Genomic DNA, 72,089 nt, shown 5'->3' with positions numbered 1-72,089 from the left:
AACAACAGAACACAATGGAATAATCATTCCCTTAACTCGGTGATTTCCCTGCAGCAGAAAAAGGCTTTCTGGATTACATACAGAATAACCTTGGCACAGCTTCATATAAGTGCTGGGGCCTACTAAGGAAATGTTTGATATAATGCCAACAATGGGCAATAAAACTGAAGTAAATCAGATATTAAATGGGCAGGACACAGATTTATTTTAGTGCTGTACTGCACCTAGCACACTCTCATCACTACCAGAATGTATTTTTTAAAAAAAATTCTAAAAAAGTTAACCGTACTCATACTCCTTTTCCATCAGGATCTATTTTGCCTGCTTCTGATCTACTGTTTAAAAATATAAAAAAAACAAGTCCTTCATTACCAGTGATATAACAGAATACATTAATTATTGCTCTTACCTTATAATTCATTTTATGCAAAAGCGAGACAATGTATCTTTTGTTTTTAATCTTGAACATTCAATGATGGTTTCAATTAGAGTCTTTTTTTTATACACATATGGACTTCGGAGATTTATTTCCTACAAACAATTGTAATATTGTGTACTGTACGCATAGCAATCTGAACTCTGAGGGCCAGATTCAGCTCTGTTGCAGGTGAGCGTAAATCTAATTTGTTCTGATTCTGACATCCACACTACTGGGCCAGAGGACAGAGTGGGCTTAACTCTATGAAGTTAAAGCTCTGAAAATATCAGATCATTTAGGACAGATTTCTGTATAAAGAGAGAGATTACATTTCACATAATGATTTCTGTAGTGAGTCCAATACCTTGTATTTGTCAGAATTTGTGCAGAAAGGCATTCAGTCTTCATCTCGAGTATCAAAAAATGGACACTCACCTTCCCATTCCAACAGTACTTTTTTCAATGGGCACCAGTCATCACTACTGAAACGTATCCCTTAATTCTCATTTGAATGCATTTAATCTTGACTTTCAACACTACTGGCTTTTTTCTTTCAGAACAAGCAGAGGAGAGCAGTGGCTCCGTATTTTCTTCCCGTGAAGATACTGTAATGCTGTTAATCAATTTTCAGCTTCCTTGTCCTTAAGATAAGCAGATAATGCTCTAAATTTCTGTTCCTCTCTGTAAGACATTTGCCTCACTGAGTGATTCTGTGGCTCCTTCCTGCTCTTCCCTTTATTTTCATTTATTTTTAAAATTTATTTATTAGAAATGTTAGTAGATCTCTAGCTAACAAACCATGATGCTGTGGAGCAGGGCCAGTCCTGGATTTGGATTTCAAGCTATTTGTGATCAAACATATGAAGCCATATTGTAGGAAAGGCTAATTGCATTTCAATTTATTTCCATTACAGTCATTTTGTACTCTAAAGGGGCTGCAGAGAAAGCTGCAGTATTTTTGCACTGTTAAGTGAGAGAAGTGGAAATAGTTTTGAGAGAAAGGCTGAGACCACAGTGCACAAACAACAATGGATCTTTGTGTTACAAAGGTGTTGTTGAATGTTTTACTCCCCACAGACTGCTTGTGGAGTTGAGCCCATGGATCAAGCAGAGCACGGTCCTACGCACTATCAGAGGAAGCCAGCAAGATAAATGCCATTTTCCTTTTTTATTGGTCATGCTGGGCATGGCCTATTATCTTTAAGTGGACTGAGCAGTTACTGTAGAATAAAGAACAAGGATACTATCTCTACCCAAGCTTGTTGTAGTCTCTAGGGCAAAGACTGTGAGACACTGTTGATAAACCAAGCAATTGCAAAAGCTAATGTCGCTCCTCTGTAGACAAGACAGAAAAAGCAAATATTTAAAAAGTGGTAGTTCATAAATTATGATCATCCCCACCCCCATCAAAAATCCATTAACAAGGACATTTTTCAGGCAAGTAAACTTTGCCCTAGGAACACATGTTCAAGATTTTTTTTCAGACTTAACCTAAATCAAGGTCAGTGACCTTAATCCCTTCCATTGTGATTGCCTTGTGTGCTAGGAATGCAATAGGATAGAACAGGCTAATGAACGAAAAACTCATTGAGCTGCAACTTATATTCATTCATCTCAACCCATCCCATCCTGAAAAATCTACTTACTTACTTATGACCATCTACTCCAAATGTATCCCATATCCCATTCTATCACTGCTGGCAGTGCCCCCACTATCCCTGCCACCCAGCCCTGTGCTGGGAAGTAAACTGGCAGGACACCCTGCATTTCAGCTACTGCTTCGCTGCTTTCAACTCTTCCTCCATAATATATCAACTTTTCCAATTCAATCCTTTCTCTTAATTTGTATTGTTTATAACTTGTCCAGATACCTACCACTGTCTTCTTTCGCCTTCTGAGAGCAATGCCACACACCCCTCATCTTATCTGCCCAAAACACATGTGCCAAAGAATACTATCCAATTCTTCAATCTGACCAGCTCAGATTTCCTTCTCCAAGTAGTTCTCATCTACTCCTTCTCTAACATATAAAACTGAAAATGCTTTTTTGAGAAGGAAAATCCTTTTCCTTCCAAAGACCTGAAGACTTTTGTGTTGATCACATTTTTTGGGGGTGTGTGTGTTACAAAGAGTTACAAACTAAAATGAAAATGCTTCTGAGATGGCACAAGTGTAAGTTTCTAAAATTCACTACATCTTCTGGATGCCACTGCAATTCTGACGGCTCTTACACAGCAACAGGTAAAGATGACAGTTTTGTTGTGATTCTGAGGATGAATCCACCCATGCCAATGCAGAAAGGTGAAAGCCTTCTGCAACAGCCAGCCAACGATGGGTGAAGTGTAAAGGCAAGAAGCTTGGACTTTCCTCTGTTTCAGTGAATGGTGAGTTATGATCTGTCTTTGGGTAGTTTAACCAACATTCCCTTTCCTACTATCCCTACTGGACCTTTACAAACTGAGGAGGACTGGAAATTTCCCAAGTGTGTAATCTGAAAATACGAATTCACACTAATTTAAACTTCCCCTGAACATGCACCTATTAGAGGAATAAGTTCACTGAGGCCTGGGTGGTGCTTCTACACAAAAGGGCCAGAACAGCTCCGTACAGCAGGAGGTGTCCTCAGCTGCGGCTTAGGGAAGTTTGGACTTTTGCTCTTCCTGCCCTGTGACTTCCACGATCCAGGTGAATATCCAAGTACTTGAGTTATCCAGAGAGCTATTTTTCACAATATATAAATAAAGGCAAATCTTTAGGTTTTAGCCCAATATAGGTAAAAAAAAATGTAGTGCACCCTCCAAGTTTTTTTCATTAAGTTTTTTGTTTTAGACAGCTATAGCTGTGCTGTGACTTTGAAAGCCCTCTGAATAGACACAGCATCATCTGAGTGAGAAAATAAGAGTGAGGAGAATTCTTTTATGCTTAATCTTCATACAGCTTCATGTAAAATTTATGGCATCTTTCAGATTTTCTGTTGCAGATTTTTGAGTCATTAGGAGGATTTGCTACGAGATGTCTACATCGTGGACCAAGTGCTAGTGATGCTTCTCAGATGCAGGATACCTCTCAGGTTCTCCTCAGCTGCATTTCTCAGGTTTCCTAGCTACTCCCTCCTTTTTACAACAGCACTCTGCTAGCCATGTACTGACCCATGGCAAATTTAATCACAGGATTTTTACAATATTCGAGCCTCAGGATTACTTACAAACTTTGTATTAGCATACGCTTCAGTAAACCAATTTTAAAAACACTACTTAAGGAACGTCTTTATTCTCACATGGACACTCTGGCTTACATGCTTAACACAAAATACAGTTCTGCAAGTAAGCTACCATGAAGTCTTTCGGAACAAATAAATATGTTTTTTTCTTGTGTTGATAATGGGAGCAGCTCACTGCACTGAGCTGCCAAATGAGCAACCCAGAAGTACTGATTCATTTCCCAAGACAGCTTATCGTATTAGCAACAAAATGGTGAATCTGAAAGAAAATCTGGTCCAAAAGTCAGAGAGTCTCTCTCCTTAGTCTAGGGATACGAGTCAGAAGTAAGTATAGAAGTTGTAATGATATTTACATTTAGGAACCTGACCCTTTTAAGTCACCTTCGAAAGCTGAACACTTGACTGTTCATCTCCATTTTTTATTAGAGATCACAACTTTTTTGTTGCTAGTGCAAAATTCACTCTGTCAAATTACTGACAAGTGGCACTGAACTACAGAAGTGCTGTATTAATACAGATTATGGTGATTAATAAGATTATTAAGAATTGATTCAATGGTACTCCAATTTATAACTCAGAGAGAGATGACAAGGAACATAAAAAAGGCAGAACATAAGTTTTGCTCCTTCCAGCCAGTCTGCAGTTTACAAATGACAATGCTCAGGATTCCTACATGTGTTTTTTTTTGCTTTTGGGCATTTTTTCAAGAGTACCTCTATCTGAATTTTAAGAAATTTATGGTTTAAAAGTTATCAAGGCTTTATCACCTACAAGGGCAGAAGACCCTGGAAAACTCCAATGCAACTGCTTTTCAGTCCGTGACTCGGTTCTTTAGTGGTTTTTCAGTGTCATGGGTTTGGATACTCAAATTAAACCATACCAGTTTTTCTTGAGCAACAGCAAAAAAAAAAGTAGAACTGAGCCATTAAATGGTTCTCAGAGGCAAGAAATTTTCTGTACTATTCACACAGGCCTCAAATCAAAGAGATCTCAAAAGAGCCCAAGTTCGAAGAGCAAAATTCAGTAGGTCTCTAGGACACCCGAGAGAAGAAGATTTCTGACCAAAAATACCTGTGCTTTTCTTGTTATCCCCCAATGTCTGTGATCTCTAACAGTTTTTCATGAGTAAAGGTGCTGTCACTAGTGTTTTCCTGCTCTAAACCACTGCAAAGAAGATTTGGGAGATGAGATTAACAGTTTTAATGAGTGAAGGTTGCGGCAAGGATATGGCCTGACTCTGTAGGACTCCATTCTACATTAATCATCCCTAATGAAATGTCACAGCATGATTTTGGAGATGGCTACACTGAAGAGGACCCTTCTAGAACAGGCAAGTGCTGCCTTTATCCAGTGGGAAAACATAGGCCATGAGTAGAGGGGATCATCCAGTGCATGAGATTCTAGCTGAACAGCTCAATTTATCAAAGTAATGCATGTTAAAATGTGTGATAAAAATAATTTACAGATAACCTGAAAGAACAAAAACAAATTATTCATCAAGAAACTTGCCACATCCTCAGTTTTCCGTTACACATTGAGCTTTCATAACCAGTTTCACAGGGTTTGTCATTTTAAAGTGTTTTTGTCTGCATTTATTTCTAAATTCTGTGGGTTATTTTATTACTCTGAGTGTCAGTCAAAACTAAGTTTCTCATATTATTCATATTATGGAGAAGAAATTGTGCAAGACCATTCTATCTCAAGCCCCCAAAAGCTCCAAATTCCATATAAATTTGAGGTTACTAATTCTAGGTCATAAAAGAGCATCGCAATGCAAATACTGTTTCCCAGCTCTGATAAGCACTATCATTTCAAGAAAGCCTCACTCAGAACGTTTTCCTGTTTGGTTTTTCACAGAAATTCATGTTTTACAGTCCATAACACAGGTGGTGGGAATTAAAAAAAAAAAAAAAAGAAAGAAAAAAGTGACACCAAACCTTGTTTTTTAAAGGGCAAGTGTGAAAAATGCATGCTAATAAGGGCATTTATCATCAAAAGCACTGTAACTCCTAGAGGTTATCCAAGCGGACCCTTGAGAGTTCAAAGAAACAGGGAGATTATTAATATTATGGTGCTTCCAGCTAAAACGACTGAAATGATTACTCAAGGATTAAGTAGAAAGCCATTTGAATAGATACCTCTGTATATTTTGGGCAATAAATGTTAAAAACACAGTTCTGCAGAAACATTACAGTATAAGGCAAACATCTTAAAAGGTAGATGTCAAACACAGTTTCGTAGCTCGACTCAAAGAGCACGTATTTCACCTCTCTATTTACTCTTTGTTAGAGCCGTGCCACTAACTCATCAGATAAACAAGCTGATCAGTTGGCTTCACCCCACCACGCAGTGTCAGTTTTTAGCAGGTGTGCCTGAAGGACTCTTCCTTTCTGCTCTTCGAATCATTTTGTAGACACTAATGAGCATCCCTCTTCAGCTTTAATTATTGGTCCCTGACAAGTCAACATAATAGGAATCAGCTTAACCAAGCATACTCCCCAGTGACATGTTCAATTACTCAGGTTGTACTTCTCTGCAAGAGGTCTGAGGGGTTGCTAATTTAACATTGTCAAAAAAATAAACAGAGGTATTGGTTACAGTTTATCTTTTGACCCTTATGTCACCAAATCTAGCAAGATACCTCCTCCTGGAATGGAGCAGAAGATTAAATACTTAACAATTACTGTTCTGGTTTTACTTTTAAAATAAAATTAATTAATACCTGCAAAGTAAATTCAGTCAAGCAATGTTTTATGAAGAGATACTGACACTTTGCTAACAAGTGTTTGTTGTTGCCTTATTATACTTATAAAGTCATTTGGATTTCAGTTTTAAAAACTACAATTAAGTGGTAGTGTTTATTCGTTGATATTTACTGTGAAAATAAAACACAAGGATTAGTTAATTTCTATTTTTGGCAGTCAGGGACAGCTATTTTCCATAACCAGAAACATAAGCGTAAGAAATGTGACTAGAAAGCCTGTAATTTACAAAGCTGTTAATAAGAATTTAAATGGCTTTTTGGGGGGAAGGGGGGGGCGGGGAGGGGGAAGTGAAGACAGAAACAGAGGCAAGAATGATCTCTACACTTTTTAAAAAATAATTTCAGACTAAACTATTAATTTTTTCCATATAAAACACCATTACCTCAGGATCTAACCTCATGGCTGATCCCTCACAGTTGATCAAAGGACCTAGAACCTTGCCAATAATGTCAAACTCAAGCACTGAATTTCTAGTGACCTGAAGAGGTTTGTTTATCAGCCATGTGGCCAATAAAGTGAAATTTTACTGCAAAAGTGACTATACTGTCATTCTGCACACCTCCTAAACTCCCACAAATATAAAAATAAGTGAGCTGTTCTTCTAAGTTTTGCTTGAATACTTAACAAAAAAAGGTTAAAATTTTAGTATAGCATTATAAAATATTTCCAAAGGATAAAAATATTCAAAAACTCAAATTCATTGGGAAGTCAAGAAAGGATATACATATGCCCTTCCTAAAGATAAACGTACATGTTTTGTAAATTTTTATTGCTATTTTTATTTCAAAAAGTTAAGAAAGCAGCACGTTCCAAGCAAATAGGCAACCAGCTTCAGGGAAACACTGGCAAAGAAAGTAAGCTGAATCCCCACTTGAGTTTCAGGGAAGAGAGTCAGTACGATTTTGTGTTGTCTCCTTTCTGAATACATTTCACAAAAAAAAAAAATCTGAATTTTGCAGTGTTCAAACACTGACACAAACGTATCATATGTTCTCACTATAACAGCGACTGTCCCTCCCATCTGACTGTGCTATTTACCAAACACATGTTAAAGCTTAATGCATGTGACAATTAAGCAGGCATTCATTTTGCAGTATCTCTGGACCACAGCTAAGAATTCCGTTTAAACCTGGACAAAGGACTTGGAACATGGGAACTTTATGTACAAACCTTGGCTTAGGTGGAAGCAAGACCATACCTCATATTGCTTATTGTTTCACAACTATATATTCAACCTCTTCTAACTTTTTCATCATCTTCCATGTTTGTTCCACTGTTCTTAAACAAAATCACATTTTTATGTGGCTTCATTTTTCTGTTTAGAAATATCTTTCTCAGTAGAACCAAAATTCCATTCAACTCATGATCAGTAGTATCTTCTTCTTTTTTAACAGACCGTGACTAGTACAGTTACCAAAATTAAACTTGATTTTACTTAGACTGAAAACACCATAAGCAGAGCTATTAATTGTAAAGGTTGGGTTTTGCGAAGATGCATCACTAGAAGAAGCTGAGTATCTGGCTCAGTTTCTGGAACTCCTACTTTGTTCCCAGCAATAGCATGGTTCTGGGCAAAAGATGAACATACACTGTGATGAACATACACAACAGCACGGTATAAATTCAGACAACGGTTCTCATCTCTAGAATTTCTTCACAGATAAAAATACAAAAAAAACCCCAGCAGATTATAGGGATGTAGAAATAAAGACTTTACCGCTATTAATAATTCGTATCAAGCCCAAAGTACCCTTGATAGACAGTAGAGATAAAAGTCTCTGCAGGATGCACAACATGCCCAACAAAGCCATAGCACAGTTATATCAGTGTCTAACAACACAGAGCGAGAGTTCTGCAAACAAGCACCATATGGAAGAACAGAAATCTGTATTTAACCTAAAGGTCTCTAATTGCCTGGGTTTTAAATGAAAAGATCTCGGCATCACAGAAATGATTCTTCTGTTGCCGAGCTTCAGAAATCTAACCCTAGGCTCCCTTCCTTGCCAGTGGGAAGAGGCAATTCATAACCTAAATATTCTCTGTCATCTCACAGAACCAGGCGCTCTCTCTTGATTATTCATGTGCTTTGGCACAGACTGGCTGGATTGAGGATACACTGTCTAACATGCAGGAGACATGCTAGATCCTTCCATTAGGCAAGGAAATCTTTCCACATTAAGCAATCAGGCACGTTCCCAGCTAACTAACACTCTAGAAATATTTGGGTAAAATTATTTGAATCCTCAGTTAGTTTTGTTGTTGAGGTTTTTTTAATCTTTAGATTAGGTAGAGCAACTTTTTATCCTTTCTCTTTTATTTTTTTAAAGGTAAAATTAAAGGTTCTTCTACCAGTTTGGAGATCGCAGAAGATACAAAAGCAGAGCAGAAAGTACACAGCATGTAGGTTGCTTAGGTACTGACACATTACGAAGGAGACTCTTGGTAAGTTTTATTTATCATCATAAAGAAAACTTCTACAAATAACTGTCAAGAGTGAGAAGCCTAATCCACAATGACTTAGTCATACTTTCAAATTAAAGGTAGGACACCACAGAGAAAGCATTAAAAGGAATCACTCTCCTGGTATGTTTTCAGCCTTGGACGAAAAACAACACACCTTTCCAACTTCCAGGACAGGCCGCCATGTCTGTAATGATTAGCAATTTTTCTTAATTCTGCAGTGAGAACAAGGCTAACTAATTGTAACAAAAAAACAAACAAACAAAACACTCTAGGCTAAGATTGCTACTTTTATAGCAGTGGTGGAAAAATAATCTTTCATAATATACTCACTCTTAATCAACTGAATAAGAGGCATATATGTCATGGCATCAGCTTGTCAAAAGCCTCTTGCTGCTGAAGATGCTACACCAGGAAGGTTAATTCTCCCGACAAACTAGACAGACTGGTTTCCTATTTCTTTTGGTGACTTTTATAAGGCTGAAGCAGGTTCTTTAAAGCTGCTGCACTGTGACCTTTTACTTTCAGCAGCTGTCTCTGCAAAAGAGCCTCAGACAAACAGTTCAGAACCAGGGCATGACATGGAAACAAGACTTCACAGCCTTGGGCTAATGTGGCTCAGCACAGGATAAACATTTTTTTGTCTATCTTTCAGGGTTTATCTCTTTTATGATTCATGTTGAGTAATTGTTTCCACATCCCTTTCTGTCATGAGAGACAGGGAACATGCTCGTTGCAGAGAAGAGGTTTACATGGAAGTTAGAGAGAAGAGGACACATTCTAGAACTCCTGCTGCTGAGCCTTTCGTTGCATTGGATTTGTTCTCCCTTTCACCCGGCACCTCATGTTTAGCCAACAGTCCAAGTTGGTAGTAGACTGCAGAAAGAATAGCCTATATGAGGGCTCTGAAATATGCCATATAGCTGCTGGCAGCAATAAATGAGAGTTATAATTGATATATCTCATTCCAGTGTATATAAGCAAAATCGCATACTGATAAGATAACATCTAAAGAAAATGGCTGAATACAATGTCGTTCTTCATTCAGCAGATTGCAATCTCATTTCACTTTTGTTATTTAACATGAAACATAACCTTAGCTTGAGAAAAGAGGAATTTAAAATCTTCCCTTCAGAAGTTCTACCAAGAACAAGAGCATTACACTTACATCACATGAAAACACAACAAAAAGTACAGTTCAGAAAGCCAGGGTACCAATAGGATCTTATTTACATGTTTTACTGTTTTATTATGTATTTACATTATGTACCTTGATTAAATCTTATCTCTTGATTCTGTTATCATAATATGCCAGTTAAAGAAACAAACAATCTCCACCCCCAAATGCTGGGGGGGGGCAGGGGGGGAGAACACAAAGCCACAAGAAAAGCGTACCAGCAGCATAAACCACTCCTACTGGAAGTACAAGTTCTTCTGGTTCATTAGCCAATATGAAGCTCAGTAGCAAAGGCAGATTTGGTGATATGCAACAATGCTTTTTGTCAGCATGTGAAAGTCAATCACATACCATTTACTGGAGACAGCCAAAACAAAACATTGCTCAGAGAGAGCGGGGTGCTCCAGGTGCAGTCAGGGAGGCAACACGTGAGGCTGATGGTACAGGGCACATGCAACCTCGCTGCAGGTCCAGTTCAGCCGATGGTGAAGTCCCCAGTGTCATCCCCCACCTACTGACCTCTCCAAAACTCTTTTGCTTCCCTACTCAAGCCACAGCACAGCGTTCAGGGCACTCGTGTTCACACGCAGTCTGGTAGAAATGGGGATGCTAAATATGAATATGTTTCAGATTGGGAAGGAGAAGCATTAGGTCCTTTGGAGAGGAAATGACAGAGGATAGCAACTACCAATATGCAGTTTTCCGTTTATGCAGGTATGATCGCTCTACAGAAATAAAAAAGCCATGACAAGTTGGAAACCTGTAGTAACACTCCTGCTTGCAGTGATTTCTGGAAGAAAAGCAAATCAACTTAGATAAATTGTCACAAGTTACCTGCCCATCAGATTACATGTCCAAACTCAAAATCCAATGTAACACAACATAAATTCAATTATCTAACAATATGTAGTTTGATCCTCCCAAAACACTACCGAGAAGAGAATCTAAAATAATCTATGAAAGAAATGGATGATGAGGGGAAGGCAATGAGAATAATTATTTTTACTCAATCTTTTTTTATAAAGCATTCACTATATCTAGAGATGAGGAGATATCCTGACATTTCAATGAAAAAAAATTGAGAAGAGGAAGCTTTCAAAGCAGCCTGACAGCTGTTCTGCAATGCACGCTCAAGCACTGTGCCCAGATAGGTAATAGCTGTTTGCATGCAATTACTGATTAACCCATACAATATTTCACATGACATTTACTCAGCTGAGGTGATTTTGGAGCAAGTAGTAGAGAATGAATAAAGCTCAAGGGATATAAGAGTCATAGGTTAAAACTCTTACTCCACGTGAAAGTGCTTCTCTGTATATACTTTTTATCTTTTTTCTCATATTTTCAATCTTTTTCTATGTTATAGAATTTGTAACATATGACATTTAGACAATAATTAATTTTTCAACTAAGTCCAGCAGGTTTTGGTTACCGAGTTATCCATGCCTAAACTGATGCAATGCAGATGTACAAGTCAGTCCCTTTAATACCTACTTCATTAACAAAAAGCTCTTCAGTGTGAAAGTTAAGAACGCGCCCACACACAACTATCTAATAAACTATCAAGGATTTTCAGAGCTTTCATATGAACGTGGAAATACTATCAGATGTGTTAGGCATGACTTCTTTCCTTGCTACAGTTCTTTTTTATATGAGCATGGGAGTACATGGCATGATCAGTCTAATGAAAGACAGGAAGAAACTATTCTATATCAAAGAGTAGTAAGAAGAAAACAAACAAAGTAAGTACATATGGAAATCAAGAGCAGTCATGGCAAATTCTTCTGCTCACAATAGCCAGAAGTACCCTACTTTCTTACATTCCTAAAAAAAAAAAAAAACCAAAGACCTAGAGAACTGCCTCATTAAAAATAACTGTTTCTTTCTCCTGTTTACCAGCTATTCTTTTTTTTTGGCCTTTTAACAATTTCATAATGCTTCACACTTACATTGCGACTAATCTTGTAGGAAGGAACTACTTAAATCAGCTTAGACTTCCTTTCTTTTTATAGCTAATCTGGTCAAATGATATAAAGAGAAAATCTGACACGATGTAAAACTCTTGAGCATGACTGAGTATACATGGAGTTAAGCAGCTTGCCTATGGAAGGTTCACGGAGAAGATAGCACCATCCATTAGCGTATACTAAAAAGGCTCCTCTTCCTTCTGCTAATATGCACCAAATCAAGAATACAAATAAAATAAGGTGGGTCTGTTCCTGTAACTACATGTACCTGTTAATGGATAAGTTACGAAACAAACTAAGAAAGGCCACTTTTGTTGGTTGAAACGGGAAAAAACAACTAATGGTTGAAGTTCATTAGAATTTTCAGTGACTATCTGAAAGGAAGCACTACAAAGCTTATTATATTATTTCAGTAATATGTCACCTTCAGTAAATCTACACTGTTAAGAGTCACATGTTTATGGAAAAATCTTTTTTAAAAAAATCAATATATTTCTACGGTGCATGTATGCCTTCAGAAGGAGACTTGTTCCTACGTAGAAATGCAGCTGAGAATCTGTCCCCAGGAGATATGGAATGATCCCCTTTAAACAATTTTAATCTCTAACAAAAAACTAAAAAATAACACACATTTAAAGGAGACGGAAATGGAGCACATAAGGCGAGGAAAGTGCTCAGAGTGATGATAGGCTGACAGACTGCAACATCCATCTTCACCTTGAGGGACGTGTAAAGAAAAATTAGAGTGTGTACACTCAATATGTTTCTGGAGTTGATCCCTCTGCAAATGTCATGCTCAATTGCAGTAGGTATTTATACACATTAGTGGCAAGGCACCGCAATGAGCAAGCACTGTACAAGTTATTATGCTGTATTGTGCTATGTTCTTCGTTATCCTACACAGCTTTAGAAATCGTGAATACTGTCCGTGACAAACCAGCTGGATAGACATGCACAGAGCCCAATTCAGTGAGAGTCTCACAATCTGCAAGTAAGAGAAAAGTGTTCTGTTCATTAAAAGAAGAGGCTGGAATTTCCATAAAAAGTGGATTAAGGTTATCAAAATTAGTGGCTTCTTTTGTTTAGGAACACAGAGGACTTAATCAGCCATCCCTGAAAGTCCTACAACATTATTACAATCTCATCTTTTACTTGTGAATAATAAAATTTGACAAAATGATAAAAAACTATAGAGCACTTGAGAAAACAGTATTTTATCAAGTTCAATCTTTCTTTTTGGATGAGAAGAATGGAACTGCAAGGAAAAGAAAAGCAGCAGTGTAATATACTTGCAAACTACGTAACTGTCACAATTTTGATATGTGTTTTCACGGTGTTGAGATACTAAGATGGAAAGTCCTGTTAGAAATGCGTGATCATTTGAATTTTACTATTCGCAGATAGTAAAAGAAAAAAATAAAGTATAACATTAAGGATGTATTTACATACTACAGAATCCATCAAACTCAAACAGATGCATTAAGACACAGGTGGATCCTTGACATGAATATACTGCATTGAAACACTGGCATCAAATGCTTAAGATTAGTTACAGTACGGTTAGTAAATGGAACAAATCCAACCTGCATGTCAGAAGACACATCATTCCATGGACACATATTATATGAGCATCATTTTAAAGTAACTAAATTATTAAATGCTAAATGCACTACCCACTGGCAATTCCAGCTTCCCACCACAATTTCTTAATCCAAATAACATTAACAATAAACATCAAATTACATTCATTCTAGGGTCAATGAATTAAACTTATGTACACTTGTTTACACTAATAAATAATTTTTCATCGTTTTGTAATCTACATTACATCACTTTGTAACAGTTTTGAGAAAATACTTAAATCTATAATTATTGCAGTTACTTGGTGTGACCTTATGAAAATGGGTATATTGTCTTCCTTCCTTCCTTCCTTCCTTTTCCCACCCTTAAACTGATGCTGAAGTTCTCAGATACACATTTCTTCTTGTGGCAACGGAATTGCAAGGGTCTTTGTATTATTAATAACAGTAACAACAGAAAAAAAATTTGGAATGCTTATATAGTGATAAAAAAGGGATTTTCTAGATTAATTTTGCAGAGACAATACCTCAGTTCAATCCTCTGTGGTATGGACACCCACCATGCAGAGCAAATCCTGGCTTGCAGCTCTGTCAAACAGTCTCTCAAGGAACGCTATCAAGCCATTGTTAGGAGTGAAGAAATCTAGTTATTTCAAACTACTAAAAGCACTGATTTAAAAAATTTGAACACTAGGATTATGGTTTGCTTCACCTGGATCAAAAATTAATTTAAAGTAAGTTCATCAAGTCCCTTGATTTCTGTAAGTCGTGATAGAAATCAATAACAGAGCCTGACAGATTTACTCTTAGGACTGTTCTTTCAATATGAGTAAATGCAATGTGAATGCTCGAAGTCAAGGTCAGCTAATACTGTGCACTCTGAAAACATACCGAAACCTAAGCTTCAAGGAGACAGACAGGGTAAAGGAAGGAGGAATGCCATCAATTTAAATACTCGGTGGATATGTACAGCACAGTCATTCTGAAGAGCACCAAGCTGTCCTTCCTTTGCCTACCTGTTCAGGATCCTCAAAGTGAACTTCTTACAGAGAGACAGTATCACAGTTGCACAGCTCATCCTTCCCTTAGCAAGTATTAATACTTGCACCCATTCATGAATGAGGTGGGACAGGTGCACCAGACAGAATCTGCTGGAGTTGTCACTCCTCTGTTTGCTTTGGTAATCTGTTTACTTGTTTTGAAGAAAAGAACGAATGGTTTAGGTGGGTGAAATATTTAACTTTAAAAGTCTGGGTGCTTACAGCAAACACAACAATCTAGGAAGGTGCACCAAGAAACTCTAGTCAGTTCAGACTCTTGTTACACTCTGCCTATGAAATAGTGAAAATAAACTGTCTTCTGAACAGTATGGAACAAAACAAAAAAAAATAAAGACAAAAATAACCCCTCCTATTCCTAGGAAAAACCCACCCAGAAGACTTGGCTGACATAAGAAGGCCAGCGAGCATTTCCTTCGCAGACGGCATAAACCGCAATGGAACATGAAAGAAACTTGTCTCTAATATACTCCCTAAAGCTCACCACCAGACCCAACATTAAGGTAACCGTAAGTGACCAACCCAATGATTTTGCACAGTTGCAATGTAACATCTACAGGATGTTGACAATATTGCACTATTTATCTTTAGTCACAGCGCTGAGTTGTTCTTTGGGCTCAAAATAGAAAACATTGCAGATACTGAACAAGGTTCGACTGAGGTTTTAAATGCCGTCATGCCACGATGAATTCCATGGTCTGCGGCATTGCCTTACAATCCAGCTCACAGGGGAACAAATCCCTGGTTGGGACATCATAAATATCACAGTTTAAAAAAAAACCCCAGCTTTAAAATTCTGTACTAACATTAGGCAGCACTGGAATTAACCACACTCCTAATTTTAGACAATGTTCTGCAGCCTTCAGTTGAGCTGTGTCTTACGTCAAAGGAATTCCCATCCAATGTACAACAAAGTTACCAGGGGTCAGAGTGGCAAACCTAAGCCTTCCACTCCAACCATCTTCCTTCTCCCTCTTGACAATCCTCAGGCGAACCCTAACACTGCCCCATGCTGAAAACTAAGAGCAGCAACGTTCTGGCGTGACAGCTCTCAATAGCCAAGCTGTCACCACACCAGTCACTGGGGTTAATTAGCAGCTCTTCTTTGGACTGTTGATGTACTGGAGTTCAGCAGTCATGGCTGGCTTGTTAACGGTTATGAAATCTCAAGCTGCTAACACAAAAAGATTCATTGCAAGGGTGATGAAGAAATGTAAGTCACACATCAGTGTTTTTTCTTTCCTCATTCCTCTCCTTTTTTTTAAATAAAGTAGAACCTTTTGTAAATTAGCATGCCTTATTGTATACATTTTATGCACTCTAAGTTCATGTTTATTGTAGGTGTTTTATAGTAATGGTATTTCTGGACTTACACAGCAGCTTCACTTCAAGACTACAAAATTAAGTGCAAAAATTGTGTTATTTTAACAATAATATAATGGGAGGGAATCTGTAATTGTTGTAAATGATCTGGTTGGTACGTTTTTTTCTGTTGAAAAGCCTCATCTGAAAATGTTTCAAGCCACTACACATATGGGAGAGGTATTGATGTGTGTATGATGATGTTTTAACATCACAATCTCACAACAGGAGATATTTATTAGATAAAGGAACTGATATATATGGCAACAGTGATCTGCTCAAGGACAGGAAAGAACAGGACCCAGAAGATCTACTGAAGAAGCCCTTTCCTAGTGCTTAACAGTACTCTCCCTAAAACTGCCTGGATAATAGCGCTAGTAGCCACAACTCCACCAGGGATTAACAGCTCATTCCAAGCAGATTTCCAAAGCACATGCTTATGTCCACACTGGCAGCTTGCATCCAGGAAGAAACGCTCTTAGCTTTGGAAAGGTGGTCAAGTTGGACAGAAAAATACTACATTGTCAGTTTCATGAGTAAATAAGAGAATATACACCTGCAATCTTGCTGCTGTGGTTAGCAAAGGTTTTGAATTATTGGATCTACTGCAAACAAGCAGGCAACATCTACTTATTTTTCTTCAGAACCATGATAGTTTCAATGAAAATTTTTGCTATTGTTTGAAGAGCTACATACTCTAACTTGGAGTAGTATCTAACCTAGTCGGGGCTGTGACTGCATGATTGGGTGCAAATGAAGAAATGGCGGGGAGGGGGGCTAAGAAAAAAAGAAAGGTAGGTGTTAAGGCATTTTTGCATTATCAAGAATTAATTAGGCAATGTAAAAAGTTGAGAAGTTAAAAAAATCCCAGCAACTGGGGAGGGAAAGAACCTAAGATGTAGGCAACAATGAAAGCCCACTCCCTACACAGAAACAGAACAAGGAAAACAAACAGGGGTCTTCAAGAAGGGAAGTAGAACTAATACAGTCAGTGGTGAAAGAGCTATATAAAAGGCAAATATACCAAATATACCAGCATCAGATAATAGAATGGCAATTAGCCAAAGTTTAAAGACAAAAGTCTCAGAAGAAAAGGAAAAGGATTTAAAAAACATATATTATCTTTGCTTCCCAGCCTTCTTGCAACCAGGGAATTAACCCTGCAACAAGATCCCGACGGCTGGATACAGTTCAGTGGGGCTATTCACATCTCACGGGTAAGCGGAGTTGGGGTCTGAGCTAATAAATTATGCAAGCGAGAGGAACAGTGTCACTTGCAGCAGCTAGTCTACACCCATGAGGAATTTAGAGCAAATATGATCAAGATGACTGTGCACCTCATGGGGGGAGGCTGACAACACAACTCTGCAACTGTATTTCACATCCAATTCTATTTACCATTTTAGAAATGCCAGGCAGTTAAGGACCACCACGTTACCAAGCAAGAAGCCTACAAGGGGCAAAGGAAAATTTTAACTTTGTCACTTTCTGGTTTTGACTGCCAAATCATAATGCTTAAATGCTCCCTCACTGTAAGGATATTACTATTTTTTAAACGATGATGATACTGATAACCATTATGAAAAATTATATCTCAAAAGCCTGGAGCAACACACTAGATTTCAAGATTATTTCATCCTTAGAAGCTGTTTAACAAAATGTAAAGTGGTATTGAAAGCATTGTAACTATATTTTTACTGGAATTCACCAAGATAAGCACTTTGGTGTTTAATGTATAATCAAAGCACAGAAAGGAAAGATGAAAACATACATAAAGCCAGTCCTCATGGATCAGCATCAACTCACTTCAGGTTCTTCAGGAACGTAAGACAACTGACAGACTGTGCTCTGATTTCTCTGTTTTACTCACTGGCTCAAATTCAGATTTTACCTCTCTGTCAAGTCTCTTGCAGGTAATTAGCAGTAAAGAAATAGTGGACTTCAAAGTCTGTGTTTATTATTGTTTTATTCTAACTAAACATAATACTTGGGAAAAACTGAGGCCTTCCCCTCTTCCTTGTAGCACTTTTTCCTCCTTCCTGTCCCCTTCCCTCCCACCAAAACCTTCAAGCCAGAGTTTCTGAAGTCAGTAGACCCATTAAATAAATCACAGCAAGCCTCTGTGTAATATTTCCCTTCTGAAGAATTTCATTTGTCCTGCCTGCTTAGCTGGAGAGGCAGCTTTTTGTCCCTCATTGCAGATCCTGCATTGCTTCTTGGCTTTGTGAAGCCAAAGTCCCCATTCCCATTAAGCAATATCGCTGCCATTTACTGTCATACTCTGACAAAACGGGTGACTTGTCAAAACGTATTCCAGCAGCCTCCCACCTCAAACCCAAAGTGTTTATGTGAACCTCTGTGGATCTGCTTCCCATGAATGAAAGAGTTAACCAAAAGACCTCAGCTAATGCCTAATTGCAATTAATGTTAAGGTTTCTAACAGAAACAGAGGAGTACAGATGCTGAATTTAAATCTATTTGGGAGCAACCTACTTTTACACAATATGGAAGAATGGCAAAGAGATTTCAATGGGCTTTTCATGTATAAGGCCCGGAGGTAATATGATAATGCATTGTTTCCATTTCCAAAGGATGTAACTTTCTTTTTAAAAAAAAGAAAGGTAAAGAAGGGAGGAGATGTTCCTTATAAAAAGGGAGCATTACATACCTTTTCTGCCTTCCTATGACACCGCTGACATCAACAGCGAAGGCATGACTACAGTGCTAGTGTTTTGGTGTGGTTTTTTTCCTTCTCCATTAGTTTTATAAGACTGGCTAGCATTTACATGAAAGATTGTTGATCACCTAAGGCAAATAGCATGATCAAATAGATGAAATTAAAAGCAACCAGCCTCGACAAGCAAGACACAGAAGGCGGATTCTATGAATGACATACTCACTGCTCTACCTGCAGACTGTAAATCATCACGGGCTCGCTTGACAGTGCCAGACATAGGCAGATCAGCACTAAAACACCGTGAGTCCAAACACTAGGGTTTTTTTCCCGAACAATTAGCCTCTTGGAAGTGGAGAGTGAGGGTGGGTTTTTTGCATCATTCCCCCCACCCCCATCCCCCTCTTTCATATTCAAACACTTGGGGCAAGGCAATTTGACACTGGTTTCTGTAACAAACCTGGTCAGGCAGGATTTCTCACACACCCTGCACAAAAGGCTAACCTCTCACAAAGTACTTATTGGAGATTTATGTCAAGGTTGAGTGAACTGCGGCCAGGGAACTGAGCGCAAAACACTGTGTGAAAGGCTCTGGTGCTAATCACTAAACCAGTGGGTTATCTGGTGAGGAATTGGGGAGGGGAGGAAATAACAAATAAACACAAAATACTCTCTGTGGTGTATCATTTCCAATATTCAGTTACAATATTACCAGAGGGGAAAAAAAAGTGACTCAGTTGCAATTGAAAATTCTTCGAATTATCAAAATATTGAAAGAGCTATATGAAAAAAAAAAAGAAGCTTCACTTCAAACGAAGGTATGCTAGTCAGTGCTAGCATTAGTTTCCTTATTTCCTTTTTTTCCCCCCAACATTTATTTCATATTTCCAATGATATAATAAGGGATGACTACGTGATGCTGTAACTCGGACAGGGATCTTAGTTGTTGCTGCTGGAAATATCTTCCTGAGAGAATCCAGTGTTGGATTTATACACAACTGGCAGAGGTGAACTCTATTAGACAAGCAACCAGAGTAAAGTGACTAATGAGTACTGACAGACCTTGTCCAGGCTGCAATAGCAGGACCTTGTTAGAACATATTAACTAACTTGTTCTGTCCATCTAGTACAGACAAGCCATGCTGCTGTGTCTACGTTAATGCATTAAGAGTATACAGTACATATTGCTTTGGGTTCACTGTATTTGAAAAACTAGATAACCTTTTCTATCACTTCTATCTTTATGGTCTAGGTTAGATGCGCTTTTTACGTTTCAAACAGTATATTACAAAATTTGTTCAGCTGAAATGAATTCCAAGGGGAACTCAGATATTCCCCAGACCTGCTCTTCCATCATTATCTGTCCAAAACTGAGTTTATATTCATCTGAAAGTCCCTTTTTCTCATCTTAATAGTAGAATACATTTAGATGTTTAAGAGGGTAAGAAGGAATGATCCAAACACTAGTCTTAACTGCTGCAAGGTCCTAAAGTAAAGCTATACCGACATGTTCACCTTAGAATTTTGGCCAGCTGTGCACAAGCCACTTTCAGCCTGAAGGGTCAAGGCAGTCAGACCTTTCAGACCCAGCAGAGCCCTGTTGTTCCCTCTGCAGTTTTACAGTGGATAGGAAGGTAATTTTTATTTCCTCCACTGTGATAGCACTGTTGCGCTAAATTTGACCGACTATTTGTTTTGCAAATGGTTTAACATGTTGCTGAAATTGCCATTATTTCATAAAAGTGTGTTTAATAGACATCGTATAGGCAATTAATCGATCAGTTGCTTGAGTAATTTTATTCCACCAAATCTATACTCACACCACAATACAGAGGCAACCTGCGACTGCGTAGCAGTTTTCCAGCTTATGTAAACTTCAGGAGGGAAAGGTAACAACTAACTGAGTTAAGTATTAGTCAACAAGTTTAAAATAAAAATAATAATCACATATTATTTAAGAAACCAAAGTTACCATTTTGTAACTGCTATTATGAAGATGGAAATGTTAAGAAAGACTTTCTTCATATTGCTGCAAGAATCCCCGCTGCTGAGCATTTACTGCTGTTCTGTGAAATTGGGGTGGAGAAATTCCCTACTGCAATAAAAATGTCCATAAACCCATAAACAAGAGACACATCAGCTCCTTTAAAGAAAAAAAAAATATATATCATTAGGACAGCCTTTCATCCTCCGTGTGTCTGAAGGCCTTAAGGCACCCTTTGCTGCCTAAATATAATCAGCAAGTTATCACATTAGTACCCTCAACAAGTTTTAAAATGACATATGACCTTTAAAAAATATTTTTTTGTGGAAGAGTATTTGTTAGTTGTGTTGAGAAACACAGAAGAACAAATTGCAAGGGAAAGTATTACACATTATTCAGTGGTGAAGAGGTTAAATCAACTTTAAAAAAAGCAGTAAATCATGCAATTCAACAATAAAACAATTTTGAAACATCCACAAACTACCATCTGACCATATGCAGAATATTCAACAACGATGAAGTCTTATTTGAAATGGTGATCGTCCTCAGTGTGATTAGGTCTTTTTCAGTATAATGAGGGTTCTGTTTCTTTACTTGTTTGGGGTTTTTTTGTTTTATGGACTTCTTATGACCATGAACCAATCCTTAATGCCTCTATACTTCCCATGCGCAGCTCTGCATGCATAACATGGCTCAGCACTCCTCACAATATCCTTGACAGCTTTCCTTTGCAAAAACCATGCCTGTTTACTAATGCCTGGTGCAGGATGAAGACAAAATTTGTAAGCACCTCAAAATACAGGTGGCTTTGCTTGTTTTGTCCTAGAACGACTGGCACTTGGGAGCTCGATAAGCTTGGAGATCTCTGAACAGAAAGCAGTGTAGAAAGGTTTTATACACTTGGAACAAAAGATTTAGGAAATAGTCAGTAATGGACGTTATGGGCTGGCTTCCTCTTAGATCATCTTCAGGTAAGCTTTGGCATTTTACAGAATTGCCTCACTTAAATACACTTCATATTTGCATATCAGAGTGTAAAACGATTTAGAGCAACATGGACTTGTGTACTTCAATTAACTTACCTGCCTGCAGGATTCTTTACAATAGAATTCCGCCAAATGTACACACAGAAAGTTACAGAGGGTAATTAGTATCACCCAACTTCAGTCACCTAACTTTCAGGCCTAAATTAAGTAAATGATCTACTCAGGCTTCCTAAATTGTCAAGGTAAAGAGAAATGACTTGAGAAGGCAGGTATGCCTCTGCTTCGATTTGCATTCTGGAAGTACCTCTCTCCATTTATCCACTGTAGAAGGAGCCTACGAAAACTACCCTTCTTAGTTAAGCATCTCATTTAGGTTCCTATTAGGTGATACAAAGATTCCTGTATCCTCGGTGCCTCTAGCTCAAGATTTTTGCTCATTCTTGCCTCCACTTTGAGACAGCTACTGTATGAAAGAAAGGTTACTGAATCATACGAATCCAGTGATGGAGCTTTTTTTCTTTCTCTTTGAAGAAATCTGTTATTTTTCAAGTTACACACCCTTATCACTTAATTGTGAGTGATTAATAAATAAGACTCCACAAGCCTGGTTTCACATCTCCAAGTTACAGCATGTACCATACATACAGTTTCCAGAAATTAATCTCATGTATCCCAGGAACTGCAAAGTGTAGCTCATCTCAATGAGGTCATGAAAAAGATACAGAGGGGCTGAATGTAAATGGAGAAACCATGTATAAGCCTTACCCTATTGACAGTGGTAGGGGAAGAGAAGATCAAAGACATAGCTTAGCAAATCAGTGAAAGGCCTTTAAAAGTCAAATACATTGCTCCATGCACAATCCAGATGCTTCCTTTCTTGCTTATTCTAAGCAAGTACAATTTGCACGGCCCTTGTGTGTAAGAGAATGATTTTCACATGTACATAAGCCCATTAACTTTTCCTTTCTACCTTACTCCCTTTTTCTGCTTCACAAACATACTTTCATTCCCTCTGATTTTGGTTTTATCTTGCAAAGCCACCAGTTTAGCATGTCTTTAAATATACTTCCAGAGGGACTATCCCTTTGCTCTATGAAATGACTAGTACTGAAAATACAGCTTTCATTTTCAATGGCCTTACTCTATTCCCTTTTTTTAAAAGTCTCACTGCAGACGTTTAGACACATAGATTAAACTGGAAAAATGTAACTATTAATAAATAAACCTGTAATTATTCCATGAGATAATGTTATAAGTTTTAGCTAAACCTCCTCCTTGCCTTCGTGATTAAAGCCACATTAGTATTTCCCATTAACTGACAAATTACATTTTGGAGACAGAAGAGTCATTAACTGCAGATATGCCAAAGTTTCGCTTCCTACCTGCAGCGATAAGGCTGCCATTCAGACAAAGCAGAAGCCGGCACTCCTCTTATTTTTATCACCTCTTGTAATTGCCGTTTAGTGGTATATGTGTCTAGGCTTTCTTCATAGTTACTGGAGATGAAGCCAATATAATGAATGGCCAAAAAAACATACAGTTCTCTGACTATACAGAAATATTTTTTTGGATGAGGTAACTCGCTTTTTGTACTTCACCACTGTGTTGTTTAAATTTGCATTGGCTCCAAGAATGCTAGACAGGTAACTCAGGCACAGACAACCCCATCACAATTAGATGAGACAAGTCCCACCCTGAAAGTCCATGGGATGGAGTACCTTCAAGGAGTTTTTTATACACCTATGAACTAGGGAACATTTCCTAGTGCAGGAGACACAGTTAAAACCAAAACTCTCATTTATTTTCACTGAAATCAGGTCCAGGTCAAATGGAGTAATAAAATAATATGGGGTAACAGGCCCAGAGAGAAACTACTGTTTTCCGACCTGCTGACTCTGGAACGACACCAGCTTGGCACAAGGGAAGAAAGGGAGAGCTTTTCTGACGGATTTCACTGTGAGAGTGATTGAAAATGACAAAATTAATGCCTTATTTCAGTTTTAGGGCCACAAATTTATTCTGCTTTTGTATTCAATTAAAATTTCCTATGTCTGAAGGCAAGTTGCTGGATTTCTGAACACCACAACAGATTTCACATTCTGAACTTGTACATTATTAGCCTTTTGAATTCATACTCCAGCTTAAATTTTTATGTATGTCAAGCACAAGATGTTAGGCACATTCTATGCAGTTCTTCCTCTGCATGCACATGGCTTTCACCTTTTAACTGGGAACCTGCCACCTGTAGCAAAAGCCCTATGCTCTAAATTCAATTTATAATTCCCGGGCCATGTTCAGCTTCCTTAGAGGACTCCATCTGTTTTGAAGCCGTGATACGTTTTTTTTTCCTGTTGCTATCATTATATTCTTTCCCCAAGCAACTTCATAAACTCTCTTCATTTCTCCTTTCTATCCCTTTTGTAGTCATAATGCCACACAGTCCTCCAAGTTATCAAATGATAGCAATGTTGGCTGGAAAAAGTCAAATTTAACACAGAAAAATAATGAAAAAGGCATCCATTTTCCTTGCCACCTACAAAGCCAAATCAAACGTGTGTCTTAACCTAATATTTCAAGAAGAATAGGACTAAATTTTCATTGGTTTTTTGTACAGCTTTGCATTGGCACAATTTCAGCCATTTGCACTTCCAGTGTTATGAAGGGAAGGTAACTCAAATCATTCACCAATTTCTCCTAGAAAAGGACGTGAGGCAGGGTGACAAGAGAGTGAGATAGCTATGCTGGTCATAGGAGAGTTCTCCAGAAAATACTAACAGACTAGAAAAGGCATACATTTTAACTTCCCTTTTGGAAAGAAACATCATGTATTTTTAATATGTTTCCATCACACTTACACATTAAAAAGTCTCTATAAAAAAATAATGGTATCAAGTGGTTAAATAGATGCAGGTTTTCAAGTCACCAAGTTTGCGTATGACATCATTTTAATAACACAGATTTACAAAGCATATTTATAGTTTTCATCCATTATTTAAACAGTTCAGAAAGAAGGAATGGTAGGCCAAAATGTCCCAACAACTCATTAGCAGCTACTGAAAACAGCCCTCACTTTACAACCGTGGTATGATAGCATTTTGTCTCCAGGATTCATTTAAACAATGCTGAACAGGATGATCAATGATAAGGTTATAGTGGAGAAAGAATAAACCTCTCCAATTCCCTTTCCGTAGTTGCTGTGTTTCTACGAGCTGCATCAGTGTCTCTGCAGCCTCTTAACTGAACTACGTAAATTCGCACATATAAATAAGGCATATGCTATATATATAGACAGACAAGGGGTTTTATATAACACATGGGTATATTCGGGGAATATATAGAGCTGGGAATACCACACTTTGCACAGTACAAAGAGAAACCTCAAGACTAAGAGGAACTGGTCAGGCTGACATACCCTTTCTGACATTTCACAAAGGGCAAACACAACCGTTAAGTTTCTCTTTCTCCACCTAGAGAGATATTATAAATATATCTGTGAAGGCACGGACTAATCTCTTACATACACCCCTGATTCAGCCCATCTCCTTTCTCCTTTGACACTGACTATAGACTTCTTAGTCATTTCAGTAAGTTTACATTTTTTCTCAGTTATTTCTAACAAACCACAGTTACATGGCAGGGAGATGAAAGGTTGAGCAAGATTCTCAGGGCTCATGAGTACAGTCCCTAACAAGACACAGCTGATCTACAGACAGACAGACAAAGATATCAACCATGTGCTGAAAATAAACAGTTGCAGTCAATTCTCTCATGACGGAGAAAGGGGGAATAGCACGTTGGCAATGTTTGAGCTGCGAGAACGACGCTGCCACTTCCCTGGACCCGTGTTAGCCCAGTGGTGGGAGTATGTGTTTATACAGTGCCAGTTCTCATGTCTATCTGCCGTTCTCACCATCCTGACCTGACATGGATGGGTTTGAGACCATTTGTTCATGTCAGAAATGTGATGGCATCACTGTAAGTTAATTCAGTCTGCAAAAGAGCAGCTTTGATAGACAAGAGATATGTGTATAACAGACAAGATTTCAGCTACTTTTTATGAAATTTTCTGCTTCTAAGCTACCTCATACCCAATGTTTCCAAAGCATTTTGCTAATATTCATAATACTCAATGTTCTTTGCAAGCTATTATATAATAAAAATATGCATCAACAGAAGCACAAAAGAGATTTGCATTTGTCCCAAATCACGCAACCAAAGAGAAGGAGTCTTGGCTCCTCCTATCCCATCGACCAAACCCTCAGCTCCTTCCAAGGCAGTTACCAAGCTACATAATAGACTTAGAAACATAAACTTGTGAAGAGACATTAAATACCCTGAGGTGAATATGCCTATCAACAGCAAGTTTACCAGTTTCTGGTAGGTAACGTCAGACTAAATCTCTGATATCCTCCTGATTACTGTGAAGCCGTATTTGCTTGGCAGTAATTTGACTCCACATACTCAAACAGAACGCTGTCAATGCCTGCATTTCATCAATTGCAATACGTGTTTCAAAGCATTATAAATATGGGAATTGTCAGATACAGCATGAAAAACTTTAAAAGGATAAAATTACTCTGGACTATATTTCCTAGTGTATGCTGTAAATACTAACATCTACCAGCAGGAAAATAGAGATTCCTGATGTTTTCAATGAAATAAAACCGGAACAAGAACCAATAAGCCCACTGGATGCAGAGTAGATCTAGACTCATTGTGCTGGAACATGGCATAGAAAGTGCAAGGACAGACTGAGCATATCAGATGCAGTGTAAGACATAAAAACCAGAGGGGAAGCATGTGGCAAACCATATAGTAATGATACTACTAGTGGCAGTACTTGTTGTAGCTTAATGCCTTCCAGAAGCCACCACAGGAACAGTGCGTTTATCTAAGCTTTTACTTCTTCGTTACTATCTGAATTTTCCTACTTTTGAAGACTTCTTGCAGTCACAGATAGCAGTTCCTATCTGTACATCTGCAACAAACGTCCGTCTGTTAAAATGTTGCTACTGTTGCAGTAGCTTTCTGCATAGTGTAAATTCCAAATGTAAAATGGTAATTAACTCTACATTATGGAAAACTTGCTATTTATGTAAGTGTTTAGCTTTTTTCAAATGAAACCATACATAACCGCACTCACAAAAGAGAATGCATATCTGCATTGTTCACAGGCTTTGCAGGTCACTACAAGAAACAGCAATTTCCAGAAAAACAAAGATATTTACAAAACAGAAAACATTATATTGGACAACTAGTGATTTTCCATATTACTTTCATTTCAAGCACATAGAGAAATTCTTTACATCCTACACTTCTGGCACATCAATAATCCAGTTGCTGCAGAAAAAAAAAGAAACATGGGCTTATCTCATTTAAAAGAAAATCAACAGTTCAGTCACAATTTTTATGAAGACATGACTCATGTTTAAAAACACAGCTCGTGAATATTTTTAGCACTATCTGTTCCAAACAGATCACTAAAATCAATAAAAAATAAAATATTCATTAATATGAAAAAATGGAGAATTAGGGTTGAAATGTATATTTATTATTATTTAACTAACCAAAGTTGCACATATTTGAGCATTGATTGAAAATATGTTTTATTCGCTATGGAAAGCCCTATGTCTACTGAGAAATACTGCATTTTGTACTTACTATGTCACTTTTATACAGGCCAACCATATCCCCAGATGAAATAGGTATTGCCAGCACAGCTAGGCCCTGGCAAAGATTTGGGGGACAACCTCTGGACCAGCACAAAACTTCAGGGCTGGTGAAAGAAGATTCTTACAAGGGGAAAAAAAAAAAACAAACACACAAAAATCAGAAAGCTCAAGTATCCATTTTCCCCTAAACAGAAAACTTTTAGCAGGTTTGTTTGTTTGTTTGTTTTTATGTTGGGAATAGTATTGATTTTCCTGGCCTCTATCTATCTTTCAGGAGGAAAGGGGAAATTTTGACGAAAAAGAAAACATAAGTTTAATTAACTCTTGTTAGTAACATTTAAGGTTTTTTCTCTTTTCTGAGCAAAAGAATATGCTTATTCCTGTTTCACACAATAAGAACAATTTATTTTTTCAGATTTAAAGCAGGCTATTTTCTAACTACATTATTTATAGATTCAAATGACTATGGATATTTCATAAACAAAAAAATCATAATTACCAGATTGAAAACAGATGCAGGTCAATACAATGTAACACTTTACAAAACAATCAATAAAAATGTCAATATAAACAACTACTAAAGGCACCATATGACATTCCAATGGGAGGAAAAAAAATTCTTCATTTTCTACTTAGATGCCTTGCTTCCTTTATCAGCAGATGGCAAGCAACTTACTAGCTCAATCCATATGTCTGTATCTGATAGACAGTGTTTTACAAGTCTGAAATTAGTTTGAAACATTTTGATGTTGGCCAGACTACAGAGGAAAACAGGATAACTTTGTCTATTAATGAAAAGTTGGTTTTGTCATAACAAATACTTCCACAAGCTACTACCCATCCAGACTCATTCAGTCGCTAATGGAATTTGTACCCAAAGACATAATCTATGTTTAACAGACTAACAATTTGTAGTTTCATCCATTCTGCTCTTTAGCTGTGCTCCAACATGTCTCTTTCCACCAGCTGAGGTTTACTTAGTGGTGCTGATGAAAGCAAGGAAGGCCATGAGAATATTTTGGGTAGGAAGGATATCAGATCACGAGGGCCACGGATGTGCATGCTAATAGGCATTCGGGAGAGAACCTGCCAGCACAAAGCCCGTGCAGACCAGGACCCTGGCTCCAACCGAGGCAAAGTGCAGATGCCGAGAAGAAGATTTAGACAATTTTGCTTAATCTCTGCCAATCAGGAAGCCTCTGTGCAGAGAATGTCTATTTTAAAAAGGCGGATCAGAAAGCCTAGACGGTTCTTAGAACTGAATGAATGGCTTGGTGTTTTTTTCTTTCAAAAGAAAGCTCCAAATTTGGAGAATATCAATGACTTTGACTACAGAAAACTGCGAGTTCCACAAAGGGCTGACAGGGGAGAGAGGCAAACCAAGCTAAAGAAGACAAATACAGAGATGTTACAGTGAAGCTGCACTGCAGCCTGGCCAAACAAAGAGGGAAGGAGATCGGCACTGATGAAGACAGAGGACAGCAGGGGTCTGGATGCACCCACAGCCAAGGAGCTCAGCCTGCAGCTCCCCAGGCACTGGGAGCCCTACGGTGTTGGCAGCTGGACAGAGGTTCCTGTTAACTTCCCAGCGCTTACAAAATTTAACTTCTTTGACAAGGATCCACAGAACCAGCTCAGATAAAATATTTCTCAACTCAGTGTTTTTAAGAGTGTTCTTTCCTTACAACAGTGATGTACGTGGGGGCTGGTGCCCAAAATGGCTGATGCTTCACTTCTTAGGTATCACTAAGAAAGCCTTCAAACACCTTTAGCAAAGATCTTAGGCTTCACCTCAGAACAAGATCAGCCTAGAGCTCGACACCAATGACAACTTGGGGCACTCAAGTCAAATGAAACATCTCTCCTGAGAAAAACACGGTTTGGTCATGAGGTTTGACTAAAACTGAATCTTATGTGAGAAGTCACCTAGCTGAACATTATACCAAGAAACTGAGGGACCAAATTCAGCAAACATTAACTATTCTCTGGATTTCTGTGGAAGTGCCTACATAAAACCTGCTCTGACAGTTGTTATGGATAACCATTGCAAAGACCTCTACCCCTCAACCCTTTCGTTGGCTATTAGAAGGCAAAGGCAAATTGATTAAGTGATGATTAAGTTTGCAGTCTTAAAGGCATGAAAAGATCTATTTAGAAATCCATCTAGATTTAAAACTTCTGCTAAGCAGAACGTAATTTTCAGTAATTGAAAAATCAGTAAAGTAACATACTCTTTGTTCAGATGATTAATATTAGTCTTACAAGCCATTTGGCTAAATAACTATAAAAATTCTGAGTTCGGTGGAAAAGCCTCTTCATTTTGAACTGAAAAAAAAAAATCTCACTTTTTAAATTTCATTCCAATTTTTAAACCTAATTTAAAATTAGTAAACAAACCAGCAAAACACACGTATGCACACAAACACATGTAGGTGCCAAGCTGTTTACAAGCCTTGAAGCCTAGAAGATTTTAATCACATTTTCCATTAACTTTCCCCACCCCTCAAACACTGCATAAGGTAGGGTTTACGAGACTTTTAAACAAAAGGAAATATTTAAGTTTCTAGCATAGCGCAGTCAAATATAAAGCATTTCAGTAATACACTAACAGGTACTGTGCTACTGTCAATGGAGAGCTTTACAGATGTTTGTCTTCCTTATCAGCTGCAGGGAGGAATGCCAAAACGATCGCTAGAGCCGAGTCCATTAACTGAATTGTGAAGAAAATGCTTTTCTCAAGAAACAGGCTGACTAAGCTTATTCGGCACAATACAAACTTTTGAACAGATCTGGAAAACATCCACTTTGGGTTGGAAGAGGAATTGCCACGAATTGTTGAAAAAATATGGAGTATAACTCAGTATTTTCTCTTCTAACTCAAAAGCGTAATCCCATGAACATTAAAGCAGTTACTATCAGAAAAAACTCATAAATATGTAAAGATGTTATTCTCCGTAAGTCTTATAAAGGGGATAATAGTGGTATATTAAGTTTTGCTTTGATTTGAAAGTTTTCACCTTGTGGTGTCTGCCTTACAGCCTTCAGTCATGTACAGACTAGAGCAGCAGGAGCTTTGAAGTGCCCAACTTCCAGTGAAGTTTCTAACATTTTTTTTAATAAGTTTGAAGACGTCTGTGTGTGATTTACTGCAATTTAAGAACAAGCTCACAAATTCACCTTGACATTAAAAGGTAGAATTTCTTCAGGAAAGAATGGGAGAGTCATTTGAGCACACTATCACTGTCAGGGCATGGCGGGGAGAAAATACTCAGGCAATGTGATCAAGTCGAATTCAAAATACTGAGTATATAAACCATGATACTCAGAACTTTAGAACTTTAAGGGAAACAAGACAGTTTTGTATAGACTAGATTTTTTTTTTGCAACCAGTAAATATAGTTTAAGTGATTCACAGCCGATTTTTATAATTGCAGTGAAACAGCTGTGATCAAAACCTATTTGTAGCATCATAATAAATTTACCCCCACCTACTAAAATTAGTTCTAAGCATCCAAAATTCCCATTTGAACATCTGACTGAACAAAAAAGGCATTGCTCCATGCCAAAAACTGGAGGAAATAGCCCTAAAATATGCCATTTTCTCACCAGAAATTGTAGGCTCCCAGAATAACATGTGAATTAAAACTCATTCCAAGCTTGTTTGCATTGCTCCTCATTCCCATTCATAACAAATTCCTTGACAAATGTTTTGATTATTTCTCCTTTTTCCTTGCTTTTTTAAATTTAAACACCATTTTCAAACCACAGACAGTCTTGCAAGGAGAAATAGTCAATAGTACAACCCATCTGAAAATGGAGAGGGTGGAATTTTACTCTCAGCAAGTGCTGGAGGCAACTCACATGATTAAAGACTGCACTGTAAACCATCGTTAAAAGCTTCTTCCCATAAGCGAAAACGTGTAGTTTGCCACTATACACATCAGAGGCACATAAACCAAAACGAGGTCAAAATCAAACAAGAAATGCAAAGGCCTCGCTCCGAAATTCCTGCTTTCTCTTTTATTCTTTTTTTTTCCTTTTTTTTACTTCAGGCTGAAGGAAAAATAGAAAATTAAAGTTAAAATTCTAATCAGTTTCTTAAGTTTTTCTCTTTCAATTGTGTTCTTGCAAAAAAGTGATATCATCATGCCCAGAGAAGTTAACCAGGAATACTGATTCAGGACGCTGATGGATCAGGCTCTTCTTGCTACGACGATAGCGTTGCACAATACGGAGTTTAACACGTCTCTCTTCACTCGCCCCTTTTGAGACGGGAAACTGCCCTTATTCCCATGTTACAGACAGAATCGGGAGACTGAGGCCTAGAGTAGCCAAAAATTCATAGGCAGTTAGCCATCTAACTAGGACAAATATGATTCACCAGCCTGAGATTTGCAAGTCTCAGGCAGCACGGCGATACACAAGCTCAGCAAAGATTTCCAAGTCTGTTTTCAAGCTGCCTGCAAAGCGCTGCATAGCCTGGGCTGTCACCACACCATTTGTTTCAGAAACTTAATACCATGCATGGCGCAAAAAGAGAAAATATCCTTATTCCTCCTCCTGTCTTCACGTACAATTTATGTCCTATCTGATCTCTAAATAATGTAACATGCTATAGGGAACACATATATTTATAGATTTGTATTAACATACACATTATTATATCACTACAACAAATATTATAAGATTTCCTAAAAATATACATAACACTACTCAGAGAAACACTTAGAAAAACATCAACAGAACCATTTAGCTTCATTTTAAAAACAGGACTTCGTACAAGAAGTAAATTAATTATATTAGGCAGGAAATTGTTCACTAAATAGATTGTACTATATTAGAGATCTTAAAATCCAAGGTGGCCACATGCATATTCTGGGGAGTGCTAACATAACAAAAGATGTTCCAGAAAACCTTTTGCATATCTCACATATATAGATAAATATATTTCTGTCTCAGGACACATCTGTTCATGTAACAACTATTTTCCACAGTTTTCATTTTAACTGGGTATCTTAACCCCTAGATACCTCCATGGAAAAATCACAGAACATATGTGTGCACTGTTTATTCATAAATCTGTTTTTAAATCTTTACCATTTTCAATTTGTTCAGATGTGGATAGCATCTGGTTTCCTTCAAATCAATTATAATTACAATGCTCCCTTCTTAGTCCAATAAATTAAACATGTATTTGCTGTCTATCATAATATCCCTCCTCTTAAAGAGTGTATTTATTGTGTCTTTTAATTACCAAATACAAGTTGAGGGTTGTCTGAAATTCAATACAGAAAGCAGCTCTGCACTTCCAGATGTTAGAGGTATCTTCACATAGATTTTCACTGTTCAGCACCATAATACTTCAGGCAAAAACAGAATTATGTACAATCTTTGCCTGCATTCATCTATGAAATTCAATTTTCCATTGAAAATCTACAAGTTAGCAGCAAATTCTGCCCTCGGACAGGAATGTGTGTTTCCTATTGGATCCAGTTTGACAAAGATTATCCTTAGTTTCTAAATACAATTGAAGCTTCCATTTCACTTCAGGTATATAGTCTAATGCTAAGTACAGCTAGCAACACAGAACAATAATAGGGCTGTATAATGGTTACAGTTGCACTTTTCCAAACTTTAGAGAAGCTCAGCTAATTACTGAAATAAGCCACCGTGTGAGAAGCCGCATTTACTTACTCCCCAGTTTAAACAAGGCTTCCCATTGACAGTTCTCAGAATTGTTTAGACTGGAAGGAGCTGCTGCTGTGCTGTTTGCCTTTGCAGTACCCACAGCTGTGCTCCATACCCTGACGCTGCTTTAACCAAGTTGCATCCACTGCGAGTGCAATTTATATGGAAAATAAATAAATAAGTAAAACAGGAATGTATCTGAAGACAGCAAAACAAAAAAAAAAAAAAAAAGCTGCTTACCAGAATTGGTCACACCTAAAGAAATAATGTTTCCTCATTTAGTGTGTCCAGACTGGAGTAAGAGGGTACAAACATGGGCTGCAGCTCGGTAGTGCAGAGGGGCTAAGGTGGGAGGGAGCCCTCCAAGCCTCGCCCCACCCTACACCAAGGGCTTCTGTTCCGGCTGGGGGCCCCTCTGTGCCTGGGGGCTTGTCACCAGGCGCCGAGGATGCGCCCACCCTCACGCCGAAGTCAATGACCACCATCCCCCAACGGCCTCGAGCACCCAGGGGATGCTCGCCTGGCAGAGTCAAGCCCAGGAGCACGTGCGCTGCCCTTTCTTGCTCCCACCAATGCTGGGACACCAAATACCAGACCAGAAAGAGCAAAAAGAGAGGTTCTCCCACCCGAACTGGGAAGGGCAATATAAAACTAATTGCATCTGACACTGGTTGTCCATCTGTTTTGGCCACTTGGTCCAAGGCAAGAAAGCACTCTTTCGCTCCCGTCTTCATTACTGTCTCTCCCATCCAAACGAAGCAGCTTGTTTCAAATCAAGAATTATCTCAGCTCTCCCTGCTTGAATCATTGCTATTGATCATAGCAACTTCAATAAATCCTGCTGCTTACGCAGCAGCCTGGGGGCCCGTACCGATTTCCCCAGCCCTTTGTTCCACACACTGATTCACCTTTACATCAAGGATTTTGACGCAGCTGCTGCCCTTTTGCATTATTACCGCGCCCCACCCAAATAATGATTTTATCATTTAATTCTTGTCTAAACCGCATTTCGTAAAAAGGGAGAAGAAAAAAAAATAAATAAATAGCAAATATGCTGTGATGGGTGGGTAAACATGCATGAGGTGGGGTTGTCTCTCCACATGACAGACACACCCCACACAAAAACCAGAAACATGCCTTTAATTGGGCAGGTTAACATTTTTCTAAAAGTTGCTTTCTAGTCCTATCTGATCACTCTGTCAGGATGAGTAATGCAAAACATTCAATTTCTTGTGGGTTTGGTTCCAGTAGTTACTAAAAGCAGCCAAGTACATGTTTGTTTCTAAACTACTTGAAACCTTCAGAAAGTTATTTTAGCTCCGTTCGTGAGCCCTTCACCAGCACAGGGATTTTGCCCGCCTCGGTTCTGCGCTGGAAACCAGATGCTTCAAAACCATTTCTCTTCAAGTCCTAACTTTATTTTCTCATCTTCCTTGTTGGAGGAGTCTTGCCGTTTTCCAGGATGTAGTTATACTTAAAAAAGTAGCCCACTGCCTCCCCAGGCAGAGACTTGTGGAAACAGGTGCTTCTAAAAAAACCGACAGACTTTGGCAGCTCTCTGACCTGACAGAGCTCCGTGCATTAGTAAGACACAGTGCCTGCTGAGTTCCCCTCAGCTAATTAGAGGACCCGTATGGCAATGAATGGCCTTGACTATAAATACTTCCTGAAAGATCTCTAACAGAGTCAGAGGAAATGGGAAAAAAATGAGATGCAGCTACAGAGAAACTATTTCAGATGTTTCTTCTTTAAAAGGCTGCTTCTTCTTTCCCAAGGCAGCTGAGGGATGAGACCCAGCATCCAAGACCGCCATCAACTTAAATATAAGATGTATGATACAATTATACGCACTAAATTCAATTCTGTAGATATATTATTATGATGTTCCTAGTGAAAAGTGGTTGGAAGTGGGACATAATGCCAAAGTGCACAAAAACTTCTGTAATAGCCAGTGAAAAAGTCACATTTAAACCAAGATCCCACTTTGTGTGCTTGAACCTTCCAGAGCTGCTCCCTGTGCTCCTGCAAAAGGCAGCAGCAATAATTTTACCAATATCAGAGAGGCAGGTTTTACCTTAACGGTATGTTACTTTTCTGGCCAAGAACTGAATGATGACAAAAGTCCTTTGGCAATCGCAAAGGCCAGTTCAGCATTTCCACCGCTTTGTAGCTAGCTGGCTTCTAACCTCGCGGATGACAGGAGTCAGTACTTTATAAGAGAAGAAGTAACATTTCAACACTGGGGATTGTGTCTGATATTTACGACGCTGATATTAAATTCATTATATGTAAATTTACTACATACATGCCAATTGCTTATTTTAAAATTAGTTGTCAGTCAGCCACACAGGAGAATACAAAAAAACAGGGAGAGAGGCAAAAACTTTTTCTGATTTTCCATCTCTCCCAAATTTAAAACCACATAACCAGGTCTAGACAGAACACTATATGAAATATCAGAAGGGTAAATATCACAGACCAAAAGAAAATAATTCTTCTTAAAGCAAATGGAAACTTTCTGGAAATGCTGTGATTTCCTGCAGTGTGATAACAGTCTGATCGTCATGGTGTAAAATAACCTCAATTTAATAGATCTGATTTTTATGCTTTGCCCCATATAAAAAGCACACAGCAAAGGTTAACATAACCGCAGTTAGATATTTAACGTTACAGCCTGCAGTCTGCCTTTCATAAAAATCACCAGTACCTTTGGAACAATTTGACAATCTATCTCTGTATGCAAATTCACCCATTACATGAATTATGATTAACACAGAGGCACCTCCCTGTTGCCTTCAGGTCTCTGCAGCACCGCAGGACACACTGATCTGTGCCATTTTACATCTGCAGCAGCTAAACTACCACAGGGAGCAGCAGTGTTTACCAGTATCTTTAGGCGGGCTAACTAGGTCTGTGCATAGGCCTGGAGTTGCCAGTTTAGTGGAAAATTTCGTTCTGCAGTATCCACAGACACCAAAACAGGACACTTCATTTAAAATCAGTTTAGCAAAAAGTTCCTGCTGTCCAAGATCGGCGTTGTCAAAGCATTAAACAATCTGCCTGGCCTGGAGTCTGCTGGCTGCCAATGTGCTACCCAAAAAAAGGAACATTTTTGCATCTCAATAGACCTTCCAGTATCAACAAATCTTTAAACTATAAAATCAGCTACTCTAAGGAAGAGCAGAAATAATGTCTACATTGTACCACGCTGAGGTACATTCTTTGTAATTCCCATTTGCAAAACACACCGATCCACTGTAAGTACAGCTGCTGGAAACATTTTAATAAGAAAAATAAATGAAAGCTACTCACAGAAGTGTACCAAGCCCCTGAGAAAGATTCTGTTACATACACACAGCTTGGAAGCGCTCTCAGGGAAAAAGGTGCGTCCACTGCATATGTGCGTTTGCACACACACAGACAAGCCATCGCCACCGCACCATCCCCAGCTCCCGAAAGGTCACAGGCGATTCGCTCTTTTAGCTGCTAAAAAGGAAAGAAATCCTACCCTAATGACTTCCACAGATAATCTACTGCAGCACAGAGTCTGGGGAGGGAACATGTCCATCACGCATGGAAGGAATGCAGGAAAGCAGCATACAAATGGCTTACACAACACGTAAAGCTGAAAAACACTCCAAGTAATTTCCAAAAGTTTGTAATTATCCTGGAGGCGTTAGGGATTTCTGCGGGCGACTGTAGATTTTCACCCTTTCTCCAGTTGATCTGTATCATCTTTGATACTTTATTAAAATGCTAATCACTCCTAAACTCGGTATCTAGAAAACTCACTTGCAGTATTAACCTCAGTCTATACGAAGAAATAAGAAGAAACCATGATTTCCCCTTTCCCTTCCCCCAGCCATGAGAGAACTAAAAAATGAAAAGCACATGGTATTACTGCTACTGTCAAATCATTACAAATCATTTGTAATAAAGCAGAACCACTTTATAAATAGTGAATAGCCAGCAAAACCAAAGGGATGCATTAGATTTTTTTTTTTCAATCCATTTCTCACAGTGTTTATTCACTGAGTAATCCCAAATTTTTGGCTTCCTCTGTGTCAGCCTTTGGAGAAAAGAAATAAATGAAGGTGTCCACAGTGACTTTATTATAGTTTTTGTTTCCTAGTCACCAGTCATCCTGAGATACAGTATTTTGTATCAGCATTCATTATATGACACCAGACGTACGTACTGATTTAACGCTTTGCTTTAAAAAGGCCCAACTTTCAACACAGCCTCAGATATTTCTGCTAGCTACTTCACATCAGAAAAATAAATTTCTCCAAAAATGGATCATCATCAGAATTTTGCTTAACCATATGGAGGTGTTTAGTTGTTTGTTTTTTTTCTTTCAGAGGATTACAAAAATCAGAGGATTACAAAAATTAGCTTTTTCTAGAATGGAAAGGAAGGTACAACTTCTAATTCCGTTTTGGCATACAAATAATACATATGTATGAGAGAGAATACCAGACACTAAGCTCCCACTGGTCAAGCTGACCATCACTTTGTCTTCTTGCTTCCTGGTCTGCAGTACTGCAACCTATAACTCTGTCTACAGAAAACTAAATCAAGAGCAAAACAAAGGAGTTGTTAGGTTTCTATGATCTTTTTCACAGATCCAGGAGAATAGGGATTTAATATCACTCATGGAACCACATTCCACCTTCCACCATCTCCTATCTTTCAGATCACTCCTTACCTTCAAGAAGTTTGAATTATCATTATTTTCCTCTATCCATCAATAGTGATGAAATATGTATGATTAGGGACTGTATTCAGCAGTCCCTAATTCCCCCTTTCTTTTTTAAATATTTCAAACTTTAGGAGACAACTTGTCCAATTTTTAAAGGACAAAAGTGAAAATTAAAATATTGTAACTAAGGAAAAGACCCAGCCAAACAAGTTCATGACACAACAGAGTTCAGAGAACAAGGTAGCTAAAGGCATACACAAAAGTAATTCCTCTTTGAAGGATGTTAGTACAGTTTTACCAGTCTTTATAGACCTAATCCACTAATAAATCCTTTTAAAAACCTTACAAAAGAAAAGTTGGGTTGTACACATTTTAAAACGCAAGAAACTAATTTATATACATTGCTAATATACAAAAATAAGACCCTTTTTAAATCTTTTTTTTTTCTCAGAATACCATGGAAATTGCAGGCATTCTATATTTCCGAATATCCAGAAATGATCAAAATATTTCCAAAGTGATTAAAATACTGATTTGAATATATACATTAGTGCTTTTGTATTTGGGGGTTTTTTTGCTTAGTGCTTTTGTGTCTGAATTAACTTTTTAGAAGACCATAAGAAGCAGCCAGTGTACATTTTTCCCTTCTATAATCACCAGTGGCTAAAACCGATAATGGTTTGTTTTAAAGCTTACTAAGATTTTAGGCTCCAGCTACCAACCAAATTTAGACCAGTATGGAGCTGATTCTGTATATTACCACGCCCCTTTGCAGATTTTTGTTTAGTTGCTTTTCTTCATTCTTTAGTAGTCAAAAAATAAATGAAAATTATTTATATTCTGATAACCCACAATATAAAGGGCTCCTCTGGCCAGTATGTCTGTGCTCTGTTGAGAACTACTACAAGAATTGACTGTAGTCCCCCTAAACTGCATATAGGCTTTAAGTGACAGCCATATCATTTTATAATTAGAGTAACTGCAATATTTTTGAGACCACTGATTTCATTTAGAAAGAGCTTGTCAGACATATATGTAGGGACAGTTACACCTATATATACCCTTAGCATTTCTCTTGCTTTTTGTCTTTTTTATGACATGTTCACTCTTAAAGTAATGGCTGTTATAGTTATAAATGTTCTTATAAAAGACAATAAAGAAAAATAGCTGACCATCATTCTAAAGAAGTCTGTCTGTGGATTGACCACTCCTATAGCAAGTTTCCAGAAGTTCAGTTTGGCAGCAGCCACTGACAACATACAGTGATGACTCCAGAAGAAAAGCACTTATTTGTTTCCCTGTTCAGCTCATGAGATTTTGAGAGCTTTTCTAACCTTGGATTTCTCTACAGTGGGAAAAGCATGCCTTGACAGAACGGGATGTTCCTTATATATATGTCCTCTTGTTTAAAAAAAGAATACAAAAGGAATTATTTAGTGTGATAAATATTCTTTTCTTGTCACCCAAGCTCCTTCCTTTTTCTCTTTTTCTTTTGCTTCCAAGGCAACCAGACAAGTGTCAAAAATGATAGATAATTATGTTGCTTTACAAAAAGAAAGAGGTTAGTTTTTATTAATATTTAACTCAGGTTTCATATTCTTAGATATTTATAATGTGAAATCTTGCTTAAGTGTGAACTGTCACACCACCACAAAATTTAAGAGGTGATTAGTTGTTTTAGTGCAGCAGATGTGCAGCCTTCTGGGCTTCTAAACCTTCCTTCTTCAAATGCATCATCAACCTGCACAATTTGATTAAACAAAATTCAATCAGAGCTAAATAGCAAAAGCAGAAGCACTTACTTACTTACTACATCAATATATATATTGTTTTATGCAAACACTTTGGAACATATCCCTGCCAGTTCAGCTCTACAAGTCTGAGTCAAGTCTTTCCTCAATTTTTTTTTTCCTTCCCCCATGGATGAAAAAAACAAAACAATCACATTACTCTGGAACTGAAGAAATCATCTGCATGCCTAATTAAACACAGCATACATGTAATCATGAAAAGCGAGACAAAAAGAGAGTTTCCTACCCGTAGTAAGGACTGGGATTCGTCCTTCGCCTTGCTGTCGCCGGATCCAGAGTAGGTCTGGCTGAGCTGCCCGGCTTTCTCTGCCGCTCCGGCTGGGACACCCTGTAGGAAGCCCTTGCTCTCCACCGCCAAGCCGTAAATGGGCCGCGCAAGATGGGCAGCTTCTACGTTTGGACTATCCCTTAAAGGCTTTGGCTGCTCTTGGCCAACGGACACTGGGGTCAATAAGCCTAGACTGGTCTGTGTGTATGACGGGCTCCCCCTCAAAATGTCTGTTCCTCTCCAAGTCACGTTGCGAAGATCATCACTGGGACTGTCAGTCCAACCTTTCTCCTTGAGCACTTCCTTATCTTCTATCTTTTCCCTCTTCACTATGCTGTCAGATATGGGCTCCCCCATTTTGGGGTCGGGATTAATCAGACTGTAGACCTTGAGGTCAATTTTTGGCTCCTCCTTGATGGACGAAACGCCGTGACTGTCCTCCCCATTGGCTGTAGTGACGTCCATCTCCTGACAGTGCACAGTGTTGAAGTGCTCTAGTAGTGACTGAGTGTCAACAGCTGTGAAGCTGCACTGACGGCATTTGTAGCAGTTGTGTACTCTCCTGGAAGAAAACGAGAAGTGTATTAACGTGGGAGTCTCCCCTTGGCCTTCCCTCTCACAAGGGTTTTGCCTACCAAGATGAAGAAAATAAATTGAGCTTATAGTATGATTCCCTCTAAAGCAAGCAAGCAGGTTTACTTTGTTGTCTTCTACAATACAGGAAAAATCCTGCTGGTTTTTTCCCCCTATGCCTTGCAATGGCCTCCTATTGTCCATTCACACTCCGCATTCTAAACTTCATATAATTTTCACTGGGGTTTTATGTTTTTTTTCCTCTTCAGTTTGTTGCAATACACTTTTCACTGTAGTGTAGTAGAAACACTGAAGTAAAATACTTTTTTTTCAACCAAAATCAAATAGTTTGAAGAGGATAGTTTTCTTTGTGCAAAAAAAAAGAAATAAACCACTTTGGATAATACAGATCTACGCTAGAAAGTTAAGATGTTTTAAAAAATTCCTTTTGGTTGACAAAGATGATTTTCAATGGAGCTCTGGTAAACCTACAGGTAAGAATACACCAAAGGGCAGAAGGCTGCACACAACAGACAGTAGTTATTTATTCTCAGTGGACATTTTAACATAACTTTAAAAGATGTTGCTCTAAAGAAAAAGCAAAATAGTTGGCTCTGTCACTACAAGCTGCCTTTTCCTCTCAAACACAGAAATGCTTGGGTACGAGCTGTGGAGAAGTGTGGAATAACTCGCCTTCCTGTTTTTATTCTAAAAGCCTCCATAAAGTACCGCATTACCAAATTATGTAAAGCATATGTTGCTACATGAGAACAACATGTTGCCCGTTTGCTGTCTCTATCAGAGGAACTGTTTATGAGCTTCATAACGCCACTATGAATAATTGTTTATAGCACAGGAGTGGTCAGAGCCCTCTGTCAAGCTCCGGACCCTGCTGCGCCCGGCGTCGTACCAACGCGGAGTAAAATATCGTCCCTGCCCTTCATCCAAATGTACATAACTCGGCGAAAGCTTCTCCCTACAGACACACTCACACATCCACACCCCAGGCATTCCGAGTCACAACAGCGTCTTTCGCCAAGCTACAAAACGAGCCTTTTGCTCTCCACACAGGACAAAACTTGTATGAGAAATCTGTTACTGCCCTGACAACTCCAGTTGTTAGAATTAATTCTTTTGAGCCAGATCTTAGTCTCAGTGAAGTCAATGGCAAAACTCCCACTGACTTCAGCAAGAGCAGGATTTGGCTCTCCGTGCATCTGTAGAACTGGAATGATACACAAAATGTCCCTTTTAGAGTATGATAGTTTAGAAGGGACAACTTGCCAAACTTATTAAACCCCCTTGTCTTCCTTCTTTCCTTTTGTTGGAAAAACAAACCATATGTTATTTACATTGTCTGATTTTCTTGCAGTTGTGTCAGCACACAGACATGAGTACACATTCAGATTCAAGTTTTTTAGCCCTTGTGCAGTATCAGTTTTCTTTTTGTCATTTTCCATATTTATATTCATTTTAAGGGACTAGATGGGCTCGTTCAGTTACGGACAAAAGAGCGTCAGCTATTCTCCACATAGCCTTATGGCAACAAAATTTACTTGTGGAAGAGCAAGCTGTGCGTTAAAATCCTGTTCTGGCTGTGTTCCTTTTTCTTCGTTCTACAATTGCGTTTTATTAAAATCAGCTTGTCTCTCAATGCGACACTAATATATTCTCTCTTGCAACTTAATTCTTTTCTAAATCCAGCTTAATTCTCTTCTGAACCAAAAAAAATAAAAAAATAAAAAGAGTGCTACCTGATCAAAACCATTTTGTAAATACAAAAAGCCAAGTTATAAAGAGGGTCAGCCCTGCAAAGGTGGGATACCATCAGGGAAGGCCAAGTTAGACAGGGGCTAGTTATCTTAAAAGCCAAGTTAAACAAGACACCCATTTCGGGCTAATGGCTCAACCACATACACTCCCCATGTGAAAGTTTATCAATCCTTTGGGAGGCTACTTAGCCCTAAGTGTCTCTTGTTTAACTTGGCTATTTCAATAGCTTACCCCCTTTCCTAATTTGGCTCTCATCTACACATATCACACCTCCAAACAGCTGATTTTTTTCTGCCTAACTTGCCTTCCCCCCCCGTCCCCCCCTTCCACGCTGGCTGAATGTTTTTGATCAGAAGCAGTACACACCACAGGAGTGGTACCACACTTCTGAGGCCACAAATAAATGCTGAATATTAGGTGCAGTTGTAACTACATGGCTGAGGCCCAGCTTAAATCACCTTTATTACATTAAAGGTTTGTTCATTTAAATTATTTATAATTGATTCAAAGGAAGTCATACAAGCATTCCTTTGGTTTTTTGTAAGACTGCGATAGGCACTATGATGTGGAAAAGACAGAGACTGATTTAGGTAGATTGTAACTCAACAGGCTTCTTTTTGCAGGGCATAAACATATGCATTAAAAACACTTACTTACTTATACATATGCATTAAAAAGTGATCTCTGCCATCGACATTACAAATCCTCATATTTCGCAGAGGTTGGTCCTGTATATTACTCTATCCTCAAGCTCCAAAAAGTAAGCTAAAGTTTGGAACTGTCCAATATAAGTCACAGTCTCAAATAATACAATAATAACTATCATCAGCTATTAGAGAACTTTTGAAAGTTGGAAACTTATTCTTTCCCAGAACAAGGCATAAAAAGAGAACGTTTTCTTCTCTGTTTTCACCCCACCCTGACAGCAATCAAGGAAACAAGTTGGCAATGTTTGATTTCTTTTTATACCAGAATTAAAACCCACCCCATGTTTAGAAAGGCCCCAGTTACACCTAGATTAGTGCAGAAGGCTCCTCAAAGTTGAGCAATAAAATTTTAAAAATTCCAATCTGCGAAGTACACAACAAGCACTCCCGTTCATTATCTGAAAGATACACTTTAGAGCTAAACAACAGTTACACCATCAAAACTCCGAGTTCTTCAGATGCAATACAGGGTAGTGGTACACTGATGGCCAAAGGAGAGATGGCTGAGGCAAATTTCAGTACGGAAGAAAGCGGTGTAAATGAAAAAGGAAACAACGTTCTCCCCTTTGTAATTTTGCTTATACATCACTCACGCAAACTAACAGCAGATTCAAGCCATACACTGGCATTATCCTCAACGCGGCACTGGGATGGCAGTGTCATCCATCCATTGATGTCACTTAGCATTATGATTTTCACTACAAAATAAATCAAAGAACTGATTATTTGTAGACATTTATGGCCCAATCCCAAGATTAAATGTCAAGGAATCCAGGCCAAACTTTTGCTGCGCTGTTATGTTCTGACATCTTAAAATCCTATCATTATTTATTTGCACTGAAGTGTACTTCAGTTGGGTGCTATAAGGATTTTCCCTTGAAAAACCTTGACGTTTAAGAGATTAAATGGGTTTTTTTTCAATGGATTTAATGTTCTTTACTTGAGCTTTCTAATAGGCTGTGATACTCTTGACACTAGCCAGTTGTTAATTAAGTCTTGTTGACATACTTCTAACTAGTCTGAAGTATTACAAAACATCTTCTACAAAACAAGTAATTATTTTTTTTTTTCAATTACCTGAAGACATTCCTAGGCTCTAGGGCATAGAAAATATTCTGGATGAAGGTATGGTTGCCGTATCACTTCCACTTTTTTTGCATGTTTTGAATTTCATTACAAATATAATAATCATTAGTGTTTCTCATGAAGAAACAGGCTTATAAGTTTATGTTTGGGACGGGTGCTGCGCTCAGCCTTGTGGGGAGTGGAAAATATTCGGAAGGAAAGACAGTGAGGAAAGCAAGCGAGAAAATTCAGTGCAGGGTCACAAAGGGGAGGAGAACGGGTAGAGAGGAGAGCCAGACTGAGACGAAAGAAGAGCAAAAGCCATTGGCAAGAGCAAACAAGTTCTGAGCAGTGAATGACGGTGCCAAGAGGATGGAAAAGGTCCCTGCAGCTGCTTGTGTTGTTCAGAGAGTGAAGGCTCCTGCTCTGCCCAAAGGCCAGGAGCTCATGGGCCTCCAATTTACACTTTTACCCTCAGTTCGATTCTCTGGGGAGTGTCCCAAAGGCTTCACATTTCCATAAGCTGCACATCTAAGACCCTGCTCCAGCTCCTGTGGCCCGTGAGCGTGAGAGGCAAGCCCCACAGCCCTGTGCTAGACGTGCAGCCCAGGCACGAGCGCGAGTACTCCCTCTTTGCCTTTTACCCCTCTACTCCACTTACTCTTAAAAGGTAAGGAATTACTTAGTTTGAAATTAACTCGAACTTCATTTCAAAAGAGAACCCTACTGTCCATCCACATTTTCAAAATAATTTATTACAAAAATCAAGCCATCCCATTGCCTAAGCTTATATTTTCTTTGAGTCTATTTTCTTTTTGTATTTTGCAGTTGTTTAATGAATCACTATCCTATCTTTTGGTTTAGAGCAGTTTTCAGCATAGCATTTTTAATTACTACTTGCGCTGATCAAATGTTTTCTGTCAAATGTCTTTTTTGACAAATAAGGATTTACATTGAAAACTCTAACTTTGCAAAAAATGAAATAAAGCATCGTTTTCCAAAATCTTTTAGCAGAATTAAAAAAAAGAAGCCCACAAAACTACTGCAAAAGGCTTTTTTAATTTTTAAGAAAAAAAATAAAAAAAATAATTATTTTGGAGCAAGCAGAGAAATAATCTCTAGATGAACTGATCCAAGAAGCAAAACTTCCCCAAATACTTAGTATGATTTTTATCTAAATTACAGCTGTTGGCATCTTTTAGCTCATCAGAATACCAGACAGTTTTGAGGAAAAACTAAACTTCACAATGAACATGAAGAGTACCTGATTCCTCAGAGGTATAATGGAAAATAAGTAGTAGCAAAAGTAGTAGAAAATGGAGGCCAATAAACCTTCTGGGGATTTATTTGAGTAAGCACATTTTAGTGAGGCTTACATACAAGTAAACTCAAGTGCAGCATGATCCATTAACTTCAAATCTAACTGAACAGCTCTCAGATAATCATGTCAAGAAATACCGAATGAGCATTAAGTGCAAGTGTACGTTTCTGTAGACAGAAAACTTTTGCAAATTATAATACTGTTGCAAATACATGGCTGCAAAGGAATAATATTGGGAAATGAAATTTTTTTACCTAGCAGACATAGTGAAATTCTAGATGTAGAGCCAAAAGGAAACAAAACAAAAAAGAAAATAAACTAAGTATGCAGTTCAGGCATATGACTCAAACCTAAAAATAATAAAAAATGCTGATAAAAATGCATGAAGTGAAATACATAAGTAGCATCTAAAGCCAGCTCTGATTCTCAGAGATTATCAAGGGTAGACTTACAATACGTGAACAGCAGAAAACTTTCTGCCGTGACATTCACGCTTAGTATTATGGTTACCATTACAATCCGTTCAGTTCCTTATTACCTAAACGGAGAGGTCTTAGATATATATGCATGTACAGCATTTTAAGTATATCAGAAATATATAATGTGGCATAACGGCTTCACTGACATAAGCTCTGAAGAAGACCCAGACAAGACAGCTAGGATGGGAGCCGACTCCCCATCAGCATGTTTCTGCGTGCAACGTAGCTACCTAACACTGTTTTATAGATGTTCTGCTTTATAAAATCTGAACTATTCTTTATCTGTAGATCATAAAATACAAAAAGGGAAAGAAAATACATATCCAATATATGCACAATCCATATTAAAGAAAAGAAAAAAAGGCCTGATAATAGAAGCTATAGTATCCCAAGGCTCTTTTTCAATTTGTTTTAGTTTCATAGAGGGAAAGCTAGGTCATGCATAGAAAAGAAATAAAACCTGCTGGTGTTTGCTGTTACAGAGCACCTACCACAAACTGAACTAACTTCTGTGATTTCAAAGAAGATGCTCAATGAGGGGAAACAGCAGCAGTACACACAGAAAAGAAACAAAACTCAAATTAAAAAGGAGGTAGGGCAGGAGAAAGGGAAAGAAGTTGGTAGTTGTCGGGATGTTGCACTTCACTTGAATTACACGACATCCTCAGAGAACTCACTAATGCCATAGACTGAAGGTTTAACAATACATCGGCTGAGTGTCTTAAACAGAATAGCCTAATTTTAGACAACTCGAGATTTGAAGACTTAAGTGTACCTCTTGATTTTCCAAAGTGCAGCTCCCTGTGACAACTGCCAGAGCTGCAGGGTGCTGAGCCCTCTGAAGCAGAGGCTACCGCTACCTCGCCTGTGATTTAGCACTGAATTTTGAAAGTCATGGCTTTGCCTTTCCTTGGGAAAAAGGATTTTAACTAGGTGTGCTTGTTAAAACCTAAATTACCAGCTGCAGCAAAATAAAAGTGTTTTTTTCAGTCAAGGAGCCATTTCAATCTTCCAGTTATTTAACCACTAAAGAAAGATCTTGCCATGCCCCAGCGGCGGACAAAGTGCTGCCTATGGAGTTCTACAGCATGGCTCAAAGCTGCTATAATAATACTTGGAACTTAGATACCACTTTTCATCTTCAAAGCAGTTTACAAACATTAACTAATTAATCCGCACAACATCCCTCAGGCCCACTTGGATCAAAAATGGGGCACTGCATGCTGGGACCTGAATCCTCCGTGGGCCCTAGCTCCAAATTAAAGATGAGCAATCTGATCCTATTTTTTTTCTTTTTTTTTTTTTTGAAATAGACTCCTGATACATTGCCAATGCAGCCCTCTGTTGGGCAGCATTTGGATGCCCCCAGCTTTAATCTCTACTAAAGTATCATGCCCCAGTCTGCCTTTGTTAATTTTGGATGTCTTGGTATCTATTAAACGCGGCACAGTTTCTTGAGCTTTTAACAAAGCTTTAGCTTTGAAAACGCATCTTCTTTTGTCTTCATTCTAGCTGGCTTCCATGCAAAGATCTTTTAGATGAGATAGATACCGAGTTTTCCGTTGTTGTTGACGCATTAGCCTTAACTATTAACATATTCAGCATGATTTTCTAATATTTAACATCGCTTTTGCAGCAGCACATAACTGTTGCTCTTTACAAAGCCTAAGAGCCAGCTCCTCCTCTGATGTAAACTGGACTGCCAGTTTACAACAGCCCAGGAACTGACCCAAGAAATTTAGCAGGGAGTTGGCTGCCACTACAACATTGTGTCAGACTGAGTCAGGAGACTGGCTGCATCCACCTCCAAATAGGAACATTAGCATTTAAAATAAATAGAACGACACAGCAAACCAGCAACACGAAAATAAGCATCTGCAAAAGGATCTTAGGGGATGACATCAACAGACAAAAGAGTGCCTGCTCCCAGTGTGAAACCAACACCAAAACAGCAGTGGAATGCTCTTAAACTAATTATTGCGTTGCTGGACTTGGGGATGGAAAATACTACAAAAAGGTAGTACACTGAAGCACTGTTATGGAGCATGAAGGGATTCACAGACTATCTTGGAAAGTAAAGTCATTTGTGTTCCCCTACTGAACGAAGATGCCAGCTTTCTGGTAAAAAGCCTAAACTAAAATAGTACCTACGAGATTCTGGGTGGAAAATAGTTGACCAAACCTCAAAAATGCTGGAACCTCAGCATCTGCACACAAATCCAAATCTTCCTTTTCTTTGTGCAGGTTTAAATGCATAATTAAATCCACTGACTTAGCTGGTGGCATTCCAAAACAAAGTGCATGTTGGATTGGACTGTGGCTATAAAGATTTATATCTATACGCGTTCATATTTTGATTTCCAGCTTCCTCAAATGTTTGGGGAACTGTGACATTTAATTAAGGAACTAAGGGAGGGCTGTTTGCCTGGGTTCCTATCATTAATCATGTGAAACTTCACTGTACCTGTAGTGTCGGGAAATCTCTTCTTCCACCTGGGTGGTAAAGTCACATTTGGTACATGAGTGTTCTTTGTTCTCCTTGAGCGTCAGCGGCCCCTCTGGCCCTGGCAGGGTGTTTGTTTCTGGTTTGACATCAGACGCTTGGGCTTCGTGTGCATTCTCATAGTGGAGGAGGAGAACGTCCACGTCGGGAGTGGAGAATGAGCACTGATGGCACTGGTGTTTGACTCTAGAGCTTCCTGGCACCCCTGGAGACAGGTGCAAAAGCAAGAGAGCACAGTGGGAACAATTACTTTTTCTGCAAGCAAATGGGTAAGTAATTTCTCCAAGGTGCTTTTCTGGGCTGCAGAGGCCTCGGGGACAGAACTGACAGTGCTTAATGGTACATTTATGAATGTTGTGGAGCTGCTGATAGTGGCGGAGAAGTGGGCCCACCACTATTACATCTGGACCATGGCTCTTTGAGTACCTAAAATCACAGAACTGACAGTTGTAGCTTGTCACCATGCTGTCCTCTGCTCCTTTGCTAGCCAAGTCTTTCTTTTTTGCCACACTCGCACCCTTTTCTGTCTTTGTCACTAACTCCCCATCTGCATTTTTGGCTAGATCATTCTGGTTAATGACAGATCCCCTAGAAAGCTTATCATTCAGCTCTGGGTGAAGGCTTCCCGCCTGGCTTCCCCCATGCTGTTTGCTGTAATGTTCTAATAGTTTCAATGAGCTGGACGATTCACAGCTGAAACTGCAAAATTTACACCAGTAGTAACTGGTGGTATCGGTACCATTTTGTCTAGAGGAATCTATTGGCTTGATGGGCACCGAATATCCAACTGGTGTATCATCTCCTGCTTTTACAGTGATTCTGTCTTGCCACTTCCCCAAGTCTCCAGAATCACATGGTCGAAGAGTAGGACTGGATTTATTGGAGTTTTTCTCTGAAGTTTTACCAGAATCAGAGGAGGGAAGGGCTGCTTTCATTTTGTTTGGGTGAGTCTGTAAGAAGTGTTGCTCTAGTTCAGTGGAGGAGTTGCCCATGTAGGTGAAATTGCAGAATTTGCAGCGGAAGTACTTGGTGTTGCCTTGGCAATCTGGAGTTTTCCGCCCAATTCCAATAAAGGTTCCACCTAAAGTAACCTGTGAATAAAGAATAAGGTCATTTTACCTCAACTGTAGATTTACTCACATAGCAAGGAAGGAAAACAAAACTGTAAATAGAGAGCAATTACTTCATAAGCCTCTTTTATTAATCATCACTACCATTTTCATTTGTACTAATGCGGAAGATATCATACATACACCCTTATGTGTTTAGTATTTGTTGCTGAAGATTTTGAAATGTTTCACATAGCTGAATATATACTCTATATGAACAATAAATATATTTATTTGGGGAAATTGAGGCATGCCTATGCAGCATGATCTTAACTCAGTGTTCTCTGATAGGACTGTTCTTTCCTTTATTAAATCACGTCATAGAGAGATCCAATAACTAGTTCCCCTATCCCTGAACCCTTTGACAGGAGATTTTACTGGGAGTCTACACCAGGTGTAGAACAACAGAATGGGCCCTCAGTCTTTTTCTTTCAGTACACTTACATATTTTAATCATATTCATGCTTAACAGTCCAAGAGAACTGCTTTCTAAATATGAGCAAACAAGAAATAAATTTGAAATAACAAATACAGTTTGCTAGGTCAGAGTATGTCCAATTCTTATAAAGACCATTCCTACAGGAGTATCCAGTATCTGCCAGAACATCTTTTAATTCAGCCATAGTGGCTGATGTCTGAAATGAAAGGCAGTTTTCTCAAAAATTAGTCAGTGTAGACATTCTCCAAGGAAATCTTCTGTTCCTCTCACGCACAGAGCTCAATTTAGTCAAACAAGCATGGAAAAACTACAGTAGAAAAATGGCATGTGGCAAAGAAACCTACCACACCCAAGTCCATGACATCACTAATGAGAAAAAAAAAAAAAAGGTACGTCTACTTAACTCTTCTCATGATCTCTGAGCAAAATGGTCTGCAGGAAGGAAACAAGGCTTCCAGGGCTTATGTTACTAAACCCTATGTTCTCACAGCAGGCAGGCCTGCCCTTCCCAGGAGTGCACCACACCTGCCCGTGACATCAGGGGGAGATTTGTTGCTCCTGTACAACTGGTTTCAAGGCCAAAGAAAGAATCTCTTGACAACGTCGTCATTGCTCTACTTCTTTTCCTGAACAGCAAACAGTGTATAGCATCCAGAAGATAATTCTTCTTTACACCCGAAATCCACAGACATCTACTCCTTTCCCATCATCCGGTTTACACCACCACATCGACGACATGGGTGGAAGCTTCCTTGTGTCACCCAAGAGATGCCTTTTTTTTTTTTTTACATCCAAGAGATGCCTTACAGGGAATATAAAATTTCCATGCAGGATTTGATTTCCATTCTCCCAACTAGTAAGTGTATTACTACATTTCTGCAGGATGCAGTTCTAACGTATTAGGCAAATGGTGTAATTAATTTTCTCCTCCTCCTCAACAGCTGTGCCACAAAGAAACATGTGAACACTGCTCATTCAGTATCACACCATACGGAAAGACTCAGACATACAGAGAGCATGAAATGTAAACATTTTTAAATGCATATAATATAAATGTCTTTTGGCCATTTAGCTCAGAGAATGAGATGCTATCCTTTGTATCCCATCAGAATTGAACATGTACAGTAAGTCAATGAGTTGCTCAACCATGATACAATGAGCTGCGGCTACTCGGCCTCCAATTCTTTTCTTTTCTTTTTTTATAAAGAAATCACAACTCCCATGTGCTAGATAAAACTTTTTCTTAAGTAAACTGAAAATTGCTTTCTGTCTGTTTAGGAAACATATCTCATTAGGCAATGGTGAGCTGGGCAGCCAGATAGCTAGGTCTTTGCTGTTAATAACATTTCCACTTATACTGAGGCTTCAAGTTCCGGCATCAAGTTATTAATTTGGTTTTGAAGAGGTTCTCTGGAAGACAGAGGTTTTAACAGCTCTTCTGCATTGCAGAAGATATCTCGTTTTATTAACTTTATGGCGAGCAGGAACAGGAAACAAAGCCATGCCGAGCCTGATCCACTGACAACAGTGGGATCTGCGCCTACTCCACAGTATCTGGCACTTCAGATCTCCGTCTGCTGCATTATTTCAATGTTCAAAGTCTCAATGGTGTTGAAAGACAACTTAAGGAAAGCACTGATGGAATTATGGTAAACAGAAAATAACAGCAGCTCTCTGCATGATTACATAAGTTGCAAGGTGATCTGGTTTTGCTCATTTAATTAGATACTTATGTTTGTTCTATGCATGCACAGAAAACTAGCTAAAATGCTTTACCTTAAGTGGCTCTAACATGTAAATACACCCATTACTGTCAGCTTTCCATTCAGAGCCTACAGATAACAAACCTATTTTGCAGACACTCCGTAGACACCAGTTTGAAATTGTGAGTGACAAGAATCCCAGCTGCTGTTCATTGCTAATTACTTTTATTTCTGAACACAGGGAGAAATTTATTAGTACTAGCATTTTATACAATGGACTGTAAATCACACCAGTTCTGTAACTTGCACTAATCCTGCTTAGTGGCCTACACAGCAAATTTGTGTCCCCTGCTAATACATCCTTCTTTGCATCACAAGAGGATAAAATAGAAGTAAGTATTCTCACACTGTTTGTGTTAACCTCTTGCAATGAGACACACACACATAAAATCTTTACAGCACAAGAATATAATTGATTACCAATTACTGAGTTGGCATTTCCCTGACTAACCTGCCACAATTCAAAATAATTAATTCTATTAGGCATTGCACGTGAAATGCAATGCAGGGTCATCTTAATGTTATTACACTCAAAAGTTATTTTTCACACTTAACAAAAGCTACTGAAAACCTCCTTGGGGATCATCAGGTAAAGAGAACTGAAGAAACTAGCTTCCATGCAAAGAGATTCGAGAAGCACTTGAAATGACAGTATAAACTGAAGCTGTTTCAGCTTTCAGCTGGCCAAATTTGGAAGAAGCCTACACATTTGCAGAACTGTTTGGATTCGTGCACTCTGCTCAAGTCTTGGCTTGACTTTCAGATTTTTCAATTACATATCGTATCTCTATGTACAGGCACTAAACACCTTCACCAGGCATGTAAGTGTCCTTAACTTCCTGTTCTTTCTGACCTGCCCCAGAAAGAGGAAAAGTAAAGGGGAAAGAGGACAAAAGGGTATATTATATATATATTTATCTCCTAGATACTACATATATCCTAGAAATCAATAACTTCTGTGGCTATCAGAAGTGATAACCTCTTGCATTTATCCCCCTATTTCATTCTGATCCCAGCAAAATCTAGTCCCCTGCTTTCCCCCAGGGTTGTATTTTCTCAGGTAGACACTCCTCCCCATCAAAAAGAAGAAACTAAACAAAGGCAATGCTAAGATTCTGCAATTTTATTACAGTAGTGGAGTTCAAAATGCCAGCTGACACAACTAGTGGCAGTTGCACAGGCACAGCCCGCACTGGAAATGTAAGAGCACCTATAGATCAAGTTTCCTCAGTAAGCATAGAATAAAATTAATCTTCGTAATTCTCTTTTTAAAGAGAACCTAACATACATCTGTTTGGACTGTGGAAACCCATGGCTTAGTTCTTTCCTTCACTGTTGCTTGCTTCTGAGACCTTGGGATTATCACCTACTTGAGCAGCACGTCAATTATGGCAAGATAGTTGGCATTATTATGCTGTATAGAGGATGACAGCTATTAGAATGGCTTCTCCATTATTGTGCTTGAAATGGTTGCACAGATACTCTTCAAAAATTGCTCTTCAAAGCCATGTCTCAGTCCAGGATTAAAGTGAGTAAGACTCCCTGAAACTCATAACTCTTATCATTCAAATCATTCATTAATGGAGAAAAATATAAAAAAACAGAAGATTGGGAATTTACCACAAGGATTGAAGTTCATTTGTTAATACAGCTAAGTGATCTACTTGTACACCATGCACACTTCCAAAAACAGCCAGAAAGAGGAGAAAAGATAACACGATAAATGACAAAGTTTCAAGACGTACTTTCTAAAGCATGTTGGCAAGTACTTCAACAAAGCCATGTAATTGCACTATATGTTTCCAACAGATATCTCTATATTACCTTAATTAGACTGAAAACAATGATTTCATAGATTAGATGGACTTGTACAAGAAGTACTTTCAAGGGGTTTTTTTAAAGTATCTTTGATATCTAATCTGTCCTTGATCCAAATGCTCCCCTACTCTATTCTACCATCTCCTTTTCAATTCGAAATTTTATTATGCCATAGTTTACAAATCCTTACAGAAAACAGAAAAAAAAATTACAAAGGAAGACAATGTCTGCCAGCTCCTGTAATGATACATTTCTTGAAGAAAATTCTACCAGCAGAAACTAGTGGCCTATAACCAACTAAACACAAGGCTTACATGCAGAGGGTAAAGCTGTCTTTGACCTCTTGTTTCTTTTGCAACTACCGATTAGAAACTAGATCAACCACCTGCATTGGAACATCAAACATTAATAAATCTTTTTTTTTCATTACCCAAATTCATTACCCATTACATCTTTGGCTAATCAGGAGGTGAAAGGTTCCAGATCCCTTACCAATCTCCTGAGCCATCCAGTCTGCCTTTGCCAATTACTCTTAATCTTCTAATCCTAAAATATTTTCTAATGCTCTTGTTTATTCATTTGCTTTGTGCAACATAGCATCCAGAACATTTTAACCATCCTACATTTATTAAGTTTTTCATGTCGTGCAGGCCAGAACAGATTCCTGGCTTTCATGCATGTTTGTGTAACACCACCCAGTTCTCTAACCTCCACCATGGAGAACTCACTCCCTTTCGCTCACTCACTCTCTGCGTGGAAAAGAAGGAGATTCTTCAGAGTATGTTCTTAAAACTATCTACCGTACTGTGATTAATTTACAGGTAGACAGACTACCTCGCATAAGACTCCGGGCAAACTCCTAGCCTTCTGGGTTATTTGTACCTACCAAAACCGTAAAGCAAACTATTGGGTCACATTCATTCAAGATGAGTGTATTCTTCTCAAGATTTATTCTGCTGCCACTGAAGCCAGTATGGTTTTGACATTAGAATTTAAAAGGTATTTTTAAAACAAACACTGTGACAGAATAATAACTGGACTTTAATTAAGGTCAGGAGACCAGATGTACAAACCCAACAAAAGCAAGGAACACAGAATCGACTTTCATTTGCTAGCTAATGCTACTAGACTAGTATCTAGCACCTAAAAGAAGCACGATTCCTTCTATTCTCTCTCTCTGTTGATAAAATTACCAGACAGTTCCTTGGCTACTGTAAACTCATACAGCCTCACAGACTTTGAGGCAAACTTGCACTGACTCACACCCAAAGAAAACCTAGTTGCTTTCCTTTTTCAACAGCAACTTCAGTTTTTGAGCTCTCATAATTTCTGTGGGCTACCTTGGCAGTTTATATCTTTAAATATATCCATGACTATTACTAGTCTCACCAATTTTCTTCATTAACCTCCCTTCAAACAGTACCAGATATCGCTGGCATAAAGATGAGGAATATTAACACATAAACAACTTTGCCTTGAAGGCTGTGAATATACATCACGTCAGTTGTTTCAAAGAAACTGCCCATATGAACGCTTCAGTATGAGGTTAGACTACTTCTCACTAAAAGAAAGCTAAAATAGCTCATTTCTGTCACAGTGTATGTTCCCAAGCACTTGCTATTTAGCAGCTGACATGCGGTAAATCATTGCATATCATTCCATATAGTAAACTTGCTAATGTCTCCAAAGAAACGACATAAAGAACTTCTACTACATAACAATATATATCATTACTAACAAGCTATAGCCAATATAGAATTTAGATGCTTTTATGACCACAGGTGCTTTTTCACATAGTTATGTATGTCTGCAGAGATAGATATATATCTATATGAGGAAAAGAAGCACATGTATGTATACATACATAAGTACCTTCACATGAATGTATATATACATGTGTTTTATCACCACTCATTTCTCCACCGGCCAGCGTTCCTTTTCAATGCCTGTGGTTTAAAAGAGATGTCTGACTCCTGTGTTCATGAGGTGTGACTTTCTCACTGTGCAAAGCAGTCTCCAGGCCTGATCATGACCCAGAAATACAACTCAAGCAGTTACGCACACACACAAGAGCAACGTTCAAGATAGCTTGACAGCCTTCAGTTTAAGCACGGAAGTACTCAGGGAGCATCTGCAACACAGTCCACAGGTGAAATGGGCAAGTTCTGTTCTAGCACACCCTTCAACATACAGCACGGCACAATCTAGTCCAACAGATCAGGATACATCACATTCAGCAACAGCCAGTCAGTTTATTTAGATCCAATTCCTGTTTTATGAACAACTGAGCTGAAGTCAAAGGCCAGCAATATAAAATTTGGGTTCATCTGTCTAAGCATGTAAGGAAAATGAAATTCATTCACATAGATTTTTTCAGTTGGTTATGCCAATTAATTATGTATCTATGTCAACTTGTAGGAAGTCTACTTGATGATTAAGTTGTAGTTTAAGAAGGTTTGATTTGTTCCTAATACAAAAGTACGTGTTTATGCCTCCAGTCTAGATTCTCACCACTTTACAGGGCACTGAGCAGCCCAGTAGCTGGACATCCAGCCCTCGGTTGCTGTGAAAATCCTGGAAAAATTGTTACCCATATTTATATATGACAAAGGGTTAGGCTGAGTGGTATAGGACAACTCTTATAATATTTAACGTCTAGAACCCTAAAAGACAAAAACTACCACCAACCTCTCATTAGTCCGTGGGATAATTACATAATGTAATATTTGGGTTTAGGTTTGGGGTTTTTTTCCCCCAAGGCTTACTGAAATACAAACAAGAGACTTTTAGGTGGTTTTTAACAGTCCATAGCTTTTCAGAAATTTCTCTTATCTAAAACCAAGGAACAAGCAAAATGAGAGGGTGGATAAACAAACCAAACCAATCACTTCTTTTTACTTTCAGACAGGAGTCTGAATCTCTTTAACGGCTGAACATAAGAGGAGGTAAGCCTGTGACAATAAGCTCCAGACCCAGGGCCATGCTGAGCAGGAAGCTCCTCAAAGGTAGCACACACAATGTGAGCCTGCCTGGAATCAAGCGTCAGAACTGCTGAGCCCTGCAGTACGTCTTTATTCATGGCTGCAGGAATACCCTTCTCCCTTGGGACATGCCATCTGAAACCCTCACCTGAACGCAGACATTCCTCTCCTTTCTTTGAGGGACACTGTTTTCTTTTAAAACTTATCAGGAAATCGGGTCATGCTCCCTTTTATACAATAGCCTAATGGCTTGAACACTTGTCCAGGAAACAGGAAAAGTAGGCTCCTTTCCTTGCTCTGTCAGAGGGGATCCGAGCCCGCTTCTTCCTCACTGGGCAATGTCCTAACCCTTACCTATAAGCTGGTAAAGTGCAAGACAGCACTCTCCAACCTTTCTGTTGAAGTTGCCCTACACAGTATTCATTGAAAAAAAATTAAAATTAAAAAAAAAACAGACTAGGGATGGAAAAAATACTCCTCCCTACTTGCCAGCAATTTGCCTGTCTCCAGACCTTTCTATATACGTTAAGGTGTCATTAGATCAAACATAGGACACTTAATCATACAGCAGCAAAGCAATGGTTTTCGGCATTATAGTTGTTAACTACAGTAGTTACCTGAATTCCACTTTAAGTGAAGGCTTTAGATGCAGTCTAAAGTCTACGGCATTAGCATGTCCAAAAAGCCATACACAGACTAAAATATCCAGGAAGACAAAGTTCCCTGTAGAGACTGATCAATTAACTACATGTAAATAAAAAGCAATGAGGGGAACCAGTTAAAGCTGATCCATTGAACTGACTTCAAATATTCTGATAAAAGCAATAAAGCTGATTAACACATTCTCTGGGAATTCAGAGATGTGCTAGCAAATGGTTTCAAAAATCTATACTGGCAAGCAAGTTAATCCGCCAGAAACAGCTCAGAGATTTTACCAAGTCCTACACAATTTATTGTAAACCAATGAACCAAAAACCTCTGAGGAAGAAAATGGAAACAAAGAGAACATGAGATTTTCAAAACAAAATAATATTTTCAAAGAAGACGATGGAATCTTGCTGGATTACATATTCAAATCAAGTAAAGATCTACACAGCAGTAAGGCCAGAAAGCCTGGATTATTTACACAGTTCCCAGCCAAATCCTCTTTAGGTACTACAAAACACAGTCCTAACATTTGCATACCTGGATGTGAAGCCAAACGTGTATCTACACTGTTTGGCTAACTGCAATTAAAAAAAAAAAACCCACACAAAAAAATCCCCAAAACACCCACAAACTAAAAGTGGGGCTTAAGGTTGCAGAGTGTTTTTTGGGTTTGGGGTGGTGGGGTGGTAAAGTTTTCTAGGACAGACTGTGGTCCAAAAATACACCAGATTTCTTTCTTCCAAGCCCTATCTGTCTGCAGGTAGGACAGCGGATACTCTTTTTTCTGCACTCAGAAATTTTTCCATTGCTTTTTGTTTGCTTTTGCTATGAATGCAAGCTACAGGGTTCACCAGCATCCCTCACTTCTACAAATCTTCATGTACCGTCGACTCCAGCTGACCACTGTGAGCCAGATCAAAGACAGTCATCTTCATCCTCTGGCTTCTGCGCCCAGCTCCCTGGCCTGAGACCATAAATCCATCGGTAACTTCCACCCCAGCTACAACAGAACAGTTTGTTAAGTGCAAGGGAATCAATAAATCAGACCTTAAGCCCAGTTCACTACTATTTCAAGTTAATTACAAAGGGATTATTTTCCTTTAGCCTAGTACCTATATAAAATAATATTGTTTAGATGAACCAATTATTCAGGTTCAGTTCCCTCTCCGTGTTACACAGAAGTCTGACTGAACCAGTTTTAACCAGAGCACCAATCGATACGATCCCTCGTTGCGGCAGGAGTCACCAGCCATTCAGATGCCTGAGAAACATCCCCTCCAAAATGGACATAGTAGCAATATAAACATGTGTGGGTGCAAAGAAGATTTTCAAATGTTCTTTTACTGTGTTTATGAATCTCACAAAGCTGCTCTGTATCAGGAGTGGGGGAGGAGAAAGCATAAAAATATTAATCAGTTACTTATCTTCTGACATGTTCTGGATCAACATCTGGTGCATATGCAAGTGATGAAGTATGGCATTTGCCACAAAAGCTTATTTAATCTTCTCTTCCCAAATGGGGCAGGGAAAATTAGCACTCTTAAAAATGAAGTTTCCAGATCCAATTTTTTTTCTTTAAAATAAATTGCCAACATTGTATAGGCTGTCTGTTCTATTTTGGAAAATGTTTTTCGTCTGAGAAAAGACTGATCTTAAAAGGAGATTATCTATGGGCTGTTTCCTACCGCTTTTTGTCTCCCCTGCAGTATCTTACTGCCAGGGTTTAGTAGACAAGTATAGTCTAGGTTCAGCTGTTTTATTTCTACTTCTATCAGTCCAAACTGAGATAGCTCACACATCTGTTTTATTTCTGAAAGCACTACATAGGAAAAGTGTCCAGCTCATTCTAATCAAGCATAAACTTTCCTATAAATAACCAAGGACCCAACGAAACAATTGTTTGGAGGAAATGAAAGTGTGTTTAGAAACTCAAATTCCTCTATACTGTATGCCTGACCTGTTCCAGTTTGAATGTCTTCCTGACAGCATGGATCAGTTGCTCTAAGATGCTGTCCCCGGAGTCAGCAAACTGAAACTATAGCAGGAAATCCAGGTATTAACATCATACTATGTGCTAATTATAAGCCATCATTTCACATTCTGACATTATTCACTTCTAACCTCTTTTAACTAAATCACGTATTTGCTTTCTAATCACAGTTTGACAGGAGAGAGTGTCTGACATGAGACAGTGATCTTTTAGTAAGACAGAAGTTCAAAGATTGCAGCTTTTATGCATAGTAACAACCTTAGTTTGATTTGCTGCTCCACAAAGAAGCTGTAGAGTTTCTGAAAAAAGAGGAAAAGTTTAAATCACTTAAAAAGCTTCAGCTTCCTGACTTGTGTTCTGGTCTTGGCTTCTTACTTAAACTTAAATCTTAGCCATCTTAACTTGCTTTGCAAATTTTCTTTCCTATAGTTACAGACTCTACAAGCAATATTAAATATTTTCTACCTTCTGCCTTTTTATTTTAACATATCCTGGGTTTTTTTTCTGGTGATTACTACCAGGCTGGACATCAAGTATCCATGAATGTCAATGGATATTTGAACTCATTTTGTATGCAAACTTTGCTACCTATGGGCTTTTCTTCTTAAGATCTGAATTTTTGTATCATAAAATACTGAGGAATCCTACCGCATCTCGCAGTTCACTCATGAGAGGATTTTTTTTAAAGCAGCATCACTTTTTTTAAACTACTTAAGTATTAGCTAATAGGAAACTAACAGAGACTCCATGAAAAGTCTTTAAGTCCACTCTTCCATGGTAAAAATAAGTTCTGGTTCTGGGGGTTTCTTACAACAGTATGTATAGTCTTTTTCCCTGCTCCAGCTAGATGAGAAGACGACTGAGGCAACAGCCCTTTCCTTGCAGGCTCACTAACATGAAGGACAGAGTGGATTACTGTTACTTTCTGAAATGTTTTAAATACCCATTGTGTATCCTGCTTTTTCTGGCACTAGACAGCTATAGAGTTGCCAAGACTTGCCATTTATTTTATCTTAATAAAGAATCAATAAGCCAAATCTTGACTCCTGGCAGCTGATAATTTAGGATTACATTTTTAATTTCCAGCTGCTGTCTTTTGTCTACTTGCTTGTTATTTTTCATTATTATTTGCTCTTTTCTTTCCATGATAGGAAATCCTTCAGATATGATTACTAATTCAGCAATTTGCCTGTTTGCTGAATAAGATCTTTTGGTATTGATTACGACAATGACAAAATCGTACACAGAAATATCACTGGTCAAAAAGCCAAGTACTCCTCTACTGTACAAGATGCTCAGCAGACCTGCAGAAGGCCCAGCTAAAAGATATCAGAACAGTTCTTAAGGCTTAAGCAGGTTATATGAAATATGTTATTCATGTAGGTAAGTGAGGCTTTGCAAATAAGTGACTTTGCAGTTGAGAAGGCATTTAGCAGAAGCAGGGAGGCTGGGAAAATACAAACCTGCACATCGTAAGTCCCATTTAATAAGACAGGCCTCTGGGAATTGATGTCCTGCAGCACCCCCGAAAGCACAGTGCGGTTGACTTTCTGGAAGTCTTTGGAGTGGCTGAATTGCACCATGTTGTGGAGAGCCAAAATTTTAGTGTCGAGCTCAGCATCCTGCCTGGTGCGGTTGTGCAGTCCTAGGTGGTACTTGCGGAAGTGTTTGATGAGATCTGTGGGGTCGTTCCCATAGTAACCGTATCCACAGATGTTGCATTTGAAGTCCTGAAGCTCTGGAGACAGAGGCGCCGTATCTGGGTTATCATTTACCAACAAATCTGGTTTAGATTTGTTCAGCCTTAAACCCCCATCTGAAGGCACTTGTGGGTTTTTTGAGGCCATGGGGACCGGGCTTGAGCCTTGGCCATCAGTTTGACCACTTTGCACTTGCACTGTTTCATCTGAAGCTTTTGGCGACATCTGATGCTCCTCATTTGTCTCTGCTGCATCTCCTGACGGGGTACAGACCACATCTTGGGTGTCATCTGCATCTGATTTTTGAGGAGACTTCAAGGGCTCACAGATTCCCCCAACAGCTGGAGATGAGAAAGCCAGCATATTTCTGTCTGTCACCTCATCATGAGGGAAGGATGGAACATTTCCTCCCTTATTGTGGCTTTCATAATTGAAGCCAGCCTTTTCACTCAGCACTGAGCTTTTCAAGTCCTTTTTAATGCTGGAAGATGGCTCTTGGACATGCGTGCAAAGTTCCTCCTTGTTATTTAACTCTGCCCCATCACCCTGGTCAGTGTTTTCTTGCATCTGCTCTGCGGAAAATTCTTTTTTCCTTCCAGACTCTTCACTTTCAGTACCTGTAGACTCAAGGGTCTGTACCTCACCTTCACTAGCAACGTTTCTTAGAGGGGGGTTCTTTTTCCGGACCATATCTACCACAGAAAAAGAAGAAAAAAGAAAAAGAAAAAAAAAAAGAAAGCAAAAAAACCCTATAGAATTATTCAAGATACGTAACAGATTATAAACGTGGCACTTTTTAAAGCATTCTGAACTATGTGAATATATCAACTTCTCAAAATTTTTTTGTCAAACAGGTTTTTAAAATAGGTAGAAAACCATAATTTTACATTAAAAAAGATTACCACACAGAGACTGAACTTAATACAAAAGAGAACTTTAAACCTTACAAAAACACTGTCATCAGCGCAAGTCAATTACAGATTTCATTATCTTTTCAGAAGATAATGGTCTGGCAGAAATAATTTTAAATGAACACCTCTTTTAAAATAATCTTAAAAAGCTAAGGGGAAAAATATTTTTTGTAGTCTATACACTGTTCAACTACATATAATGTAGCTTTGCAAAAATACACCAAAAAGACATAACCAGAAGAACTGAAACAAGTTATCAGGAAGGAAACAGATTTAGGAAAGTAAGTAACTCAAGGTTTCAGAAAAAGTGTTATTCTTAAGCAGGTATCAGTTTCTCTGTCGCAAAAGCTCCCTCTCGTACTGCCCATAAACTTCAAACAGGATTACAAGGATAGTCTACAGTCTGGCCCCACAGTCCATTATTCATGTAATTAGTTCTATTTGCCAAACAAAGAGAAACTAACTTTATTAGGAAACTCGTTGTCAATAAAATTTCACAGGCCTAGATCCAGACATTTGACATTGCTGTGTGGCTGAGTTGGGATCTACCCCGAAAACACCTGGAATCCACATGGATCTAAACGGGCGAACTTTCCTCTGCTCGGCCCTCCCTGCAGATGCAGCCACTGTTGCTAAATCTGCACGTACACTTTCAGGATCCGTTTAAGAAAGCTGAGACAGGACAGCAATAAGGGTCAGAGAGAAGGAAGGAGCCTGCCACCGGTGAGTTAGCAGCTAGCTCAACAGGGGAGGTTATGGAAGAACAAGGGATCAGACTGCACAGATACTAAGCCAAATTCCTCATCTGCTACCTATCTTCACCTACCCCAGCCTAGTTAAGAGAAAATATACATGAGAAACTTCCCTGCACTCTCCACTATGTGGTTCTGGATTTGATATCACCGGCTGGTCTGATCCATTTGTGTTCACATGCTAGCTACGGGCAGAAGACAGATGCGCTACAACTTCTTCTGTGCTCCTAACTTTGCCAGTGCTGCACACAACGATGGATGTGTCTCTTTGCCAAACTGCGTGTGGTCCAGTGGCAGCAGCCTGCAGTGCCACACACGAGATGGGAGCTGCAGGCTCAAGCTTGAGTCCCCATGCCCATGCCAGCCACAGCCGGGTCCCTTCAGAGGCACAGGAGACGTATCCTGCTCCGCAAAGGGAAGGACCATATGGTGACCCTAGCAGCAGCACTGATGTGCTCCAAATGGTGTTGTACCCAGACCTTTAAAAGCCATGGATGGCCTTCTCAAACAGTACTTTGAGAAGTACAGCTGGGGACAGAGGTTAAAAATAAAAGAACAGGCGTCTGTACATCCTCTTATTTACATCTGCTCCACATGAAAGGGCACTGTATGCTATGCTGATAAAAACAGACGACTTCTTAGGGGAAGTGTTCAACTTGTGTCTTGGGCTGGCTCTGTTGTCTTTGTGGTTGAGCCGATCCACAGGCAGCATGGGCTACAGCGAGATGGCTTTCACACAGAATGCCAGCTCGTGTTACAGAAATTTTGACACTCCGTGTGGTCTTAATAGGTTTCTTAAATGCCTACTGTGATTCCTTACTGTAGAAGACACACATGCTTGGGAACCAAGTGTCTTCTCTTTCATTTCTTTAATTTCAACCACACCTACTAGAATATGCATGCACTGAATTCTGTTTTTTTTTTCTCCCCAATAACTTCTGAACCATGAAGTCACTAAGAACCAAGAGAGACGAAAGCTTTCCTGATGTGGTAAGAGAACTAGTACAATACAGATTCAGCCTATTAAAACAACATGCACACATATATATTATTCAGGGTATAAAGTTAGTCCACAGCCTTTCAGCATTACTGCTTCTTTGCAGGACTTCTGTGAATGCTCTTGGTTAACACACACTAAAAATATTTGTGAGCATCTGTGGTAGGTGTTCAGCTAAGTCTGTACTTTTTTCCTGGTTACACATCTCAAACCATATTTAAAATAACTTCTGTTTAAATGCAATTCATGGCAGAAGACAGAAATGAGTCCTGACTGTGCAGTGAAGAAAAATCAGAAATTGAGAAAGTAAACATCGTGACTGTTACCTCAGTCAAAATTAAACAAGACTAAATGCAATGTTTTAAAATGTTTTTGTTACAGATATTTTTGGCAGATAAGGAAAGTTTAGAGATTTGCTATCTTCATGGCAACTGACAGAATAAAGTCAGAGAAAAGGAAAGAAAAATAATCCAGAAGGGAAAGGAAAGGGGAAAGGAAAGGGGAAAGGAAAGGGGAAAGGAAAGGGGAAAGGAAAGGAGAAGGATAGGGAGAAGGGAAAGGAGAAGGGAAAGAAGGAAAGTAAATGGAAAGGAAAAAGCAAAAGAAAAAGGAAAAGAGCCAGGAAAGGGGAAAGGAAAGGGGAAAGGAAAGGGGAAAGGAAAGGGGAAAGGAAAGGGGAAAGGAAACAAAACAAAACAGGAAACAAAGAAACAAAAAAGGAAAATCTGGACTGTATACAGGCTAACTAGAAAGTACTCCAAATCTCGATACTTTGGTTCAAATTTTACTGACATATCTGTGAATCTGTGTCTTAATCCAGGGGGGGGGAAAAAAAAAAAATCCCACCCAACCATATCTGCCTAATGGAGATTTTTCATGCAGTATTCTACACTTGGAGAAAGAAGACAACATTGATTTAAATATTAAAACATTCTTAAGCTGAATTTAAAAGTATTTCCCTCTCTTTTTTCTTTTAGCTTTTCAAAAATCATCTGTCATTTATTTGTTTCATATCCACTCAAGGGGACAGTAAGAAAAGACACACGTGGGGGTTTTTTTGTCTCTGAAATTCCACCACTATCATTTTTCAGAGACATATTATGTAAATAAAACTGCATTTGCAATACTCCTAAATCGAAGAAACCATCCCCTAGCAAGTCATAAGTTAGATACAGAAAGAATATGGCCACTCTGAAATTATTATCTCTAAGACAAATAACAGATTGCACAATGTTTTATTGTGTGCCAAGAACGTTTTCAGTTAACAATTTCACTTTGAAAAAATGGATCACATACTTGTAAAATCATACCCAGCATTGACTTCATAAGGCATGTGGCTTTAGAGTGCTTTTTACAATTATTAATTCTATTAGTCAACTAGCAGGCGGGCTAATGCAATTGTCTTAGAAGATGCACGGAAGACACAGAAGACATTTTGAGAGCTGATCTGTATATCTGCAAAACAAAACAAAAAAAAAAGGTTTTCCTTCCTAAATTATGCATTCAAAGTATGTTATTTTACTTAAAAATGTTATTATGTCTATTGTACATTCACATGCAGCTATTAGTGGGCGCTATAGAAATAGTGGCTGCTGTTCTCTACTTCCACCAAGCATGAGAAATCCCAGAGCTGCCTCCTCGGGCAGACAACACGTACACACACACACACTCACACGCACAGAGACAAAAATTATCCCAGAGGTGACGTTCACCAAAACACAAGTTTAATATCAGTTTAAAGTAAGTGCTGAAAATGAGCCAGATGAATGCTGCAGAAATTAAAAGTGTCTTAAAAAATCACATATATTAACAGGTCTTGTGCATCATAACAGGACTGGCCTAATGGGGTAGATAATGGAATGCAAGTAACTGGTTCACATCCAGGCTCTGCCATCAGCAGCTGTTAGTTATCATCTGCCGGCTGCCTCCTGTCCCACTTGAAACAAATTTAGTGGTGTTACTTTCGTTGTTAGTGGGCAACTTCCCACATCTCAAAAATGCCATCCTAACAATAAGCATGTTTGTTGGGTGTTAGTAAAGAGGCCAAGCGATGAACAGCCATTGGGACTGAACTATGTTTTCACCACTGGAAATGGTGATCTACCTAAAACAAAAGAATTACTAAGCCTAATGTGAATAAAAACTCTTCTTGAGCTGAGAGAACTCTGGATAAAGTCCAGGTTGCAGAACCTGTCTTTGGGCTTTGTAATCCAGGATTCAGTCTCTTATTTTAATTTTGCTGAAATTACCTTTAAACCATGTGGTGTTTGGGCTTTTCTGTTGCTTTTTTTTTACCTGATATGATCACTCTCATATATTTTAAAGTGGCATAATGCTAATAGATATATATAGTTTCCCTCAAAATCAGCTAAGGCTACTCCACACGATTCATCTATCCACAAGATAGAGACTTTTCTGTTCAACAATCACTCACATCAGTTTACCCCAGTAGCAAAAAGTGGCAACTCCTGCTAAAATCCATTTGTAATTCAGGATATTGAATTACCATAGTGACTCCTGTACTACTTTGAAAGGAGAAAAACAAAAGCAAATTCCAATAATCAATAGTTTCTTACGTGTGGTGAAGATAATGGCTCATTACCTGCTGATCATCAGCTCTGCAATGGGTCATTGTTGTTGCTCATTACTTTTATTGAATATGATGCCTTGTCATCAAAGCCTATTGCAACGGTATGGTTGCTGCTTTGTGCTTGCGCTGCAGGTTTAGGTCAGATCTTAGTCATACGCTCTCTTTAACAGAATAATACATTTAGAAAGATGCCTGAATTTTCTGAGATGCCACTGACTAATCCTTGTACAAGTAGATGCACAAGCAGAAGAAGAGCAAACTGAGTCAAGGGTCTATGAATACTGTGATATTATCAGTGAATATGCTGCAGCAACAAAAAGTTAAATAAAAACACGCATTTATATTCAACAGGCTCAAGTAGGACCTCTTTGTTAAAGGATAGTAAAATTAATACTTCTACACTCGTATATATTACACACCCACACACAGATATATAATGCACATACGGCACTTAAACATCAATCATTTTGCCAGAATAATGCAGTAAAAAATCATTAACTCTCAGTGTCTCAGCTTAATATATGTCTAATACTTACCTATCTCACAGGAGTGTTGTGAGGCTTAATTAATTAGTGTCTGTAAAGCACTTTGTGATCCTCTAATGAAAGGTGCTACATAGCACAAAGTATTATTAAAATCATTAGGACCACAAAAAAGCCCTGTGGAATTCCAGCCTACACTGTCTGTTGGGGTTGGGAGTGCTCTTATTATTAAAAGGAGACCGTCAGACTAATTTTCATAATTTTTTCAAGATCTTTTTTTTCCCTTCTTTGCTGTTGTGATAGCATGTTAGCAGCTAGAAATTTAATCTTATCATCTTAATAACATACACTCATGTAGTTTGTTACTGCAGGGCTAGAGAAGAGAAGAGTGCTTTTGGCACTCATCTGGCTTTCCCTTTTAGAAAAAAAAAAAAAATTGAGAGACATAGTTTGACACCTTCCCACACTCCACCCCACTAGGACAGCTGATCATGTGAGATCGCAGGATACTCACTATAGCTGCATGGGAAAATACTGCTGTGGTTTTAATTTCTCTTTCTTTTTTTTTTTCTTTCTCTTTCAGAGCAAAAAAAAAAAAACCAAAATCCAAACCCAAGGCACAAAAAAACTCCCAGCTTATTACACATAAATAGGCTACAAAGGCCGTCTGCTGTGCTTCATATAAAAAACACTTAAGTGTTCAAAGTGTCAGCTTCAAGCACAAGAAGTCCTAACCGATCTGGAGCCTTTTCCGTGCAACACTCGAGCAGCTGTAAGGCACACGAGCCTCGAAGCCAGAAAGCTCCCTTCCTGAGAGAGTGAAGTTCTGGGAAAGCGTCTCCGTGACGGGCTCCATCTCTGGGGAGCCACCCCGCACCCAGCCCTCGGCCACAGCCCGTCCTGCCGGGCTGGCCCAGACCTGTGCCCAGCACAACCAGAAAGTTAACAAGCTAATCGGGACAGCTCACAGTTCAAAGACCTGTAGGTTTTCTAATTTAAACATTTTCCCTCCCTCCAAAAAAAAAAGTAGTAATAATAGTAATAATCTGTAAATACACTGGCAACTCCAGGTGAAATTGCTGCTTTCAATGAAAAAATAGATTACATTAGCACTGAAAAATAGATCACATTAGCTGCAAACTATCCACAGACTCAGCCACAGTGGTACAGGACTGTCTTTAGCTCCCATCTTCCCACCTTCCCTCCTGGATACTTGATCAGAGAAAGGGCAGCCAGGAGCCGGGTACAGCTCCACACGCTGGGACACAGAGCAAGGGGCAGTCACACCCCAGGCTTCTCTCCCAGCTTTGCTGTTCTCAGAGTAAGCCTGCCTGAAAACAAGCAATACAGGGTCCTAACCTTTCTCTGCTACAAAGAGAAGATCAACTCCTTTCGAATAGGGAACTAAGGAATCGGGCCCTAAACCACGTGAGGGCAAAATAAGCTCAATGGCAGGCAACTCGCTCTCCAACAAGGCCACCTCCGCCCACTTTGGCACCAGTCTTCAAAGACACCACACAAGACAGGGGACATCATGGCTCTAAGCAAGTGACAAACCAACTCCAAAGGATTTTTTAAGCCATACATCTTTTTCTACAAGCCCTAAAACTGCATAGCCACTCCTTCCTGCCTGCAATTATTTACACTAGAACATGCCTCCTCCTATCAGTAAAATTTGGCAGGAACACACATGGTATTTGGTCAAAATGCATCTCCTTGATATTCTACACTCTGTACGCTCCACTGAAATTATGACAGCTTCATAAATAGAGAAAATGCAAGGAGAAAATTGCGCCTTCCATCATACTAGTAAAACAGTATTATGGCACAACCCTTGATTTTCACCTCCTCTCTTCCTCTTCTGCATTTACAGACTCTTCAGTTTGGTTCCTGATGATCCTTTTGCCAAGAGCTTTGTGCAGTTATTTTTTTTTCCATGAAGTTTACAACAAAGAGTCAAGTGGAAAAAAGCTGCGGTCTGTTCAAGCTTGCTCCGTCTCCCATTTACATTTACTTTCCCAACATTGATCGTCCTCAAATCTCTAAAGGTGCACTCTTGGACATCTTAAATCCTGTTCATCTACAGAGTCTCATCAGCTTCAAACAACTCTCATCAAATAAATCTCTCATTAATTCACATCAAATTAATTCAAAACAATCTTCTCTATTACTATATGCTTCAGAGCACAGCACATAATAGTAGTCATCTAGCCACCAGAATAAGTCTAACCTTTTCTACGGGTACAAGACAGACGCTTGGTCATTTCAGAGAGTTTAGGAGTGGCATTTCAAAATAGATTGTTTCAGCCTACTTCCAGGCACTTATTTCATTTTAAGCTCACTACTGGGGTAATCATGCAGACACTTGCAAGAGAAACTGAAGTCAAAAGGTGATCTGCCTAAAGAGGCGACACCGAGTGGAATACTTTGGTATCTTGCAGTGAAGACTTCTGAAACTGCTTTTATTTAAGGGTGCCTGAGCACAGTGGTTTGCTGTTCTACATTTCAGACTGGCCTGCTGCAGAGAGCTTGCTCCTACAAGACCTCCACTGCCATCCATCCAGGATGGGGGAGTCCAAGGCGCCAAAGATTCGCTTTGCCTCAGCTTCCAGTCAAGCATTTAAATATAATCTGTAAACACAATAACCTCTTAAAGCTCAACAAAGCTTGTAAATCAGGAAAATTAACATCACTGTCATTTTACGGATAAATAAAATTATCTACAGAGAGATGTAAAAATCAAGGTGTTTAAGGTGATGTTCAAGCAGGTGTCTTAGCTAATGACTGAGCCCAGTTTCTCATGATGTCCAGGCCCATATCCCTCTTTTGTACGTATTTCAGTAGAGAAAGCGTCACCCTAGCACTTGGCAGAAGGCCAAGATCTTGTAATTTAGTAAGGTACAGAAAGAGCACCTCATGCAAAAGTCTAAATGCTCCAATTTATCATGACAGTCATGGGATAAGCTGACATTTTATTTGTATGTAAATTAGTCTCCAAAACAGCATTAAAAGGCCACACTTTCAGAGAATATTGTGCCTTTGCTTCTCTGTTCTGCATTTATCTAAACTCAGCTTTGTATATTAAAAGTAGTTTAATTTTTATGTATTGATGCTGCTTTGCACATTCCCCAATCTGTTGTTACTGCACCGCAGAGAGAACCCAGCCTGATTTGCTTACTGCAATAAAATAACTGACTTCTGCCAGGACTGACACCTCTTATGAGAGCCCTGCCATCCTCACTCTGTCTTCTGGTTATTCTATTAATTTGCTGTCGTTACACTTTATAGGATTGTAGAACATTCCCTATTAGATAAGACCAGAGGTCCATTTAGTCTGGTGTTCTGCATTGGAGAGCAGCCAATACCAGATCCTTCAAAGAAGGTTCAACTGCCTTTGGACAGATACAAAATCACTTACCTCTGTGAAAAACAAATCACTCCTAATCCACAACACTTAGACAGTGGCTTACTTTCTGAAGAGTAAGAGGGTTTATAGCCCTTAATCACCTCTCATGATCCACAATTTGTTGTTATATAAGTCTGTATATCTCCACTCCAGTGAAAATGTCCAATATTTAACTGAATACTTCAACAATCCTGTTACCTGTGGTATCTTGTAGCTCTCACTTTACAATCTAATTATGGACTAAAAAAGGGCAAACATTTTAAGCATTTTGAATTTTCTTCTTGCCAATGGAGTACAGTTTTCCCTCAATCTTGTACTAGCGAGCATCAAAGATCGGCTGAGCTGTGGGTGCATCTATCACATATCCCCCTGTTCATCCTGTCTTTAGGGTAAACAATCACCACCTTTCCAAACTCTTCTAGTAGGTGTGGCCATCTCCTATGTTTCAATTTCTTTCCAGCCTGAGTAGACTCTTATGTTCTTAGTAATCCAAAGGTCCTTTGAAGACAGTGGGAGTTTAGGGTTTGCAAATGACTCAGAACTGAATCCGAGTTGAGTATACTGGCAGAGGCAAGCACAGTACTACCTTGAGATGAAGAGAGAGGCATGAAGCTGACCTCCTGGCTCCTAAGCAAGAGCACTCAGGTATGGATACAAGTGACTCATCTGTTCTTTTGTATTAAGAATACAATGGACTGATCCTATTTCCCTTAAAGCTAATGGCAAAAGCCCCACTGACTCCAAGAGAAGCAAGACTAAGATGTGTTGCTCCTTTCTGCCAGGAGAGGCCTAGGATATCAGAGAAAGGCATCAAAGTTCCCTTGCCCAAAACTTCAGCCAAATAGAACCAAAAATTATTTGGGAGAAGAAGAGCAGATGAAAGCGAGAAAGAAGATGGTTTTGGCTAGCATTCCAGAAAAGCTCAAATAATTTTGTTTCCAAGTAGAAGGGGGGAGGGGGGGAGGAAAAATTATTGAAACGAGATTAAAATTTCAGCTGGATGAAAACTAAAAAGCGGCAAGGAGGCTGAAGTCTACATCCTGGACCTGAAACAGCAATATTAAATCATCACCGGAGAGGGCATTATTGTAGTACTTTTGCAGCCAGACAAGAACTAAGATGAACATGAGTTTGCAAAAATGTCCTTTTTAAAAAAAAAAGGAAAAAAAAATTGGCAAAGGTTTCCAGACACAAGTTACATAGGTAAGAGAGGGCAACCAAGGGCAACAGGAGTTGAGCCCATGTACTTCAAAGCAGACTTTGGCTTTGGGTACCTATCCAACCTGAGCCTTCAAAGGTTCTGATGTTGCTCTATTGTTTAGCTTGAATCTTGTCTAAGCTTGCTCAGGAGAACCCACATTCAGAAGTACGGGAGAAGGGAAAAAGAACACACATGTTCCAAACTGTGATTTCAAAACAAAACAAAAAAATGTAAATCTACATGCTGCAGGGTAATACTGGTAAGCGTGGCTAGCTATTGTTGCTCCATGATTTTCAATTTCCATATATTAGCATTCATTGCTGACATTATTAAATCCAGAGTTATTTGGATGCTTTGATCAGCAAATTGAATCTTGAGTCTATATATGCTGTACCTATATTCACATGAAGTTTACAAAACTATTATATTTCCCTATTCTAACTCTTCCCCCCACATGCTGTGAGTTTCCATATATCCCACAGCCATACATTCCAAATACAGACTATTTTATTTAGTAATAAATTCAAAAATTTAGATAAAAAGAAAAGCAATGGAAGATGTTTGGCAATCTCTACTTAAACAGTTTCTATACATTTGGGTTGAATCATCCAGTAAACTCTCATCTTTATATGCCTGTGACAGATAAAACTTTCATCGACAATATGTCCTCTTGACTTGAAGGTCAGGATACAAAGGGATCCATATTACAAAACCTCTCCTACCCTTTATGGCTATCACAAAAATTATCGTCACATTAAATATAAGCAAGTCAGAATTTTGGCACTGATTTCCCACTCAGCACAAATAACCCCACTCTCCATTGTGAATGGGGGAGAAACAACAGCAGTGGCAACCACAACAAAAGAGTGGATTGTTTTTCCCTACACAAAACAGAAAGCTGTGCCTATTCAAGAAATCTTGGCCATTTGTCAGAAATTAGAGAACTGACGTTGGAGCCCAATATTAGCTCCAGCCAAAGCAGTGGTGAATTACCTTGCCTTTGGAATCATCTCTATTAACTAGGAAACACTCTTTGTAGCAGCACATATCATATGGTTCCATGCAGATTCAGAAACACCGAGCCACTTT

The 72,089-nt window shown here is 38.8% G+C and overlaps 1 protein-coding gene across 1 annotated transcript; it reads right to left on the bottom strand.

Moving 5' to 3' along the window:
• Positions 1–34,728: 34,728 nt before the first annotated feature.
• Positions 34,729–64,776, bottom strand: TRPS1 (trichorhinophalangeal syndrome I). Its single transcript, XM_009871140.1, has 5 exons — positions 64,618–64,776; positions 60,425–61,353; positions 48,175–49,304; positions 39,751–40,354; positions 34,729–34,827 (listed from the first exon to the last, which is right to left on the bottom strand). The coding sequence occupies exons 1-5, from the start codon at positions 64,652–64,654 to the stop codon at positions 34,729–34,731; spliced, it is 2,799 nt and encodes a 932-aa protein (XP_009869442.1). The 5' UTR covers positions 64,655–64,776.
• Positions 64,777–72,089: the final 7,313 nt, after the last annotated feature.

The sequence above is a fragment of the Apaloderma vittatum genome, unplaced genomic scaffold (genome assembly GCF_000703405.1).
Source record: "Apaloderma vittatum isolate BGI_N311 unplaced genomic scaffold, ASM70340v1 scaffold37386, whole genome shotgun sequence".
Taxonomy (NCBI): domain Eukaryota; kingdom Metazoa; phylum Chordata; class Aves; order Trogoniformes; family Trogonidae; genus Apaloderma; species Apaloderma vittatum.
Note: the sequence above shows the minus strand (reverse complement) of the source record. Positions and strands in the feature narration are given on the sequence as shown.

What these genes read in the sequence shown, in the direction of transcription:
- TRPS1 (XM_009871140.1), bottom strand. Translation starts at nt 64,654, where the DNA reads ATGCCTTATGAAGTCAATGCTGGGTATGATTTTACAA. An exon ending in TGCTGGGTATGATTTTACAA is followed by an intron (nt 61,354 to 64,617) that starts GTATGTGATCCA and finishes TTTCTGTGGTAG; the next exon opens with ATATGGTCCGGAAAAAGAAC. An exon ending in GAGATTTCCCGACACTACAG is followed by an intron (nt 40,355 to 48,174) that starts GTACAGTGAAGT and finishes GTTTTCTTCCAG; the next exon opens with GAGAGTACACAACTGCTACA.